The following is a 72,089-nucleotide window of genomic DNA, read 5'->3' on the forward strand; positions in this document are numbered from 1 at the left end:
AGAATAGATTAGCCTAACCTTTATTTGAATGTAGAAACTTTATATAGTGCCTTGAATTTCTCTATTCAAAAGGATTGTTATTTCTACTTATTAACCTTATTATTTGGATATGAATGTATCGAGTAGTGAAATCATCATTCAATTCTGACTCTACTACAAGACTACAATGCCCTATGCATTTTGTGTTAGAAACTTGGCCAGATTTGAGAAGTTGAGGAAATATACCCCATAACATCTGTTTTTGCAAAAAGAGATTTTTTTTTTGGGGGGGGGATACTATTACCTTCTGGGTCCAAAGGGAATGTGTGAAATCACACTGATCATCACCTTCTTTATTTTGTCAAATTTTTATCAAAATGTCATTGATCCTATTCTTTTTGTTCAGTTGTCATACAAGGTAACCTGGTAATACAAGGTAACCTGGTAATACAAGGTAACCTGGTAATACAAGGTAACCTGGTAATACAAGGTAACCTGGTAATACAAGGTAACCTGTTAATACAAGGTAACCTGTTAATACAAGGTAACCTGTTAATACAGGGTAACCTGTTAATACAAGGTAACCTGTTAATACAAGGTAACCTGTTAATACAAGGTAACCTGGTAATACAAGGTAACCTGTTAATACAAGGTTACCTGTTAATACAAGGTAACCTGTTAATACAAGGTAACCTGTTAATACAAGGTAACCTGTTAATACAAGGTAACCTGTTAATACAGGGTAACCTGTTAATACAAGGTAACCTGTTAATACAAGGTAACCTGTTAATACAAGGTAACCTGTTAGTACAAGGTAACCTGTTAATACAAGGTAACCTGTTAATACAAGGTAACCTGTTAATACAAGGTAACCTGTTAATACAAGGTAACCTGTTAATACAAGGTAACCTGTTAATACAAGGTAACCTGTTAATACAAGGTAACCTGTTAATACAAGGTAACCTGTTAATACAAGGTAACCTGTTAATACAAGGTAACCTGTTAATACAAGGTAACCTGTTAATACAAGGTAACCTGTTAATACAAGGTAACCTGTTAATACAAGGTAACCTGTTAATACAAGGTAACCTGTTAATACAAGGTAACCTGTTAATACAAGGTAACCTGTTAATACAAGGTAACCTGTTAATACAAGGTAACCTGTTAATACAAGGTAACCTATTAATACAAGGTAACCTGTTAATACAAGGTAACCTGTTAATACAAGGTAACCTGTTAATACAAGGTAACCTGTTAATACAAGGTAACCTGTTAATACAAGGTAACCTGTTAATACAAGGTAACCTGTTAATACAAGGTAACCTGTTAATACAAGGTAACCTGTTAATACAAGGTAACCTGTTAATACAAGGTAACCTGTTAATACAAGGTAACCTGTTAATACAAGGTAACCTGTTAATACAAGGTAACCTGTTAATACAAGGTAACCTGTTAATACAAGGTTATCTGTTAATACAAGGTAACCTGTTAATACAAGGTAACCTGTTAATACAAGGTAACCTGTTAATACAAGGTAACCTATTAATACAAGGTAACCTGTTAATACAAGGTAACCTATTAATACAAGGTAACCTGTTAATACAAGGTAACCTGTTAATACAAGGTAACCTGTTAATACAAGGTAACCTGTTAATACAAGGTAACCTGTTAATACAAGGTAACCTGTTAATACAAGGTAACCTGTTAATACAAGGTAACCTGTTAATACAAGGTAACCTATTAATACAAGGTAACCTGTTAATACAAGTTAACCTGTTAATACAAGGTAACCTGTTAATACAAGGTAACCTGTTAATACAAGGTAACCTGTTAATACAAGGTAACCTGTTAATACAAGGTAACCTATTAATACAAGGTAACCTGTTAATACATGTACAAGGTAACCTGTTAATACAAGGTAACCTGTTAATACAAGGTAACCTGTTAATACAAGGTAACCTGTTAATACAAGGTAACCTATTAATACAAGGTGACCTGTTAATACAAGTTAACCTGTTAATACAAGGTAACCTGTTAATACAAGGTAACCTGTTAATACAAGGGATTAATTCTCGTTTATAAACTACTAAAAGATTGAAAATGAAAGGAAGGATCTCCAAATAATAAATCTGGGGAATTCAATGATCAAATTTAATAAGTATAGAATCAATACAAGCATGACAGGAATGGACGTCCACTTCATCGTCCGATTATTGTTAAGTTTTCCGGCTACGGACCGAGGTCACAGGTATATTCGGCAAGATCTAAACTCAAGTCAACTGGTATTTACATTCATGAAAACCTGACAAGCAACAGACAACGGCTTCTGAAGCAAGTGAAGATGTCATATCGTCAACCTCATCACAAGGTCTGGACACGGGATGGAAAAGTAAAAATCAAGACTCCTGATAAATTGTATACCATAGCAACAGATGCTGAATGGAGCGAACATCTACGTCGTACCTCCAATCTGTGAGTAAACATTATCACTCAGCTGACTGTTGTTACGGACGCTTTAGGTGATTAGCATATACCGGTTTTTCTTTTGTTACACTATGCTAATGATGTAAACTAACTCTTTCACCCAGAAAGATTATGAACGCTTTAGATGACACCAGTCTTTCATCTTGTAATTATATATCACATGTGTTGCTTTGGTTGACAATGCAAACAGAACCCCAAAGTTCTTTTCAGACTATGGTCGCATAGTCATGTATGTGGTTACCCACTTTTGTCAAAATTTCTTTGTCATCACACGTGTTTTTCCCCTTTCTTTTCAAAATGTATCGAAATCCGTTCTTTTTTACAATGTAAACAAAGATTAAGGATCTTGTTGTGCCTTGACCATTTTGTTTAAATGACCGGTCATGCCGGTACCTGTCACATAACGTGGCTATTATTGTTTATTTAGTACTATTGAACTCTTCTGACCCTATTTTTTTCCTCAACGAATTACCTGCATTTATTTTTAACCCTACTTAGTTACCGTAGTTGCAACTGCAGGTGCAACTTTTCTTGTTTTTATGTTATGTAACTTCTGTTTGTAAACAATGAAATGTACTTTCTGTTCCAAGATCATTCGATGGAATCAGCGTAGATTGATATGCTTGTGTGGAAGGTTATGTCATGATATATGTTCAGATGTTATCTTAGATTCGTCTTTTAAATCATGGACTTGTAATTTTTGCATTCTTAATGAGCTGCCATTTAATAATGTAACCGATGACCAGGAGTTTCTCAGAAATTTATATTCCTTCTTTCATCATGACAGAAAATATGATTGTTCAGATTTAGACTCGTATGTTTTTGATGCATTTTCTTTGAATGAAGAAGAGGACTGTTCAGTTCAAATTGATCACCCATGTAATTATTATTTCAGTGACACTTTTAATAACAAGTTTTCTAAAGACAAATATGAAAACACGTTTTCAATTTTCCATTTAAATTCTCAGAGCCTTGTTGCAAAATTTTCAAATATATGTCATCTTATTTCAAGTCTAAATCACAAATTTACAATATATGCATTCACCGAAACATGGTTTAATTCGACAAACGTGTCGTCATTTTATAATATGCCAGGTTACTCTCTTATTCATAAATCATGTGATAATAGAAGAGGAGGAGGTGTATGTATTTACATTGATTCAACGATTGCTTTCCAAAAAAGAACGGATTTGTCTTTTTCTAATGAATATATTGACACATTGTTTATTGAAGTGTGTAGGAAGAATGAGAAGAATATTGTTATAGGTGTCGTCTATAAAGCCCCTAACTCAGATGGATCAGTTTCCAATACCCTGCTAGAAAATTGCGTTACTTCAATATCGAAAGAAAACAAACTTTGTTATTTTCTTGGTGACTTTAATTTTGACATACTGAAATATTCATCTCATTCTTCAACCGGTGATTTTTTAAGTATTATGTATGCACAAGGTTTTAGACCTTTAATAACTAAACCTACACGCTTAGCACATTGTTCTTTTACTTGTATTGATAACATATTCACAAATGTATTAGATAAAGATATAGTGCCTGGTATACTTTTTTCTGATGTTTCAGATCATCTACCTATTTTTCATTTCACTAAAGCATTTGATCTTATTAATACTACAAAAAATAGAGATCACTATGCGTCTACAGAAGTTAATTATTCAGATCTTTTATATGACCTGTATAAAGTGGATTGGTCAAGGGTTGAAAAGGCGATTGACCCTAATATTGCATATTCAAATTTTATCGAAACTTTTACACTCTTGTACAAAAAACATTCCAAAAAATCAAAATTATCTGCAAGACAAAATAAATATATCCCAAAGAAACCTTGGATCACAAAAGGTATTTTGAAATGCATTGCAAAAAAACAAAAACTTTTTAGTAATTTCTTACGCAGATCTTCTGTATATAATGAAGCGAGGTACAAGAAATATAGAAATATACTGAACAACATCATACGTTCTAGCAAAAAAGAATTTTACTCACGAATACTGACAAACAATGTAAAGAATATAACCAAGACTTGGGAAATTATTAAAGAAATTATGGGAAGTAAAACTACTTCGAAACTACCCCAATATCTTGATAGTCATAACAGACGTATTGATGATGAAGGTGAAATGGCTAACATGTTTAATTCTTATTTTTCAAGTATCGGACCAACTATTTCAAAAAAGATAAACAAATCAAGTAAAAGTTTTCATGAATACCTTAATAATAAGTCTTTCAATTCACTTTTTCTACTTCCTACAAGTGAATCTGAAATTATAAATATCGTTCATGATATGAAGAATACAGTGTCATGTGGTCATGATGATATAAATGCTAAACTTACAAAGAAAATAATTCATGGTATAGCTCATCCTTTAACTGTCATTTTCAATCTTTCAATTTCAACAGGTACTGTACCCGATGATTTTAAAACAGCAAAAATTATCCCTGTATATAAAAAAGACAATAAGCACCTCGTCGATAATTACCGCCCAATATCCCTATTGCCTACATTCTCAAAGATCCTTGAGCGCGTCGTTTATAAAAGACTTTACAACCACTTAATGCACAATAACATTCTAATACATGAACAATTTGGTTTCCGCCAGTCCTACTCTACAGAAAAGGCATTAGTGTATACTATACAACATATAATACATTCTCTCGACACAAAAGAAATTCCCATGGCTATCTTTGTTGACCTCAGCAAAGCCTTTGACTCACTCGACCACAATATAGGGTCATTCTCAGAAAAATGCTACAATTGATGGGGTGGAAAATCGTAAAAATAAAATCTACAAAATGGATTGAAAAATACAGATTGTGAAAGTACCATGTATGAGAAAGTGGCAACAGAAAAGGGGCATGTCGCTGTTGCGTCAATTTGAAGTACTGACCGGATTAACTCAAGCACTGTATATCAACGTTACGGAGGTTAATCGTTGGCATTGTTCACTTATGTTACTCAATTAAATCACCTTTGAAATGATTGAAATAGAAATGCACACCATTAAGTTTCAGTGTGGTATCAACAATTTTATTTACTGAAGCAAAAATGTTTGCAAGATAGAAAAAATATTCAATATTCTTTTTCAGAAGCAGGATTTTACCAAATAACATTTAACAAAAAGAACCATAAAAATCATTGCACATCTTTCGTTCAGTTTAATGTTCATAATTTGAATGAGGCAACCTTAAAATAACTTTCATTCATAACCTGAGATCCTAAGCAATGCATGACCAATGCTGATGGGAATCAAAAGATACTTTACCATCAAATCCTCGAGTGGCATTTACCCTTGTCAATCTTCGTTACGGAAGTTAAATGAAGTTACAAATTGCAGTATTTATTTGTTAGCTTAGGAAAATCCATATTTAGGTATTCGTATAACCTTTTATTAATAAATAAAGATAAATGTGGAACGCATAGCTTAATTTGCCAACCCCGCCCCCTAAAAAAATGTAAAAAACATAAACAGGAAACGGAAACTGTAATTTTATTGTCGTTCTTGTTCAAAGTTGGAATGATAAAACCGAATAACCGGGCAACAGAATTACAGTTCATCTTTAAAGTTTCTGGCAATAAACAAAATATAACAATCGCAGTCCCGTTACCAGGATGAGTTCTCTGGGTTACGAGGAATCCCGCCGCCTGCCAATAGCCAAAAAAGATAGAAAAAGAGGGAAAAACATTTTAAAAAGGACATGGGGAAATGAATAATATAAAAGTAAGGTGAATGAAACAAGAGGCAAAAAATTCACAAATACATAAATTATTAATGGAATCTATATGATCTAATCGCGATTTTTCTTTCATCAGTTTGTTTTATCGAGATACGCAATTACGCATTCTATTCGTGATTTAAAAAAATGATGAATAGCCAAAATTTTTGATTATCGAAATACGTATTTCATTTATAAATTCCAACAAACCGTGAGAGTTTGAAATACCCCTTTCCATGTTTTCATGTAAGTAGGCCTATATCGATTATTCAAGCGCTTTTCATGCACGTTAAAGGGGTCATCCAGGCTGAAAAATATGATCTGAACAGATAATAAGCAGACAAACAAAATACTGCAAATATGATCAAAATTGAACAAGGAATAGCGAAGTTATGCCATTTTAAAGATTTGCATTATTTTAGTGAAACAATATAATCTATGCATATCTTCATGAATATTAAAAGAGTTGATTGATGGTGTACATACATGTAATCCCCACTTTTTTTTTTTTTTGTATTCTATTGCATGAAATTATTTTTTATTCAATTTATATCCTCTTTATTTGAAAGCGTGCTTAAGATGTCTGGTTTTCATATTGGAATGACACATATTTTCAGCTCGCGCTTCGCACTCACTGCGCATCATTTCCTTAGCAAGACACCCATCCTTTTTATGATTACAAAAAGTTAGTAGAATGTCCCGTTTTGGGGACTAAACCTAAAAAAGCGCGCGTTTTACCTTTGCAATAATTGTTTATTGGATATATATCTTGTTCTCAAATTACAACGTCCAAAAATTATTGTTTTCAGATCAACATATAACAAATTTACAGTCGCATCAATTAAGATACCCATCCTTGTAATTGGTACAAAGAGTGTTTAGAATGTCAAGCTTTCGGTCAGAATACGAAAAACAAATCAGCTAGCACTTTGTACTCGCATTAATAGTTTATTCAGATAACATCCTGATCATTTTACAAAAAAATGCTAAAATTTCAAGTTTTCAGGTTAGACTATTCACAAGTTTTAGCTCGCGCTTTGCGCTCACATTTTTGATCGGTGATACATTAACCCTCCTCATGAGTCATTGCAAACAGTTTTTCTGTCTCTTTCCTTGTCCATGAAAGCTTAATTGTTTCTCCTTCTTCCCTTTCTCTACACCATTTCTGCCGACTACAGCATTAGACAAAGCCATGTCACCTATTCTGGAACTAGAATCGTGCTATCAATCTTAGCAAAGTACAGCAAAGAAGTGTATTAACTTCCGTAACAGTAATTGTTACGGAAGTTAATGCACTTTATATAGCAAAGGAAATTAGAAATCTTAAGTTCTAAAGAAGATGCCAATATTCAAAATTTGTAGTATGTATTATTTAAAATTCTAAAAACATTAAATATCATATATAATTCTCGGGAAATTGTTTTCGCTGGCAATTTTCCCTCTTTTCAAAGTGATGTTAAAAATAAGGTGTGTAATAATAATTTGACAAGGATGAATAGCTATCATTTTTATGGGTAAGTAGGTGGACGGTACCTTATATGATTTATATCTGTATGATCCGGAGTGATTCAGTAAAGCACAAATTTGTAGCATATTCAAGAAAAAATGTTACGGAAGTTAATGCGTTACGGAAGTTAATGTCTTTATGCTTTATGGTCCAACGTGGTCCTTATTTAGCAGTCATACCTTTGAAAATTGTATTTATTATGAAAGGTGTCTCTTATCCTATAAGATACTGAATCCTTAACAGAACTGCCAAAGTGCATATTTTCTTAAGGTGCGTTACGGATGTTAAAGCTGTTTAGTCATACATTTTATTTTTTAAGAATAGTCCTTTATTTCCGTGTAATACAGGAAACACATATGATAATTCCCTATCAATTATTTATTAATGAATATCACTCTACTTGTAGACACATTATCATATAATATCATTCAGTTTGAATGGGAAAAAAAACTTGTGGCAGTATTCGTTACGGAGGTTAAAATGAATTTGGGACAAAGTTAAAAGTGAAATTAATCACAAAGGGATCATCAAATACTAGGATAAGCGCAGTATGTCGGACGTTTACACCAAGCTGCCCTCACCAGACATTAATGTAGGTAAGAAATACAGACTACTTAGGAAAGAGAATGATAGTAAAATCTAAAACTGACCCGAGACAGCGTCGATTCTAACAAAAAGCAAAAATAAAAGGCTTTTGTAATAAAATTAGAGCTTTATTAGTCACTGGTCGTATATGCTTTGTGGAGCTAGTCTCTTATTGTAATTTTCTTGATAATATTTTTGTAGAAAATGTTCAGGGTTGTGAAGCTAGCGGCCATAAGATAGTCGAGACACGTTTTTTGTGAATTGTAACATTTTTCTGAGAATGACCCTATACTACTCTATAAGCTTAGGCATTACGGCGTCAGAGGTGTAGCATATAACTGGTTTCAAAACTACCTTTCTGATCGCAAACAGTTTACTTTTTTTAATAATACTAAATCTAATATTTTGCCAATAACATGCGGTGTCCCACAAGGAAGTATACTAGGTCCTTTGTTGTTTTTAACTTATGTTAACGATATTATCTATTCCTCTAAAATATTAAAATTTGTACTGTGTGCAGATGATACTAATATCATATTGTCACATAAAAATGAATCAAAATTGATTGAATTAGCCAATAGTGAACTTCTGTCCGTTGCAAATTGGCTTAAAGCAAATAAATTGATGATTAATATAAATAAAACCAAGTACATAATATTCCGTTCATTCAAAAAACATTCTGCCCCTAATCTCACAGTTAAAATAGATAATACTGAAATAGAAAATGTTCACAGCATAAACTTTTTAGGTGTTACAATCGACGAAAGACTAAATTGGACAGAGCATGTTAATAATATTCATGGGAAAATAAGTATGTACATAGGTATTATGCGCAAAATTCGTCATTTCATACCTTTAAAAACCTTATTCATGTTATATTATGCCTTCATCTTGCCGTACTTAAATTACTGTGGAATAATTTGGTCAGGTACTACTTCAAAAAACATTAATCGGTTATTCGTTTTGCAAAAGAAAGCAATTCGGCTGTGCACAAACTCGCACTACCTTGCTCATACTACTTCTCTTTTCAAAAACTTAAATACATTAAAGCTCTCTGATTTGATTAACCTGAAATTGGCAATCTTTATGTTTTCTCATTTTAACGGCTCACTACCTCCTATTTTAGATGATTTATTTTCTAACAGTAAATTTAAGCACTCATTTAATACACGTAATAAGAATAACGCTATCTTGCCACATTGTCGTATATATCTCACTCAGCGTAACTCCATCATCTTTAAATGTACTAAATTATGGAATGCTCTTACATCTGAAATAAAAAATATACATTCACAATATGCTTTTAAATCTAAATATAGAAAAATTATTTTATCTGCATATTGATTCTACAAAACCTACACAAAACATTTTTCTGTTTTTTTTTTTTTTTTTTTTTTTTTTTTTTTTTTTTTGTCTGTTGTTTGTAGTCTGGTTGTAATTGACCTATTGTAGATTTGATTGTTCTTTTATGTTCTTGATTTACCATGTCATAATGTATATTTTGTATGTAAGGGGATCACTGTTTAGCAAGCCATAGGCTTTTGTTGTGATACCCATACACATTTTATTGTATATATCTGCTTTGCATTTTATGAATTATTAATAAATTGAAATTGAATTGAATACATGGATTAAAAAGTTGAAATTTGCATTGTTAAACAATGATTTTGTTGCCAATTTAGTGTGATTTTTCTCTCATCTAGTTCTGAGGGTGAGAATCAAGTCTATGCAACTTGATAACTCTCCTTTTGACAGTCTGGCGGAACATAATTTCACCGAATACGAGCACTATCAAGGACGTGTCAAACGGGTATTAAAGGACGAGTCTTCATTCGCCAATGTCGGTGATCTTATATCCTTCTACTCTCCGGTCTCGGCTTGTGTGTTTCCACCACTTGAACTAGATAGGCCTTACGCAATAGGAGGTAAGTTAAGTTGAATCAATTTTTATCTTTCTAACTGTAAATCAATCTCATTGGGTGCATCGTGGTCTATTGGTTCTGACTATTGCCTTTCAAACAGAGGGTCACAGGTTCGAATCCTAGCCCTGGCATGTTTTCCTTCAGCAAGAAAATTATGTACATGTACACTATGCTGCACTTGACCCATTTGAGGTAAATAGGTACCTAGCAGGATTAATTCCTGAGCGCCGTTGAAAAGTGGTAGCTGGAGCTGATATTTGGGTAATAATGGCAACGTTTTTTTTTTCAGGGAAAAAGCACAAAATATATTCTGCTATTATTATTATTCATGACATCATGAATAAGCATAGAAATACATGAGTACTACAGGTGACTTCAAACCTTATGAGAGACAAAACCACCTGTAAGATCCCCTAAATTGTATGCAATGGGGCAAGCATCTTTTCTCTTGTCACCCTTAGATCTGCTATGTACAAAAAAAGCTTAGAAATCTAATCTACTACACACAGCAGAATAATGAGTAAAGCTTTTGCATTAAAGTTACTTGTTGAACAAAAAAGTAGCGCTTGAAATGAAAGAAATAGCTCTAAAAATTCAGCAATTCACCCCAATGCAGGTAAAAAATAGCCCCTAAAAATAATTATGAGACAAGATCTTTTCTCACAATGACATTTGAATGTTCTTTTTGGAAAATTTCAGCAATTGCTTACCATTTTCAGTTTTAAAGTATGATAAAAACCTTCATTCACACCATGAATTAGTTCTTTGGGGTAAAAAAAATATCTAATTAAGCCCAATGAAATGAGATTAAGTCTGCTGGTCTATAAATATTGGGAATCAGGAAAATAAATCTACAGTGATTTCATGAATTGATAAAAATAAATTGAATCACAATATTTCTTCTTTGTGTCCAATATGTAAAAGAACAAATAAATGTCAGATATTTAGCCAGAACTCAACATATGGGCAATTCAATAAAATATGTATGTCCGACCTCCTTTATGTGGGACCTTCATGAAATTTTCTGTCTCTGATTTCTTGTTCTTTTGACAGCCTGTAATGTTCTCAAACGACCATGACTTGGTCAGTTTATGAAATGAAGGAAGACTTGAGAAAAATGGGGGTCAGACGTACAAAAAGGTTGATAATTTTATGTAATCGCCTATATTACAAAGCCGTCTTATTTGCAGCCATCATGCCTTTATGGTTTATGAAATGCTAAAATTACTATAATTGATACTATCAGGTTTCACAAGCCTAAAACATTTCCTACAGACTCGTGTGTCAAAGTGGCACTTTAAATGTATACACAAAAATAAGGATAGAATTCGAGGGTTGAATGTTTACTACCAGTGGATAGCATATATATATCTGACATTCCATATCTGACCAGAAAGGGTACCTCGACCGGCTCATTTTAAAAATAAATCGGCATTCATGAAGACTACTCCTAACAGGATCAAATTCACCACTTGAGACAATAAAATGGCCCTAATTCTTCCACCCGACAAAATAGTCCAAAGTTGGTGATATTTCTTCCGAATTGGGAAAACGAAGTTCAATTGTTACCGTCCGTAAGATGGCCAATCACAATAATTCACTTTTTGTCAATCAGCTATATCAAATTAAAAAATTGAGAATGGGTTGGCTCGAATGAATATCATTTGCCTGCCAGTTGTAAATAGGCCATGTGACCATTATCATCCATGTATCCCTACTTTTTCGTGTTGCATCTGCCCATTTCTGTGAGAAGTTGATTGAGGAATTTCCATGTTATCCTATCTAGATTGCATCCTGAGAGTAGCTATTCTTTAGTTGGGAGAGACAGCTTTGATGTATAGTTTCAAATGCAATGCTACTAGGCTTTGTCAGGAAACATGGACGGCGCATGTGCCTGTCATAGCGTTTTACCTAGCTCCAAAAGAATGGGAACCGCTGCATTGCTCTTGGTCAATGCAACCAGCCAATTAAATACCGCCACTGGCGTAAAGTCAGGCAACAAACCTACTCTGCTGGGGGGGGGGGGGGGGATAAAGTATTGTCTGATCCCCCTCGCATAGCATAACATCATGTATATATGAAAAACATTCAGGCTCATCCAAAATAAATTAATTACTATACATATGCTGAAATAAGTGATTTTGAGGGACGGTTTGAAGAGTTCAATGCTGTCAATTTCACAAAGCAAAGAAGGGAGGGAGTTCCAAAGGTGTGGAGTAATATATGCCCTTGGATACTGTCTGATGATACTTATACTTTCATTCTTGTGTTTGCTTTGTAGGAAAGCTGATAGATGGACGGCTAATAGTTGGATCATGTGACGGGATAGCCATAAGGTTTGATGAGCTAACACTTGATCAAAAGAAAGGATTCAAGAGACGATACAAGAAACAGTGTGACTCCTGTCCAGTAAGAACAACTTTCATTCTTTATAATTATATACATGTATCCTATAAGACTTACTACACCTAAACCAGCAAAGCTATAAGTATAACAAATTTGCACAAATTTCCAGTAAAGCCCCTATTCCACAGGGGGAGACCTTTGAAGGACCTTTGAAAGACCAAAAATGGGCAAGGTATTACAGCAGTCTCCTAGATCAATAGAAAGACCTTGTTTGTTTGTTTACAAAGAAAGAAATCCTTTACAGTATGTTTTCTAACTACCATGGTGACTATTTTATAAAGCTGTGTTACAAACATGCGATTGGCGATCCTTTATTGACAGCTAAATCAACACCATCAAAATTTGAGGTCTATATCATTTACCACAAGAAAAGATTACCAGTCATGAATAATGTATAAAGAGCTTTATCAAACTCCCTGATTTCTTTGGAATTTTTTTCAGATTGAGGGCGCCAGTGAGCAAGAAGAAGGATGTATTTATAATCCCGAGGCTTCCCAGAGATTCGGTGGTCAGGACTGTGAATATCTGTATTCCTTCTGTAAGCTCAGGAAACGCACTGGTGACTGTCGTTGGAAGCGTACTGCCCATTATGATACTTGCTTTGCTGAAAGAGAAGCCCTACAGAATGATAGCCAGCCTTAAAGTGATCATTGGTGACCCAAACCCCAACCCCCCCCCAAAAAAAAATATATCTACAATTACTCACTGAAAAATAGATAATGATTTTTCATTGGGTTTGAAAAGGCAGATCCAAATTAGCTTTTAAATAATAATAATAATAATGTGACTTATAAAGCACCAAATCCACTCTGTAGAGTGCTCAAGGTGCATAAAGAAAAGAGTTAAATAAAAAAGTTTTTAGAAGATTTTTGAAAGTTTTGACAGAGGTACATGATAATTACATACATGTAACTTGTATGACTTAATTGATAATGAATCCCAACCCATACTTGATCAAGAAATGAAAAAAATTCACTGACAGCTTCAAAGAATAAGAAAATGTTTGAAGTTCAGGGTTTACTCAAGCATGAGATGGGCACACTGTGCTATCTTAGTGACACTTCAAAGAAGTCCAGAAAACACTGTGTCAAAGAATTTCTTGTTTTTATTTGAAGATAGTATAAAGAAGGAATACTCATTCTGATAAGCTAAATTTTCTAAATTCTATGTTTTGGAAACCACATTACTACTTTGGCTATTTTTTTTTTAGAGAACCTTCCTTCATGATTAATGGTTGGTTTTGGGGTTGAAGGTCACATTACAATGAATCCAAATAACCAAAAGACCATTTCATTTCTTGACAGAAAATCATTAAAAATCAGCAGCAGGTAATAAATGGTATCTATCAGCTTTTTCTCATTCTATACCTCTCTACAAAACTAAAAATTATTTAAACTTCAAGTTAATATGTTGTGATATAATTCTTCTGTGTCCCGCATTGTGTAAATTCTAAAAATTCCAGATTTAAAGGGGAACTGTCATCCAAAGAAGTCAGCGGGTTCCTACACTATGTGATCATGTCCACAAAAAAATTCAGTTTCAGGGGGGCTACAACCCACAACATACAGCCTAAATATCAAACCTTGGATAAGTTTTAATATTGCAGTGAATGGGAGTTTTCAAGAGCTCATTTTCGATTTTCAAGGTTTTTCTCAGAATTCGGGGGCAGTAGCCCAGCACTTTCCCCCCATGTATGTGCTATATTGTTCATTTTGATACAGACACCTTCTAAGAAACACACACAGTGCATTATGGTTATAAATAATATGGCCATTGGACCTTTATTGAAAGAGGAAAATGTTTGAAAGCCTTCATGGTCACTTTGATTTTCAAAGAAATTATAATAGCATTTGATATGAACATTCCAACCTATAAAATCTCAACAATCAAATCTCGGAATAACAGTATAAATACTGAAATGGACATTCCGGTGTGGCACAAGCGTCCCTATAGGAATGTTAGGAAATTCATCGGCTGCAACTATTCCGACCACAAGGTTTGTGGCAAAGCAGAATTCTAAGTTTAGTATTCTTCGCTTTATTTTAAATATATTCAAATAAAATAATTGTACCTCTTACAACCCTAACATTTAATGCAAAATGAGATTTGTTCATGGAGTATGCACCAGGCATTAACATACCTGAGGCTATAGTGTGGTTGTAATCCTCAAACTCTTAATAAAATCATTGAACTTTTCCTTCAGATATTTGTTGTTGATGGTTTGTTGCAGTGGAATGTTGTGTTTAATTAAGAGCTTTTTTAAAAATAAGTGAACATATAACTCTACTGGACAGAAAACCAGTGTTAACAGTATTCACAGTGTGTCCAACGGTAAAGTGTCCAATTCATCCAATCATCACTTTGGCTAATCACCAGTTTGTCTATGGCCATTTCATCTCATAACCAGTTGGTCTAATATCTATTTACTTTTCATTTATTTTGCCCAATTAACACTTAGTTCAATAAGACCAAATGGTATCATGGACTAAAAGCTATTGAAACCAACTGGTTATCAGACAAAATGGTGAGTGGACGAAATGGCAATTAGATGACGTACGTGATTTGTGGACGAACTGATGGTAGACCAAATGATAGTAGACGAGTTGGTGATTGGACGAAGTTAAATTCAGAACACAGCACGTTAGAAACGCCTGTATTAAGCGCCCTATAAATGTTTTGTATTATTATTATCATTATTAGACCAATTGAAAATAACCTGTCCAACAGTTTGAAAAATCTCCTACACACTTTTTATTTGAGCATTTTAACAGTGTGAATTATATCTTCACAGGGTCCACTATGTGAATACAATGTGAATACATACACTGTGGAGGTTTCTACAGTGTATAATTACATATATAACCATGTATATATTAGAGATTATATGACACCTAGATAGATCCTTGTGATTTGATTGCTTGTTTGATATCGTTCATTCAGCCCATTTTGCAATGACGTCATCAACCGTGCAATTTTGGATCCATTCATCGTGCAATTTTGGATCCATACGATTTTGTCCATTGCACTCGCGCACACAGACTGCAGCTCATGCACATGTGGTAATGACGTAACAATCCTGCAACAGACCGAACTCGCACTGCATGAGCATGTTTTGCATCGAAAATTCATGTATTTCATATGGGAAAAAAATCATTTTCTAGGTGTCATATAAACCAAATAATGAATGGATCATTTCATCTTTCACCTCATGAAGTATTTTGTCCATTGCACTCATAAACATTCATTATTTGTATACTAATAACACACTGTGAACACACTGTGTGACATTGTTTTCTTTCTATAATGATCCACTGTGTGTGTGTGACTATATGGATGTACTATGCTGTGTAACAATTAATTTGCACACAAGAAAAGAAAAATGTTTGTAAAAAGAATGCTGCTATATAAAAGTAATGAGAAACATTGTAAGAAGTTTATCTTGTATTCATGCAAGTTGAACCCTTGAATGCATCTAATATTTGTAGAACAGTCAAAGGACTAATATAACATCCATATTATACAAACCATTGATTACACACAATGTACCTTTAATATAGAACAGTTCTCACACTTAAAGGGGCCGTTTCATATAGTTGTTCTTAAGTTAAGAGCGACTTTACTAACGACTGGTGAACCCTTTTTATGCGCTAAACCATCGCCAATGAATATACCATTTACCACAAGAAAGGGTCACCAGTCATTCTTAAAGTCGCTCTTAACTTACAAACAGTTTTATGAAACACCCACGCAGGACATAGCCAAGGATATTTGGACTGTTTCCAAGGTTACAAGTCTGGGTGATTATTCTATAACCCAAGCAATCTAATGCCAAAAATATTGATGAAATGATCCACTGGTCACAAGATTTCATTCTCATTTTCACTTTTTTGGCAATCAAAACAATCAAGATTAACATCACACACTGCAAGGCTTTTGAACTCACCCATTTTGACTAAGATCTAGATGTAACAATAGAGGGAGCCAGACTGATGTAAAATCCCCCAGTGATGAAAGACTATTCCCTGCTAGTGACAAGGAGCGTAATAGGACGTTGTTGGATAGGTTAGGAATCTAAAATGGAAATCAAAGAGATAAAGAGAAATGCAGTCAAACATATGGAAATACAGTCAAATTAAACCCAAATAGAGTTCAATTCAATATTATCAGTATAGTAGTTGGGTGCTAAAAGCTTTAAGGCTAAGAAAAAGCTGTATTTTAGAAATACATGTAAGGCAATGGTGGCAAACTTATTAATAAACAGTCTCCTAATTCCTAGAGAGAACACTTCCTAGGCAAAAGAAGGTGGCCACTTATGTCATAACCAAAGCCAAGCAATTGATGAGCTGTCCTAAAATTTTTCGAATTTGGAGGAAAGGAAGTTTTTAACAGCCCAGAGACGACATGATATGCAGCTACATGATTTTTAAAAACAACACATGCCATGCAATAACATGCATTTAGAAGGAGAAGTCAGCTTCCACAGAAGTTGTAAATAACCAAAACAAAAAATCAAAATGATTCATCATTTCATTACCCACCTGTGAAAGGGAATTAGAGCTGAGGTCCAGCCTCTGTAAGAGCGGACATTGGTCAAGCCCTCGGACACTGCTGAGATGGTTAGAGGTCAAGTTAAGGTCTTGGAGATGGACTAAAGAGGTCAAACCAGAGACATTGACCAGTTGATTGTGACTCAGATCAAGATGGGTCAAAGAAAGAAGTGTTTCAACACCACCTGAAAAAAAAATTGACAAATTTAATAATAAAACAATAAATTAATCAATTAAACAAATCAGAAAATAAATCAATGACATACATAAATAATCAATTAATTAATTAATCAATCATGTGAGCATGATTTTCTATAATAATTGTAGCACTAATAGCCTTTACATATCAAATCCAATTCCAGCAACGGAACGGTAGTATGATTCATAGAAAAGTGAAATTGAAATTAGTCGTCCCTACAATTTGAAAGAGATTTTTCATACCAATTAATGTCTGATGTTACATCAAGATTACCTCAACAATTATTATGCACTCATTCTATGAATGATTTGATATGAATTTGGGGAGAGTTGCCGTGTTTATTTGGAGCGCCTTAAACAATGCATACATGTAAAAGCTGCAAAGTGACTACCCGGTATATGTTGCCATATTGATTCTTTGTAAACATAAAACTAATGTCAAGTATGTGATAAATAACCTCCTCCAAAATGCAGATTTCAACATTAATTTATACTGGCCAACAAAGGCTTGCAGTTCGCAGCCAAAACGCTGAAACTGTTGTTTGCCAACTTTGTGTGAAAGGAGACTACGTTTTCTTCATTTTCAAGTACTTACTTATTCTAGTAATCTTATTATGACTAAGATTGAGTTTTCTAAGCTGGCTACATCCTTCTATTCCTTGTAATGAGGCTAGAATATTCCATGATACATCTAAACCACAAAGAAATCTCCTGTCTCTACATAACATACTCTCTATCTTGTTATACTGAAAAAAGAAATGGGAAATATGTTAACATTATTAGATGACAAAGTGAATCAAATGATTAGTTGTGAGTTGCATCGAGCACATGTGACCTGGGCTGCGTAACACAAAGGCTTGCAATGAATTGCAAATATGAAAGAACCACACTGATTGGTTCCCGGTCAGTATTCTAAACAGATTGCGCATGCAACAATGATCTTGATTGGTCATTGGTGTTTAGCTATTGATTGCCAACCTTTGTGTATGGAGTATTGGTAGGAGTTTCATAAAAGCTGGTTGTAAATTATTTAAAAAAAAAATGATGTGTGACTGGTGACACTTTCTTGGGATCTATATCAACACCAATGATGATTTCAGTATACTGTAAACGCTGCTATTTTCGCGGGATTAATCTTTCATGCTTGGCGGCTTCAAAACATATTTGCAGATTCTTGAATTCGCACTGCACACTCTATAATCACAAAGTCACTTCCTTCTTCCCCATCTGTGAATGGTTTTAGTTAACATTTCAGCAAGGAAATTGTATTTTCTGATCATAATTCTAGCTCTAAAGCAGCGTGATTCAGCATTGTTTTGATCCAATCATGAGCTTTTGTGACATTTAGCACAACTTTTCTCTGCGGGATGGACATCAGGGAAGGCAAAACGGAGGCGCTGCTGGCATGGTATGGACGGCCGAGCACCGGGTAAGGACCGGGGGGATTACGGCTATTCAAAGTGCATTGGATCAATCAACAAACCTGGGCGATCGACAAGATGTCTTCTTAAAAACTAAACAGATCTCAACACTCACCAATCAAACAGCAAAAGCAACTTATATTTCAAGCAAAATGATAATTTAAATACCGATCTGCAACTGTTAGGAAAAATTATCACATTGGAACAGATTCTTGCGATGCATATGATTTTGGAGCTCAAGCTTGCTTGCTTAAATGTCGCCCTCTATAGGTCAATTATGCAGTCTCTTTGCCAAAACGATACATGCAATTGAACCGCAGTTCAAAACTTGCATTAACATAGATGGTCCACTTTTACAGTATACCATTTACCAAAACAAAGGATCGTAAAGTCGTTTGTACGTTATGAACAGCTTTATGAAACATCCACTACACATTTCATTTGCTCAATATGTAAATTTACTTGACCAATTCTGAACTGATAAATGGTCATGAGGATATGGTTTATCAAATAATAAGGATCCACATCACTTTTCTATAAAACAAATAATGCACATCATTTTTCTTGGCTGTTAATACAATAGGACACTCTTTGTTCTAAAGGTACCTTGTGTAAATAACTTTGACAAATGCCCTCAAATATTTATTTTCATTTTAACATGCACAAGATACAAGAAACAAGATATTTGTTTGGGACAACGTTTTGTTTGCAATTTTGCACAAAATGATTTGTAATATAAATGACGTCAATAAATATTTCTTGATATGAGCAAGTTTATAATCAATATCTGAAAATAGTACAAAAACTAAAACCATTGCTATACATATATAAAATTTTCTTAAATATAACACCAAAATCACAATAGCCATCATTCAACTCTCTTTATAGCGACAGCGATTTTCCGTTTCTAAAAATTGCCTTTTCCGTTTCAGAAAATCTCAAATTCCGTTTCAGCATGTCTGAAAACGGAAATTCCGTTTCCCCATAGACTTTGTGTACATGAAAAAGTGACAATTCCGTTTACATAGAAAACCAATACGCAATGAGTAGCGATGTCAAAATGCTAGCGCTGGTCAAAACTTGCATCTACCAATGTACTAACATCGCTTTAAAATCCATTTTAATCGAAGAGATTCGAGCTCAAAAACTATATATAGAAACATAATCAACATGAATACATCCTCACCTTTCATATTATTAGCATTATTTTATGGTTAAATGGGATTTTATCGCTGATTTGGGGACTTTTCGGACATCGTTTTGAACCGTCGACGACTTCCGCCCATCGGCCATTTTGGATTTGTCGAATCACCGTGATCATTATATTATGACCGAACGCAGAGGGCAGCAACACACGGCTGTATTCTGCCTTATATGCGGACGTGAGTGTAAACTAATTTAGATACGATCGAGTGATGGAGGGGCTCAAGTGTAGTTACAATGTGTTGATTGTTGTAGCAAAGACAAAGTGAGATCGTGTTTTTTTCAGTTGATATTCGTATTTTGTTGAGGATTTGGGATTAATTTCTGTTGCTATTTTGTGCATTTTGAGAAAAAACATGTTTTCCGTGATTTTCCGTTTGAAAGGCCACTTTCCGTTTCAAAAGGCCGATTCCGTGAATTCCGTCCGTTTTCCGCGATCGCGGAAAATCACTGTGCCTATCTTTATTTGAACAGCTAATGAACTGAAAAACTCCTGCCATTTGCAATAATATTTTCTTGCTAGTATATATTCCAAATATCTTTATTATTTGTATCAGAAAGTTATTAAAAAATAGTGAAACAGTTTTTGTTCTTACTGATACATCAATCCATAAGATATCAGGGCTCTCATCAAGGCTTTCCAGGGCTGGGACTCCGCAGTTGTTCAGGTTCAAAGTTTTTAACCTTTGACATTTTGTGAGAGAGGTCAGCGAGCTGCCTGGAAGGTCTTTCAACTTGACAGTAGTCACCTGAGATTGCAGGGAAAATGATAGGAAAAAAACATGATAAAATTTGTAATAAGTTTATCTATATAACATTATGTAATATAATACAACATGGGCCCCATCTTACAAAGAGTTGGGATTGATCCAATCAATCGCAACTATGGAAAGCCAGCAAAGTCAACATGTAAGATGCATGTTTGTTTTTAAAAAATTTCTAGATATGAATGTATATCCATAAATTCATTGATTTCTTTGACAATTTGGTGTGTTCTCCTTCATTTACAAAGGACATTTTGCAAATTTCCTGTAGAAAAAATTATGACACTAATGTCATAGATTTCCATAGAGTTACGATTGATTGGATCAATCGTAACTCTTTGTAAGACGGGGCCCTGAACATAACATTAATAGCACTGTTTCAGCACAATGAATTACTTTTTGAAAATCTTCCTTTTTGATCACACTTTGTAAATAAAAAAAATATTTCAAAATTCCCTTATATTTTATAATTTAAACTTACAAAAAAAATTCAAATAACTAATCAATACTTAGAACGCAATATCAATAGCAGTGATTCAGCACATTAATTCACTTTTTGAAAATAGGTTTTTATTTACATCATGTATGATCTTGTAATTAACAAAATATTTATAAAAAAACTTCCCTTACATCAAGCTGTAATTTGAACCTGCAGAAAAAAAACATTTAGTAAACTCATCACTACTTTGTAGTGCTTGTTGAATGTGAGGTAGGAAATTGATTCTTTCCATACATGGTGAACAAAAGAGAGCACAGTGGTAATTTACTGAACTATCAAAAAACATACAATCACCTGTGTTTGCAACAAGAATAAAATCATGTAATAGCGTGCAACAACTTAACAAAAATTCAACAAGTTTGGAAGCCCACGGAGACGTTTAATAGATGTAACATGATATGCCCTTTACAAGACTGGAATGCTATTATTATCAAAATGATTACTATTAGATAGAGCCCTATCAACAATCTTTACCTGGTCTAAGGGAACATGTGATGGTGACACAGCTTTGATCTGGTCTTCTGACAGGGCCTGGATCTTCTTGGCTGAAGCTGGTCTACGGAGCTGTCTCCTAGGTTTTGTGGATGTACTAGCAAGTTTAGCTCTACTGGCAAGTTTCCTGTATGATGAAAATTATTAGAATAGCTTTATTGGCCTGAATACACAAGTGGTTTTGAATCCTTGGTTTTAAACCATGGTTTATGCAGATTTCTTGCATTGTTAACACTTAATCTGGCATGTACATTGAGAAATAATAAATCCATGCTTTTACCATAGGTCGCTAAGTATATACCTGTCCCTAAGGTTACTGTATAATAAGCCAACTGTCTATGTAAATTAATAAACATAAACAATGTGTTCATAAATACTGCAACTTTTGTCAAAAATACAAATTTAGTGCGATGTGATAACAGTGTGGATTCAGACACCTTACAATAGAGTATAAAATACACATAGTGAAGCATTCTTACGTCAAGGATATGCAGTCTTGGATCCACTGTAGACGACGTTGTTCAAGATCTCCCACAAGAGGGCGATGCTCCATCATGTTGGACATTTCTCCTGAACAATCTCCTTGTGAGGTGCCTTCTGAACTTCTTCCTTCCTTCTGCTGTTCTATCAAAGAGCAGTCCATCTGCTTTTCAGTCTTTATTTGCTCTGCCACATTAACATTTCTGGATTTTAAACTATCACTAGTATCTCCTTGACTTTGCAATGGTAATTTATCAGTATCTGAATTTAGGGGCACATCTGTCTGCTGGCATGTAGCAGTCTCAGCTAGGCTCGCAGAAGTGATATCCTCAGTGGCCTTTGGCTTCCTTGAAGCTGCATTGCTCAGGTCTTCCTTTTCTTTAACCGTATTTTGCATTACTTTCCCAGACACACTCAACTCCACAGTGTCAGTAGAATAATGACTCACAATTGATTTATTTTCCGCTTTTGATTTTTCACCTCCAGAACTTTCTTCAGCCATTGATCTTTGCTGTTCTGATAACTGGTGCATCCCTACCTCAACCTTCTTATCATCTAAGCTTTTCTGAGATGTTTTCATGTGACGATGAGACATCTTCCCCAATCCTCCATCATGCACAGAACTATCAAGAACTTCACATGTCCTTTCCTGACCTTTGACCTCATCAATCACCAAATCTTGAATGTCTTCAGAAGATGGCTCTCCAACAAAACTGGTACTTTTTTCAGTGATAAACACAGACTCTCTAAGACTAACAGTCTGTTCTTCATTTGTACGGGTCTCATTATTAGTACTATCATTGGTAATATCAGTCGAAGAGCTTCCTTGCTGCCTAGCAGACGCATTGGAAGTTCCTTCTTTATCCTGCAGATTGGGATCACCTGCATCAGGTCTTCCTTCGATTGCCTTTGGCTGATGATCAGGCAAGATTCGCTTCAAGATCTCTTCACTTTGTTTCTTTAGCTCCTCCTGTTTCTTTGCCTCTTCTTCCTCTCTCTTCTGCCGTTCTTTCTCCAACCTCTCCTTCTCTCTCTTCTCCTTCTTCAGCTTTATCCTCTCCAGTCGTTCTATCTCTAGCCTCTCCTCTTCTTTCCTTTTTTCCTCTTCCTCATGTCTTTTCCTGTGGACAGTATCAAGTGAGGAAACAAACATATTCCAAAATAATTTTTGGGAACATTGCTTAATCGCCAACCAAATCAAGATTTTCATGGTAGTTACAACAAATTATTTTTTTTTTGCAACAGAGCCAAAGTTATCACAACAGACCGATGTACTTATCTTTCATAAAAGAGAGTATACAATGTTTAGATACATGATAATGCATTCATACAATAATCCACCATTTCCTTTACTTACCTACTACATTATGGGCCTATAGGAAAGTAAGATACAATCAATCGCACAATTAAGCATAACCATAACTATCAAAATCAATGGCAATCATGTACAAAAAGTTATAATTAATTATAAATATCAATTGTAATTTATGTGACTGGGCCATTATCCAGAATGCTTTATAAAGACTAAAGAAAACTGACCTTTCTTCCTCTTCTTTTTTCATCTTTTCAAGTTTCTCTTTCCGTTTCTGCTCTTCTTTTCTTTTCCTGCTGAGAACAATCTCCATCTGCCGTTCATTCTCTCGTTTCTCCTTCAGTCCTTCTTGAATCAATCTCATCTTCTTTTTGTATGGCTTCCTCACCCTAAATGAAAAATTGGTTATAATAGAAATAATGCATTTCATAGAGGTATTGTCGCTTACTCGATAAGTGTCCAGATTTTTGATAAGGTCCCGGTGGGTGTTTCATAAAGCTGTTGGTAAAGTTACGCACAACTTTACGCACGACTGAAACATGTTCTTAGGTCATAAATCAATTATAATTTATATAGGGATATCACATAGCACAAGAAAGGATCACCAGTCGTGCGTAAAGTCATTCGTATCTTACGAACAGCTTTATGAAACACCCACCAGGGCATTAATCTACACTGTACATCAGCCACTCTCTACCTATGTTCTGAAGGAAATATTTCATTTTTTTCATTTTATTTATTGATTTATTTAAGTCCATTAAAATACATTTGACAAATAAAAAAGATAACAAATACACAAAATGTAAAGAAAAAAAAAGGAACAAAGATACATAGTAAGATAAAATAAAAAGGGCTAAGATTGTACAAGGCTTTTTACAGTACATGCATAAAAATGAACATGAAATGGGAAGCTGCAAAAGAACAAAGCAAAGGTTCTGTCGAGGCAGTCCCTTTACAGTGCGTATAAAAAAAAACGGGACAGATTTGAAGTCTATAAAATTTTTGTTTCAAATTATGATGTCTATATTTTGGTGTTAATAGGTGCTCTGAAGTCTTATCTTTCAAATGCCATTTAAAAATTTTAGTTTCGTTCATGCTTGAGCGAACACGGAATGTTTTTGTATGGGATTAAAAAGGAGGCTTGCGCCAGAATGGCATAAAATGATAAATATGATGATCGGACTTTTTGCTAATCAGCAGACTTCCTCTTAACCTTTTCATTATCTTTGCCACAATTTTCAAATTATGCGGTCAAAATTCATTTTCAAATCTATTTGTTTGCTTGAATTGTTCTGTCGTTGTTTCTTTTTAATATGTTCTCTTTTAGCTTTGAATATTCCTTCTTCAAGCAAAAACATTTTTTTTTTAACCGAAGTATGGGAGAGCTTGTATTTTTTTTCAAATCCTTTCATTGTGTGCTACAAAGGTTATGGTGCCTTTTGAACAGTGTCATACAGATGGGCGGGGGTTTGGGATGCCCCCCCCCCCCCCTCAATTAAAAAAAAAAATCATGACCAAGAAAAAAAAGTGGAAAGGAAGTAAAAGGAAAGATAAAGGATTTGAATAATTAAAAGTTTTCCCAATTAATAATGCAAATCTTCTTGCTTGGGTTGACAAAAAGTCTTCTTTTCTTCCTTATGAGGGAAAATTCAAAGGTAAAAGAGATTTAATTGAAAAAAGAACAAAATAATTCAAGTAAATAAATAAATAAATTTGTAAATAAAATTTGACAGCATAATTCGAAAATTATGGCACAGATAATGAAAAGGTTGAGAGGAAGTCTGCTGATTAGCAAGAAGTCTGATCATCTATTACTCATATTCTGCCATTCTGGCGCAATACTATTTTTGAACCTCCCACAAAAAAAACGTACGTGTTCGCTCAAGCATGAACAAAATTTATTTTTTTAAATTGCATTTCAAAGATAAGATTTTAGTGCATCTTTTAACGTCAAAATATAGATATTATAATTTGAAACAAATTTTGTATAGACTTTTCAAAACTGTCCCGTTTATTTTTATACCCACTGTATACAGTAAAATATAAAATTCAAGACTTGTACTGATAGAATAAACATACAATAAGTTAATATGATGGGAATAAGTTAATAAGATGTTGACTGATTGAAAAGAAAGTTTTTAAGCTTAGATTTAAATGAATTTCAATTTGAAATCTATTTGATGTTGCAAGGAAGAGAATTTCAATAAGTTTTTAATCGATCACATCTTCTTCTCAGATGGATTCCTCACCTTACAGAAAAAAACAAGGGAATGTATCAGAAGTAAAGCATTCCTGGGCATCATTTCATGGAGGTATTGTCGCTCAGGGATTATAAACTGTAGAAAGAGATATTCTACTGAGAGCATATCTTACCTGTATGATCTAAAAGCTGCCTGTATAGTTGTAGCAGCCGTATGTTTCTTGGTGTGTTGTCTCTGTATCTCTTGATGTTGTTCCTGCTCAAACACCGCCCTCTCTTGAGCAGTCTGTCTGGATAACTCATCAATCTGACGCTGTGGGGACAGAAAGAAGGTATATGAATACATAACAGCAGGAAAGCTATATATTTCATGTCATCGGTTTATTCAAAATAACAACTGTTGTATTCAATTAAATTGTATTGATCCCAATATAGCAATACCCATGGGCCCAGTGTCACAAAGAGTTGTAATCAATCAATATTATGTCTTTCATAGATAGGAATTAAAGATCAATCTCTACTTGAATTGGATTTGGTTCAATGAAATCTGTTGGTTCGATGAGGAATTATTCAATTATTAATTCGAATTTTATGAATATTAATATTAAAATTCTCCTTATTTCATTTATAATTATAATTCCTATTTTCTTTCAAGCCATTATGCTTATGACCATCCCCTTCCATGCAATGACTGTTAATATTTTACCATGAAATAGTCTTATTAATTTTATTTTATATTGTACATTTAATAAGTGCATGGAAATGAAATAATCAATCAATAAATCAATTTATAATGAGAGGAAGGAAGATTACCTGATATTGCTGTAACTCTTCTTGTGTTTGTCTTGTTTCATTAGCAATCTCTTCTTCCATTCTTGCCTGTATGACCTATAAATAACAAAAATAAAAACAAGACAAAATTAAACAAAACAAAAAAATAAATAATACTCTTACTGCCCATGGTGTCCCTGTTCTCAATACACTTAGAAATATCACAAATTAAATCAATTACACAAAATGACCTCATTTTCAACAATAATGATAGAAATAACCATTTAACTTTCATTGGCCGTTTGACACTGTAACTAGTCCACATAGCAAAAAGAATACACCACAACATTTCATGACATTTTTTCTTTTCAAATCTTGTGCAACTTGTGAGAAAAAATGACTCAAAAACATGAATTTGCGAAGAATATCAATATTACATTTTGTTGCTATGTCAAGAAACCTCAGACAAGTTTATGTATGTAATTTTAAGATAAATATAAGGCAGAATTACGAATTCTTAATTGAAAACAATAAAGAAAACAACCATGCCTGCTACGACTAAAATGTCATATCACATAAACTAAGTCTCTAATACAGGCCATATTATCAAGGCATTGCATCGGCAACAGCCATCCTCACAGGGGATATTCATGATTTGTTATGTCCAGGGGGGGAAATATGTCCAATCAATTACACATTTCTATTGCAATTTTACAATTGATAGATCAATTTTAGCTGTAGCAAATCAGTTTACATCCCTTTTGTTGTAATGAGCAGATCAGCATTTAATTGCATATTATTTGCTAGACATATGATTGATTTTATATCACAAATAGTTTTGCAATTGATTGCAAATGGCTTGCAATGCCCTATTAGTTACATTGTTATTCTACTCAAAGTAATCTACAGAATAGGAACATCTAGATTGTCCCAGCAATGCACTCAGACAAGATCCTATAATATTTATTTAAAAAAAAAGAAGTTTGCTACATGCCCTATGTGCTAGAGCTACACATCATGAATATGCATCATCTCATTTGCATATCTCATTATGTATGCACAAATTGAATTTTACATAATATTGACATTTTCAATGCATGAATATCAAGAAAACCAACCTCACTATCCTAGGAAATTATTCAAAATGCAAATGGAAAGAATTTTGGTGGTATTTCGACACATTTTGCAAAGTAATGAGCGATTTTCATATTGATCACTAACCATCACATGAAAAATGATGTTAAATTAAATATGAGTGGGACAACCATCTTATCTCTATGCCTTAAACTAATGAGTAAGGAAAATAACGAGCCTAGGTAGCCCTAGGTTCCACAGCTTATTAGTCTGTGAGGAATTTCTTTAAGGGGACAGGTTGCCCTTGGTGTGGCCTACCATACTTCGGTGGGATGCCCATGATTGGCGATCTTCCCTCGTCCCCAAAATTTAATCAAAAGACAAGAAACAAATACATCATGAAAGGTGATTGGAAGTATATGGAGAGCGACTGCATGCAGTCAAAATTCATGCCTTACCCATTTTCAGATTAGAAATATTTTACACTTCTATAATTTTCAAAATTATAGATTTGATCTTTGACCCTTTATCTTGTGACCCCTAAAACCTAATCAATTCACTGTCACTCCAATAAGCATATATATGAATCAATTTTGAAGTAAACCACATCCCCAAAAATGATAATTTACAGAAGTATTTTGTAATTTACGGAATTTTTTCTAACTTGTAGACATTTCAGACATTTCATGAGCTAAATTATGCTAATCTCTTGACTAATTTTTCATGGATAACGTACCCTTCTCTCTTGTGCTAGTTTTCTCTGTTCCTCGTCGTTTTCCTGTTGTTTCTTCTGACGAAGCTTTTCAGCGTTCTGGTCAAGGATCGCCATGGTCCGGCGCGCTTCCTCTCGTTCTCTGGTCTCAATCTCTTCTCGTTCTTGAAGGACACCCTCTAGAGCCTGGACTTTCTCCATCAAATCTTGCTCAAACTTGTTGACGTCCGTGTAGACCATTACAGCTCCACTCTCTATATATAACAAAGGCATAAATAAAAATCAATCAAAACTGGAATATACACTTTACAGTAACACTTTACAGTAAATTGCCACTTCATCTATAACCCACTTTGTCTAATTTTCATTCAGTCCCAACCCATATCGTCAAATCCAAGTTCAGCTATAATCAATTTGTCTAATTGAAATCTAGTCATTTTACCATTTTATAACTTTATTTAATTTCTAAATTGGTATCTTTTCATTAGAATTTGGCTGTTAAGATACACTTTTTTTTTTACTAATGTTACATGTTTATCCATTTGTATTTTTTCAACCAAAATGAAGATAAAAATTAGCGATTGTTGCCAATTTGCAGCAATAGTGGATTAATTTGACCTTAAAAAACTTGTAAATTGTTAGATATGAGATCAAGCATACCCTCATCAAGAACAGGAACAAGATCCAATCCATTGACCTGACCCTCTGACCTTTGACCTTCATAATCTTCCAAGTCCTTCCTGTCAGCCTCTTCAAGCTCATGGATGACCTATGGTGTAGTAAGCAAGACAAATATAAATGGAATCTTTACTGAATTACAAAGGTTTATAAACACACAAGCGGTGAAGGTAATAATCATGACAGATGAGAACTTGAGAGAGAGAGAGAGAGAAAAAGCAAATGAGGGAAAATAACAATAAATCAAATTCAATTCATAATAAAATCTGAGACACAAATGTAAATGACACTAGTTAGACATACAATAGAAAGCAATTCGTAAAAAAAAGATATATCCAAAATGGAATGTAAAAGAAGAATAAAGAATAAATGAAAGGTATAGCAAAGAAAATGATAATGTGACCAATCAATATTGGTCAATATTTTCTATATTATCATCATCTCATGCAGCCCTACATTATAGACAAATTCATATTCAACCACAAACTATCAAATGCATTCCCCAAATGAATCATTCTGACGCTGCACTAATTGGAAATCATCCAATCATAAATCCCATCTAGGCCCCGTCTTACAAAGTGTTGCAATTGATCCGATCAACAACTATGGAAGCCAGCAACGTTAACATCTTAAATGCATGTTTATTCAAATTATTTTCTATGTACATGTATGATGTATATTAATAGTACATTTACTGTTTTCTCAACAATTCTTCTCTTTGTTCACGAAGTACAGTGTGCAAATTTTCTGAAGTAAACAACGTTGATTGGATCAATCGTAACTCTTTGTAAGACAGGGCCCTGGACTCAGTGACACAAAGCTCATCAACTATCACAGAAGAACTTTTTATGATTAATTGCATTATTTACAATATACAATCAATCATGAAAACTAGGCTTACAGGACCCAATCTCACCCTATCTCTGAGCTCCTCAGGATCTTCACCTAACTGGAAAGCTAAATCATTCAACTCCTTAGACTTATAGGCAAAGTTCTCTACATCATCATCATCAGTCACTGAAATAGGAATGAGAGCAGACATGAAATTTGATTGATATCTTTGTTTAAAGGACAAGTCCACCCCAACAAAAAGTTGATTTGAATAAAAAGAGAAAAATCCAACAAGCATAACACTGAAAATTTCATCAAAATCGGATGTAAAATAAGAAAGTTATGACATTTTAAAGTTTCCCTTAATTTCACAGAACATTTATATTCACATCCTTGTCAGTATGCAAATGAGGAGACTAATGACATCACTCACTCACTATTTCTTTTGTTTATTATATGAAATATTCCAACGATTAATTTGTCCCTGAACATGTGCAATTAGCATTGTTTAATACTATATGGTTCAATCAAGTTGGTCCTTATTGGTCCTTAAAAATGAAATATTGTATAATTCAAAAAATAAAAAACAAAAGAAATAGTGAGTGAGGAACATCATCGACTGTCTCATTTGCATGTCACTGAGTTGTGCATATCACTGTTTTGTGAAAAAAAAGCAAAAATTTAAAATGTCATAACTTTCTTATTTTCAATCCGATTTTGATGAAATTTTCAGCATAATGCTTACTCCATTTTTCTCTATTTATTCAAATCAAAATTTTTCTGGGGTGAACTTGAGCTTTAAATATTGGCAGGCTTCAAGGCCACATTAATCTGGCTATGGCCGTGGCTTTCGTATGATGCTGAGCTTATTACATGCTTTCAGGGGTTTCTAAGTAATAATTATTATTCATCTATTATAGCTTTTTTCGCATATTCATTCACTATTATTTCTGTTGTTGTGTTTTAATTACTTTATACATTTTGACTGTATTTGCATCAATAAAAGACATAAAATATATAATTCCTGAAATATTTCCTGGAGTAGAATTAAGGTTTCGAAACACATTTCATTTGTATGTTATATTTATTTGAATACATGTATAAATAAATAGAAACAATAGATAAAGTGACTACTTTTATGACAGTATGCAAATACATGGCATTGTTTTAAATCATTACATCTAATATTACTTTTATTTCTATAACATACAGATCATAGAGATATGTCACAGCAATTGCAGCAACAAAGTGGGCAGAAACCTCACAAGAATATAGCCTAATTTTCATGATTGTTTTAAGAATCATTTCTTTTTTAGGCGTGTAAGATATTGTTTATTACTGCATTTTATCAAATTATTTTTTTCTTCTTTATTTTGGGTGAGAATTATTTCATATCGCTGCAAATGATTTTTTTATATATTGCTTTTCTCAATTCACATAAGGAATGCATAAAAAATATGTATTTTTGTTTTGTGTTTGTGCATGCTTATAATTACTGCAATTTGTTAATATTCTTTAATTCAGTTTGATTTTCCTTTTTAGTGTGTATTATTGTATATTGCTGTAACTTATCAATCTTTTTTTCATTCTATCTTCTTTTTTTTTCTTACTTATCGAGATTCACGCACAAGATCAAACATAATTTACCAACACTGTGGCCCTTATTCTGATGTCGGGATTAACTTAGACTCAGGGCTAAAATTAAAGGAAGCCACAAGTGTCAAAATTGTTATATCATTGTATGTTTACTGTGCTCTTTCCTAATTCTTTAATGGTGAAGACAATTATCTTCTTCATTCTTCCCAGACAGTTAAGAATGATTTAAAAGTCAAATGAGCTGATACAATGAACCTGTACTGTCAGGGATTTATGCCACCATTGTCTATCCATAGTTAAACCAAAACTTTAAACCTGACTTCAGAATGCAAGCCTGTCAATCAAAACTAACCTTTGTGTGATGATTCTAAGAGGTTGTTGCACTCTTCTATTGCTATCTGTGCATTTTGTGCTCTGCTTTTGACCCTTTGTAAGAACTGGGTCACTGACTCTGGGATAGTACCATTGGGAGGTGGTTCCTATGGAAACAAAAGTCACATGATTATATTTAAGACTGTGCCCTCATCAAAAGACAAATATGTTGTATAATCTATACCAGTAATTTAAAAACAAATATTGTTTTAAAGTGGTAATTTTCCTCATACTTTTTGGAAATACTATAATATAGTTGTGGAGTGGGAGGGATATTTCAGAGATTTTTTTTTTAAAGAATAAGCGTTAACCACTTAGCCACACCCAAGTCTGTTCTGTGACATATTCATATAGTTGCACTTATTTATTTTGAAGTAATTCAAGAATTTATGTAATTCAAGAATTGAAGTAATTCAAGAATTTATGTCAGTACTTGGCAATTCTGTTTAAAAGAAACTCCTCCAAGTGAAAGGTAATATCATTTGCCTTATTTACTAATACAATTTGATGTAAGCTTTTATCCATTCCTTTAGTCACCTTCAGATTAAAATGATTTATTTACAAGAAGAAACATGAGAAAACAAAATATTTTGTGAAAGTTTGAATAAAATCAGGCAACTAAGAATAAGAAGACATGACTATGGCTGTTTAAAAAGAAATCAATAATGTCTTTTAAAGAATCAATTTCAAATAGAAAATGTGTTCCTCACACTATCATCATTACCTCTCCATCTTCTACCAAATTGACGATGTCATCTTCATCCTGTGTTCCACTAGAAAGGGCGCTATCATCCAAGGGTGAAAGGGCATCTAACTCTCTTTGGATCTCAGCCTCTATCCAATCATCTTCCTCCGTTGCACCATCCATGTTTAAGCCACGCCCATCTCTCATAGTTGACATAGTTACTGTTGTAACAGCTCAGGTTAATGTTTCCAAATCAATGAATCTAGTATAACAAAGAAACAATTCATTTATTCAAAATCTATGGTGTTCAACACAAAATACTAAATTACATGTATGTCAATCTGTAAGGACTAAGAATGGAATAAAAACTAAGTAGGGTACACTTTCCCACTTTGATTAGCATCACTTGGGCTGGCAAGGTGATCAGTGAAAAGCAAATGTCATTTGGTCAATAAGGTGATCATTTCGCAGGAAAATAAAAACCATTGCCTCTGTGTGCTTGGATTCAATTGTCTGGCTGACGATCAGCCAAACGACTGAACAAGATGCCAGTGCACATCAGCAAATTTTCTCTCAGTTCCTAAAAAGCTTTTGGTCTAGATTTAATGAAGAAAACTGAGATTTCAACAATCATGAAAATCATTTTGTTAAAACCTGGGGAATGCAGGATTATTAACAGTATATTATATTATACATGTACATTGTAGATTTCTATCAAATACTTTTTATCTGCCAGGAGGCCACGAGACAAGGAAATAAATTTCCAGGCCTAGTTTAGACTTTTCATGTAGTTAAGTGACAGTCATCTAATCAGGCATCAGTGAGTAACCTCGTATTAGAATGATTTTATCTCCACCTTCAACTTCCAGGTCCAAAAAAAAAGTCCAGTTCAGCTCAGTTAAACGCAAGTCTCCATCCCTTTCCATCATATTGTGTCAATCAATGGCCTGTTGCAGCCATTCATAGGCAACAATTGTACATTCACCCGTGGTAACACACAGTGTGGGACGATCCCCACGACAAGGCTTGTTGCGGGTGAGCTATCTAGTCAGTAGAGGCGCTGGTAAGAAAATTGGGATCATCCCAGTTTTCAGGGACTGTCTCAGTTTTTGAAGATTTCTCCACACAAGAAATCTAGGAAAGTTCATTCACCCGTCAAGTGCCGACATCAATCAAGTGCAATACCGGTAGTCAATGGAAACATATCAGGCTTCCTAACATGATTATTGGAAGACGGCAAGTCGTGAAAAATAAGATGGTGAATTGAGGTCACTGAATCTATTTACAGCACTCTCAAATGGCTGAATTGACCCCCTAAACAAGTAAATCAATAATCTCAAATTGTTATATCATGACACGTGATCACGGACGTCGGCTTTAATAGCCTTAAGTTTAGATACTTTACTTTACTTTACAGTACCAACCCCACACAGCTCGCTCAAATCGGACTCTAATCCTAAACATGTAGTGTTGAGGCAAAAACTGAAAAGGTACATTCAGTATATATTGATATTATTTTATAAAGTATTTTACTTTTAGGCACTCCCACTAGTACGACTACGAAGTTAGTATATATATACTAACCTCGTACACCGTACCGCGTTTGACCCTGGATTTCTAAGTAGTCGGCAAACATCGCCTCATTGCAGAAATAATATTTGCCGAAACTCCTTCTCGCTACTCATCGGGGCTCTTTCCGGTAAGTGATTTAGCATGTCTCTTCTACGGAACTACAAGGAAGCCCGTTGGTGGTGCTAATGAATTTCACAACCTTGATTCAGCTCCTCGGTAATTTTATAACTGTGTCTAAATTCTTTGAATGCGCAATTCTTATGATTACTTGACTAATTATGGGCACCAATAAATGGAATACCTTCATAAACATAATTCAAGATTATTATTGCCAATGATAACACTTTTTTGCAAATAATTTAAAATGACTAATAAAAAAAAATAGAAAAAATCTACGTACCTGGAACGAAACCAGCAGTACAAGCTTTAACGAACGTCAATAATGCGGTCTACCGAAGTCTATACGATGAAAAGATTGGACACTTCACGGACTTTGCGTAATGCTTTGCGTCGATTTGCGTGTAAAATAGTTTAGGTGCCTAGTCTTTCCCTAAAAATACTTGCATTAGCCAATAAATACTTATTAGCTAATGCAAGTATTTTACAATTCACGATATTCATCAGCCGATTGATTTTTTTTTTTTAAATTGGCACTGCTCATGATATCGTCGCCCGATCTTATACGCGTCTTGTAACTAGGCTACGAACAAAGAAGGAAAATGGCGACAAGATCATCGGTGAGTATCTGCTCATCTTCTTACATAATCTTTCATAATATTTCTAATATTTATCGTTTTTAAGTATAAAGAAATGTACGTAATGGGGGGATTTGAACTTGTTGTCCATGTACATATAAGTGTGTGGCTAGCAAGTTAAACAAATCAAGTATTTTGGAGCAACATTGTTTTTTCTAAAAACTCTCCTTCGTGTGGCCCAATGCCTCCCGTGCCAGGCGTCATTGGGAGTAAGCCTACGTAGTAAATAATTTTTACTCCCAAGACGCCTCTAGGCTACCCTAGCCCACCCACGGCTACATCTCAGCCGCCGACTACAGAATAATTGAAGGCACGGCGCATTCAACAAATAACGTTAATTTACGAAAAATTAATACGAGGACTTTAATACAGAATGAAGTCCTCCTACGAAACTTACGAAACGATGTGAAGTCAATTCCTCATAATTTGATGAATATCCCTCAAAATGCGTAATTTAAGCGTTGATTTTTCTTCTCGTTGACAAAATACAAGAGCTACCTTTCTAGCTCTCAAATTTTTTGTCTCATGAGCGAAAGAGGGCGCGCGATTTATCTTCATATCAAAGACACTACAATTGAAAGACTAGACACAGAAATTATCTTACACGTAAATCGATGCAAAGCGTTACGCAAAGTCGGCAAAGTGTTCAATCTTTTTACTGTAAAGACTTTGGTGGAACGTTAATTGACAAACGAACGATAGCACTTGCGGGGCTTTGTTCAAGGTACATAGAATTTTCTATATTTTTTGTTTAATTTGTCATCGTTTTGAATATTTTCCAAAAAGTATTATCGTCAGCAAAAATAATAAAAAAGTACGTTTTTTAAGTTATTGCATTTATTGGGGTCTCTATTTTATCAAACAATTATTGGAATTGCGCATACAATGAATCATGAATCTAGTTTGAAAAATACCACCAAGCTGAATTAAGGTTGCGAACTGTATTAGCGCCACCAACGACCTTCCTTTTATTTCTGTGGAAGAGACGTGCGAAGCCACTTTCCAGGCGGAGGTAAGCGATTTTGCTCTTTTTTGTGTCCTTTTTAAATTTAAAAAATATGTTAAAAATTGATAATGGAACGCTTTCTACCAGAAAAAGCCCTGGTGAGTAGCGGAATGGGTTTCGGCTAACACCATTCAAGTTATGAAGCGATGTTAACGACAACTCTAAAATCCACTACAAAAACACGTTGGTTGTGCGAGGTTCGTATAGCATATACTAACCTCGCAATAGTGTGAGTGACCCTAGCCCTAGCCCACCCATGGGTACATTACCGCCGCCGTCCACAGGATAACCACTTGCACGGCACTTGCAATGCCTTTCGGGCTATATCTTTTAAATTAGCAATATATATGGATTTAAGATCAGATAAGCTTTGGATATGAAACTTACAAAACGATATGAAGCCAATTTCAATTCCTCTCTGTCTTTCTGGGGCCCGTTTCTCAACACCGTCATAAGTCTAACTTCTTGACTAAATCTGAGATAGTGAGCTACTTGTCCACTAACCGTTTCACGAAGCCCTCTTTACCAAGATCGGGTACAACAACCTCACTAAATATTTATGACACCTCCGAACCTGTCATAACTTCTTTCTTAATGACGTAGTGGCATCACGTGGGTAGACTATGACATGCAAAAGGGCCTAGAAATTTTAAAATTATAATCTTACGTAATCAATCATGGAGGTTGAAATTACATCACAAAGCAAGTGCGATAATACATTCAATGATAATTGTAATACAAAGAAACTATAAAAACTGTTGGTAAAACGCCACAAAACCATTCGTTTTGAAAAAGTAAAATGATTTAATCGATAAAGATTCTACCACGTCAGGCCATCCATAACTGAACTCGTATTTGTTTTTTTCAGACCCCTATTAACAGTTGGATGAATTCTATCTCTAATTTATGCATATAATTTGTCCAATATCGTATCTTTAGGTATCAATGATTAAAAATGTTTCGTTAAACTATATTTTGATGACGTTTGGAATCGTAAAAGTCCGTATAATTATCATAATTTTACAAAGAAAACCGTTATGGTTTACTTTCGTAAACTATTAAAATTGGGTCTCCGGGGGTACCCATCTCAACGTCCACAAGTGATTTTTTAGTCATGAAATGAATTATTCATAATTTAATTTTCTCTCCAATTGAATGCTCCAGTATTCATGGTCTAAGTATGTATGATGCATAATTCACCTGTGCTATTATTTTGAAAAGATTTATTTCCCAATTCATCATAATATTTGCAATTTTGTCATAATTTTTCTTTTTGAAAATTATGCTTTTTTGTGACTAAGGCTACGTCTCGTCTGCTCTTTTTACCGATAGTATCGATATCAAGGGATTCTAGTTAGGAAGCCTTTCGAGAAACAGGTTTAGTAAGATTGGAACTAACTCCGTGGTTGATGGATAAAGATATGACTAACTTGTCCATGTGTTGAGAAACGGGCCCCTGGTACTTTTTATCAATGATTTTTTCTTCATGTCGAAGCAGGCATGGCGCCGATTCGCTGGTTCTCTCTATACGCACAGAGAGGGCGCGCGATATTATTTAATAAACTTGCTTGTTTACGTCGTTTACGTCAGATCAGCTGTACTGCTGGTTGCGTTCTAGGCGTTATTTTATGATGTAGCGCCATCAGCGATTATACGTGACATGCAACCTGTTGATTTTTGGTACAATTTCCTATTATGCGCCGGCGACTTGAATCTAGACTGTTCGATAGGAAAAATTCGCATTTCGATTGTTGTTTGCGTAATTTCCACCGCAGTATTAGGATCGGACGGAGTATCTTGGCTGAGATTTGGACTGGAGGTAAGCGTTTAAAATCCCTTTTTATAAATTACTTTTTAGCATATTTTTAAAATTGCATTCAATAATAAGATTAAGATGAATAAATTTAGTATATTTTTTGTGAGGATTTTGGCGTGTGTCATTCTCTCACATTCGTGTGATGAATGAAAACGTCAAAATTCATGGCGCTAATGCAGTTTCGCACCGGTCGAATACTAGTACTACCTCACCACGGGTAACTGTTCACAACTGTTCTAACTTATGTTAGCAAGTCTCTCAGTCACATTTTGAGGTCAAATTGTGCCCAGCATCGTATTTCACCGCTTTTTGAAAAATTTCAATTTTCGTTGGATTCTAAATTTGTTAAATCTAACGAATTTTGGATTGAAATCATTACCTGAATGTTCCCGTTCCACACACAAGATATACAGCGAAGAGTATCGTGAGCTGAAATTATCGAGCAAATTTCTCGCTATTTTGTATGGTAGCCGCGATGGAAACTTGGAAATTTTCCTTTTACTCTGCCTCGAATGAAAACGGTACTCGATACGCAAGAGGGTTAATCAAAAGAAGAAAACGAGAGAGAAGGGGGGGGGGGGTCGAGAAAAAACTTCAACTTGAACTTATCAGGTAGAGAGCTAGACCAAAAGCTTCGGTCTCTGTTATGTTGGTTGTTCAGCTGAACTCCGTTGGCTTCACTCACCAAATACAGAGACCGAAGTTCTAGCGCGATCTGTACAGGGGACTCAATGGCCATATGTTTATGTACTTAAGATCGGATAAAACGGGGAAGTGAATTTGCGCGACAGCCGAGGTAAGTCACTGTTTTTGTTCCTTTTAACTTGATTTTTCTCCGTTTTTTGGCAATTGATGCCAAGAGGGAATATCAATTTGCATTTTGGTAGCGTGAATTTTCAAAATTTTTACTCATTAAAGACAAAAATTGAAGAGCCCCGACGGGGGGATTTTGCATTGCAAGTCCCCTAATGGTGGCTGCACGCTAGCTAGCCGTCTGTGTATGAGGAGAAATTAAAAAAAAAATAAAATGTTAAAAAACTCCTCGAAACGGACGGCTGCCAGCTGTCTAGTAGAGAGCGAGAGACAAGAGGGGAATAGTGAAAAAGAAAGGGGGAGGTAATAAATTAACAGCGGGGACGCCAATATGAAGTTGACTGGGGGGGGGGGGGGGCAAATTGATCTTTCATTGGGGCCGGGGGGGGGGGTGCCAAATCTCTTGCAAATGGGGGGGGGGAACTCGTGTTTCAAAGGGGCAGAGTAAAAGGAAAATTTCCAAGTTTCCATCGCGGCTGCGAAACTGCATTAGCGCCAAATTCATTATGAAATGACATGCGTTGTGCGAGGTTAGTACAACTAACCTCGCAAGAGTCGCATGTTGTGTGAGTGGCCCTAGGGCTAGCCTAGCTGCTAGCCCTAGGCCTAGGCCTAGGCCTTATTTGTTATTTACTAATTTAGCTCTTTTAATTTCTGATGCCAGTGGCAGTGAGTGGCATTGCATAACATTAACAGAGATCGATTAAGCTTTCACTAATCCATTTATTCTAGTCTACAACTAATATTCAAACAGCAGTGAATGCACAAATGGCCTGCAAGTCTAAGACTATACTATAGCCTCTTTGACTTTGAGGCGATAGAATTTACAAGACGAGATTGTCCTACGCATTAACAGGTTCGTTGGGTACCGGCATCTTCAGCGGTACCATCTTCAGCTTGATCAGGGAAGAAGTCGGCTTTAAAAACCAGATACAAAAACTAGTAAAGGCTGAAGGTTCTTTCTTTCAGTACCAGTTACTAAGTTTGGTCCCACATACTGGTGTTGATGGTTGTGAATCTCTGAACTTTTGAATTGTAAAAGAAACCCTCTCAGGTAGAGACTCATTTCATGAATGCTCTAGAATAGAAGAGAAGTGTAAGAAAACTATGGCAAACACTGCTACTGCTGCCACTCCTCACATGAAGCTTAGACGATCTGGAACAAACCAACCCTTAGCAACTAGCGTGAAAACATGTAGATCAAGATGTGAGAAAGAACCCAAACATCAAACAAATCGTAAATCAGTTGGAAACCTTGCTCACACGCCAGGACAAACTACATGTAGCTCTCAATTATCGGGAAAGAAACCTACTCCAACTGGAAGTCAAGTTGCAAGGAGAGGAAGACCAAGTAAACCCAAGGCATCAATACTATCAAAAAGAGATGAGGATGACAATAAACAAACAAAGGAGACAGGTAAATCAGATAGGCTAAGAAAAGGCAGGGAGCAGGAAAACCATGGAGGATCTACTATACCTGACAATAATGATGAAAGAAATGATACAAGGAAAAAAATGGATGGAAATTCTACCCACTCTGGTGATGAGGAATTAAAACTTACTTGTAATGGGTGTAAAGACAGACAGGCTGATGTGCTTATTGAATGTGAGCTGTGTAACATGTGGCTTTGTCCGAGATGTGCATTCCTTGACTCAAAGGTAGTATCGGACATTGGGAAGTGGAGTACTATCCATTTTTTCTGTGCATCATGTAATATTGAAACCAAGCTTCAAGATACTCTAGAATGCCCAAATTGCTCCCACCCTCGAGGTGAAGCAAATTCATACATCTCTGATAAAACCATTAAAGGACTGACAGCACTAGTAGTAGATCTGGAGAAACAGATGAAAGAATTGAAGGCAGACACTGAAGACATCAAATGGAAACTTACAAATTCCATAACAAATAAATCATCTTCAGTATACACACCAATAAGGCCAAGTGAAAAAAGTGTGAGTTATAGTGAAATTGTGCAGAGGGGGATGGATAACGAAATCCCCTCTCAGTCCTCTGAGAGATCAAGAAGTCACAGACAAGATGACAGATACAACTCTACAGAAGTCACTATGGATAACAGTGCAATCCTGGAAGAGTACAGGGACAGAGAACGGAGAAAAAACAACATCATTGTACATAATGTCCCAGAAAGCTCAAGGGAAACCGGTGCACTCCGACAAAAAGAAGATGGAGAATTTGTTCAACGAGTGATCACTGAGGCACTCGGGATTGAAAATGTGAATGTTCAAAGAGCCATAAGACTTGGATATAAACAGCAGGACAAAACAAAACCTCGAGTGCTGCTTGTGGAATTAGATGTTCAAAGGTCAGTAATACTATCTAAGACAAGGAAACTTAGAAGACATGCAGACTATATGACAGTATATGTTGACCCAGACCGTACCCCTGCAGAGAGAGAGGCTTATCAAAATTTGCGTAAGGAGTTGAAACACAGAAAGGATATGGGGGAAGACTGTGTTATCAGAAAAGGGAAAATAACCAAACGTTCCTATGCATATGGTAAGAAAGACAGGTCACAGCAACAACAAATTATACCCCCTTTGCCTGCTAGAGATTCAAACAGAGAGGAAGAGAAACCAAGTCTCCCAAGAGAGTCTGATAGTTCAATGATGTCAACTGAAAATGTAGAAATTACAGGAAAGATAAACCAGTTTGACAAACTTCAAGATCTCAATCTGAGTCAAAACATTGAACATTTGCAGAAGGCAGAAGTACAGCAAACTGCAGAAAAGAATGACAAAGTCCATGTACATATATCCAGTGCAGGAAAGACTCAAGGTGATGGAATTACAAATCATGATGATGGAACAAATCAAAGCGGAAAATTTCATGTTCATGTAGACCATGAAAACACACAAGGTTTTCAAACTGTTGAATTACCCATGAATGCTGAAAGGATTAAGGAGTTCGAGGAAACTGATACCTTAAATACTATAGGGAATACTGTAGGAAGGAGTGTAGATGAGGCGGAATCAGATCGTGATGGTGTCCAAAGAATGCAAAGACGAGAAGAGGAAGGAAAAGATGTAGACAAAAGTAAACAGGTGTACGATAAAAGGATGACTGAAGATGAGAAGATTAAAAGTACTATTGAAATCATCAGGTCCAATAAGATGCATACAAACTGCCCAGAAAAGATTCAAGTGAACACCCATCCTGAAATGGGAACAAATGATGCAGACAAAGAAAAGAAACCAGCCCAGTTTTGACTAGAACAAAGAATGGAAAATATGGAAAGAGTGCAGCTCAATCAAGACACAGTTACAGATGATAATGTTATGGAAGAAAGTTTGTCAGTGGATAAAGATCTTGATGCCTCTGACAATGAAAAACACAAACAATCAGACCCAGAAGAGAGCAATAAGACTAGTGAAGGTTTATGTGTTGTAGACATCAGGAATGAAGGCCATAATAAAAGAGGACATACATGTACCTTTACTAGCAAGCCAACTTGTACTAAAATGGACCCAAGTACAAGAAGCAAGACAGAATGGAGAACGGATACTAAGCAAGAGATCAACTCTGCAATAAATGGTGAGAGTAATGAGAGAGGAAGCCCCATAGGAAATTCTGTTCATCTAAGTCAAACGGCAGAAACAGATGACTCCTTCTTTGAAAGTGATTTTGAAAGTGACTCAAACAGCAATGTCTCTGAGAGTAATGCTGGTGACACCAGTAATAGTGGAGAGGATGATGATGTTCAACAACCTGATGAAGATGCTTGGAGGAATCACACTCTAAAGCCTGCAAGGAAAGACAAATATAGAAAGTTGAAAGCATTCTACACAAACTGTGACTCACTTGTGAACAAACGTAATGAACTGCTTCTCTTCCTCCAATCACACAACATTGATATTGTCCTTCTAACAGAGGTCTTCCCAAAGAACTATCAAAACCCCCTTACACCTGGAGACCTAATGCTACAGGGTTATGATATGCATTGTAATCTGGACAATGGACACAGAGGAGTAGCAATCTATGTTGCAAGTGATCTTTATAACCTTGTCAGTGAATGTGATCTACAGTTCAACAAATTTCATGAATCTGTGTGGATCTGGATAAGTCTCAGAGGCTCGGAGAAATTACTAATTGGATGTGTATACAGAAGTCCATCACTAGACAACCACTTGGAACTGAAAAATGCATTCACCCAAGTTTCCTTAGCCAACTCATCACATGTCCTTATAGCTGGTGATTTTAACTACCCAAATGTAGATTGGGAGCTCGGAAGGGCAAGGTCACATACTGAACAGGACTTTGTGGAAACAGTTGCTGATTGCTTTTTATACCAACATGTCAATGAATACACAAGATACAGAGAAGGTCAGCGTCCCAGTACACTGGATCTGGTCTTCACAAATGAGGAAGGCATGATCAACCATATAGACTATATGCCTGGCCTAGGAAGAAGTGACCACATTGGTATCCTCTTTGATCTGACAGTATATACACCTGACCGCTACTACCCAACTCCACATTTCCAATTTCACAAAGCTCGATATGATGAAATGTGTGATGAGCTTGATCAAATTGAGTGGGAATCAAAGCTGAAGGATAAAGGTGTAGAGGATGCCTGGAAGTTTTTTGTAGACACCTTGACTGAAAAAATTGAGAAATTCATACCCATGTCAAAACCAAAGCACTGCAGGAAAAAACAGAGATGGATGACAAGAGAGGCCCTTAGGAAGCAGAGCCAAAAGCACCGGGCATGGAAGGAAGCACGGAGAACAAATCATCCGGTAGACATCATGAGAGCAAAAAGATTGGCTAAAGAACTGCGAACTGTCACCAAACAGTTATGTAGAAATTATGAGAAGGAGTTGGCTCAAAATGTGAAGTCCAATCCAAAGGCTTTCTGGCGGTATGCTCATAGCAAACTGAAAACGTCCTGTAGATTAGGAGAAATTCGAGAACCGGAAGGAGACCCAATATCTTCAGACAAGGGAAAAGCAAATGCATTAAATGCATTCTTTGCCACTACATTCACTGATGAGGATATGAATTGGATTCCAAGACTCAAACCAAAGTACACAGGAGAATCATTGACATCCATATCCATTTCTGAAGATGATGTTTATAAGAAGCTTGTCAGCTTGTCAAAGTTTAAAAGTGCAGGTCCTGATGGCATCCACCCATGTGTTCTGAAGTCAACAGCTGCATCTGTCTCTGAGCCCCTTGCCCTGATCTACAATGCATCACTGAAGGAAGGCAAACTACCAGGTGCCTGGAAGGTCAGTCACATTGTGCCGGTCCACAAAAAAGGTAGTAAGGTGGATATAAGGAATTACAGACCAATCAGCCTGACTTCTGTTCCATGCAAAATATTGGAATCACTCATTCGAGATGAGATAGTTGTTCATCTACTAAAAAATGACCTTCTATGTGATGAACAGCATGGATTCGTTCCTGGCCGCTCATGTGTGACACAGCTCCTAACAGTAATGGAGGAATGGACTAAAATGTTAGATGTAGGAGCTCCTATTGATGTGATCTATTTGGATTTTAAGAAAGCCTTTGACAGTGTTCCTCACCTTCGCCTACTCTCCAAACTTGATGCTTACGGTATAGGTGGTGAACTTAAGTCTTGGATAAAAGACTTTCTACAAGGAAGACACCAGAGAGTAAAAGTCAATGAGGAGTTATCTGACTGGACTAGGGTTAGAAGCGGCGTGCCCCAAGGTAGTGTTCTCGGCCCGACAATGTTTGTTATCTCCATAAATGATCTGCCAGAATGCCTTCAAGGGAAAGTCAGGATGTATGCTGATGACACTAAGCTCTATGGTAAAGCCTCTACCAACGATGATCTCTGTGTAATACAGAATGACCTCGATACCCTAACAGAATGGAGTAATACTTGGCAGTTGCACTTCAACACAGAAAAGTGCAAAGTATTACATATCGGCCCAGGAAATGCTAAGCACACATATTTTCTTGGATCCGATTTACTTGAGCACACTTCAGAAGAAAGAGATCTTGGCATACTGATTGACGATGAACTTAAATTTCATAACCATGTTGCAAGTACTGTGAAAAAGGCCAACGGCGTACTCTCATGTATACGACGTAGTTTTGAATGCAGAGATAAATTTACAATCCCAAGACTCTACAAAGGACTTGTCAGACCGATCTTGGATTATGGCAACTCTATATGGTACCCCAGATTCTAGACCAAAAGCTTCGGTCTCTGTTATGTTGGTTGTTCAGCTGAACTCCGTTGGCTTCACTCACCAAATACAGAGACCGAAGTTCTAGCGCGATCTGTACAGGGGACTCAATGGCCATATGTTTATGTACTTAAGATCGGATAAAACGGGGAAGTGAATTTGCGCGACAGCCGAGGTAAGTCACTGTTTTTGTTCCTTTTAACTTGATTTTTCTCCATTTTTGGGCAATTAATGCCAAGAGGGAATATTAATTTGCATTTTGGTCGCGTTAATTTTCAAAATTTTTATTCATTAAAGACAAAAATTGAAGAGCCCCGACGGGGGGATTTTGCATTGCAAGTCCCCTAACGGTGGGTGCACGCTAGCGAGCCGTCTGTGTACGAGGAGAAATTTAAAAAAAAAAAAGTTAAAAAACTCCTCGAAACAGACGGCTGCCAGCTGTCTACCCAGATTCAAGGGTGATGCTAAAGCCATAGAGAAAGTTCAAAAGAGAGCAACCAAAATGATCTATGCTATTAGGAATCACTCATACACAGAGAGACTGAAGGCACTCAACCTCCCATCCCTTCAGTACCGCAGACGTCGTGGAGACATGATCCAAGTGTACAAAATTGTTCATGGATTTGAACGCATCCCAAGTGATGCCTTCTTTGAACTTTCAGCAGGCAATACAAGAGGTCACAGTCTGAAGCTTTCTAAACCCAGATGCTTGACCAAACTGAGGCAAGATTCATTCAGCCAGCGGGTTATAAATGACTGGAACTCACTCCCTGAAGAAGTAGTTACAGCTCACGGTTTCACGGTTGGTATGTTGAAAAGCTCCAGCTGGAACATCACTCAACTTGGAGGAAATAGAGGTCGGCTAGAGAAGACCATCCTAGTCAAGCTGGAGACTTATCAATTTGTTATTAAATATTTGTGAGTTGGTTATAGAAATTAAGTCATATGGGAGGGTATTCCAGTCCCTTGCCGTATTAGGGAAGAAGGATTTCTTGTAGTAATTTGTTCTTGAGAATGGTATTTCGAGGGTCAGGGAGTTGAATTTCCTTGTACATGCTGCGTTCGGATCCCTTCTGTTGAAGCTCAGGTGCTCTTGAAGCGGTAGGCTGACATTATTATGGATTATCTTATGCATCATGGTCAGTCTGCTCACCTGCCTTCTATGTTGAAGGGTGGGTAATTCCATAGCTTTGAGCATGGCCGTAACAGAACTCTCCTGGCTGTAGTTGTTGGTGACAAACCGCGCAGCACGTCTCTGGACTGCCTCCACCTTAAGGATGTTACTTTTAGTGTGGGGATCCCACACCGAGCTGCAGTACTCAACATGTGGGCGAACGAGGCTTTTGTATGCTTGTAGCTTTACTTTCTGGGAAGCGTTTCCAAGATTACGACGGAGGAAGCCTATCATGCTATTAGCTTTGGAAACTGCTTTATCAACCTGTGTGTTCCATTTCATATCCGATGATAGAGTTACTCCAAGGTATCTGTGCTGGTTGGCAGTCTGCAGCGTCTGGCCAGCTAGTTTATATGAAGATTCTATTTGCTTCTTACAACGGGAAAATCTGAGAACACTACATTTTTCTGGTTTAAAGGACATTAACCATGTATGAGCCCATTTCTCAAGTAGTTTTAAGTCCTTCTGCAGAATCTTACAGTCGACGGAGGACGCAATGGGACGGTGTATAATGCAGTCGTCAGCAAAAAGACGCACTTTAGACTGCAGGCCCACCGGTAAGTCGTTGATGTATAGCAGGAAGAAGAGTGGACCGAGGACCGTGCCCTGGGGCACGCCTGACCGCACTCTGACTGGCTTGGAGCTTATCCCTTGGAGAACCACTGACTGTTGTCTGCAAGTAAGGAATGATGTTATCCAGTTATATAGAGAGCCAGTTATGCCGTAATGTTGGAGTTTGAGTAGAAGACGCTTGTGAGGAACAGTATCGAATGCTTTGGCAAAATCGAGTATCACTGCATCTACTTGCTTGTTGTGTTCATTCGCCTCCCAGATATGATGAACTGTAGTGAGGAGTTGTGTTTCACAGGATCTCTTGGCTCGGAATCCATGTTGCGAGTCGTCTAGGGCATTGAACTTCTCTAAGTGATTGATAATATGACTGTAAATAACATGTTCAACTATTTTGCAGCAAACTGAGGTCAGCGATACCGGCCTGTAGTTGGCTGGATCAGTCCGGCTACCTTTTTTGTAGATTGCGGTAACGTTGGCTCGGGTCCAGGCTACCGGCAATCTGCCAGACTGTATGCTCAGGTTACATATCTTGGTTAGGATAGGTGCAATTTCATCAGCACAGTTACGTAGGATAAAAGGGTGTATGCCATCGGGGCCAGGTGCCTTGGATGGTGAGAGCTTGTGGAGAAGCTTCAGAACTCCAGCCTCATCCACAACCAGCGGAGCGATGTCCGGGAGCTTGTCGACTTTAGGGATTGGTATGTTTGATGAAGGATGAGCATTTTCGTCTGTGAAGACGGACTTGTATTGGTTACTGAGCGCTTCTGCCTTGTCAGCCGCTGAACTAACCAGATGGTTCCCATTCCAAAGGGATGAGATACCCGATGTATCTCGACGTCTGTTCTTGATGAATGACCAGAACCGTTTAGGGTTAGAATGAAGAGCTTCGAATATAGAAGTAGACAAATATTCCTGCTCGGCCTTTCTGTTTTGTTTTTGAAATTCTTTCCTAAGTGATCGATAGCGGGTCCAAGATTTGTGTTGATTAGTAGACTTGGCTGTATAGAAAGCTCGCTGTTTCCTTCTGGACAGCTTCTTCAGCGGTCTCGACATCCATGGCAAATTGAACCTTGAACTCTTATGTGCGGAAGGTATGAAATCATCCATTGCTTTGATCGTTGCTGATTGGAAGATTTGCCAGTTACTTTCGAGAGAGTTGTTATCAGCTTCTGCCAAAAAAGTGGTTGCAAAGTTCTGTAATCTGGTCTTTAGACCGTCAATGTCAGCTTTATGAAATTTATACACCTTACGGCGTATTGACTTTTGAAAGATGGGTTTGAGGCTGGCAATTGATGTTAATATGAAGTGGTCCGAGATGCCTGGGTGTGTCTTGACTTCACTGAAGACATGTGGATTAGAGACCAACAAAAGTTGGAGTATGTTCGTAACGCAATGCACTTTGGTTTGGTGAGCATGGTTAACTTCATTAGCCAGTTGGGTAAGGGAGAAATCACCTATGAGGTTTAATAGTGTTGATGTAACATCTTCATTATAGTTACATTCCGATGAGTGCTTGCGGGTTGGTACTGACCAATCAACGTCGGGGACGTTAAAGTCTCCTCCTAGCCAAATGGAGGGGCTATTCACTGCATTGATTTTACTTAAAGATTCATGGAGCTTCTTTAGGGGTTCAGCTCCCATCTTCGGTTGCCTGTAAAAGACCCCTACATATACAGGTTTGGTATTAACAAAATGTATTTTTACCCATAACAATTCAGTATCAGTGTCCAGTTCCGGAACGAGAGATGCTACAATGTCATTCCGAACAGCGATAAGGACACCTCCTCCCCTTGAACCACGATCTTTCCGATAGACTGTGTAGTTACATGAAGGAGGGAGAACTTCACTGTCGCCGATATCTGGCGAAAGCCAGGTCTCCGTAGCTAAGACTATATGAGGTTTGTGTTCATTCAGTTTAAAAGCAAAGCTCTGTTTTTTATTCATGAGCCCTTGTAGATTCAAGATCATTACTTTTAAGCCAGAGATACTGGAGTCCGCAAGATGAAAGTCAAGACTTTTCCTACATTTTGACTTTCCAGAGGTCCTATCAGTAGATTTAGGTTTAACGTTATGTGGGTTCGGGGAAGTGTTCCTTGTATAAGGTAACTTTACTGAGGACCTTGGAGTTGATGCTCGTGGGGGACTAGCTAAGGTTGATACACTTAAACCCACTTCATCACACGAATCGGTAAGGATTTCAAAAGAGTTTGAAGTGGGTAAAGAAGATTCAAAGAGCGATGAGCTAAATTGCGGCATGCCACAGTTATTACATATCCACGTGCAAGAAGAATTTGCAAGAGCGTCAAATATAGCAGTGCTCATACAGATACAATTTTTATGAAGCCAGGTTTCACAGTTATCACAAACTATGCAGTCCTGATTCCACTTACACGCCTTAGAACATATACCACAGGGATATTTGGTCTTGGGACCTGGATTAGGAAGTATATCACCTGCCAGTTCCATAAGAGTAGTTAAAGTCTGGGTCAAAATCATTAACTTTGTAACATTGTAAACAGTACCACTACCAGGAGAAGATAAATATCTATTAAGAGCATGGAACTGTGTAACTGTCGAAATCTTGGAGGAAGAACAATGTTTAATATTCTTGTTCTTAAGTCTATAGAGGCGATTGATGCTAGGCTGGGTTTCAAAAGAAAGGTAAGAAACTGGATAGATCTCACCTGAGTTTCTTGATAAAGGGCGAGTGGAGCTTGGAGTTGGAGAGCACAAATAAACCAAAGCAGAAACAAACAACCATGTCCATATGAAATGGTAACCAGGCTTGATGATGGCGTTCGAATGTACTACCGAGGCGGCCATCTTGGTTTTGAATGAGTTACTAATGTCTTATGTTAAAATGCGGCTATATGTATAAAAAACGGCGATAAAACTACCAAACGCGAAATAAATTATGGTTAAAAAGGTTCAAAAAGCTGATATAAACAGCAAAGAGATGAAAGAAGCTAGGCCTGTAGTAAACTATGCTTCTACGTATTGAAGAGAAGAAACTGTCATGGCGCTTGGTGTGTCACAAACGGCGCGAAAACACGGGCGTTGGCCGGGGCCACAAACAGTCTTCAGTGTAGATAGCAATCCATGTATTGTCAAGGTGACGAATCCATTAAAATCCACAAAAATACAAATCATCGAAAGTCCAAGTTAATTGCACAACCACAAAGAGTTATCTAAAAACCACGATGCAATATGATTCCTTGAAAAAAGGCACTTTATTAGGTTAAAAACAACTAAAGAATAAGTTAAAAGAGCGGAGCTCGGCTAGGACACTGTGAATAGCTTTAAGATCAGACTGGACAAAGTGTGGGCAGACCAGCGGTTCTGCTCACCATATGAGTAGCAAACATCTTATAGAAGGTAGAGATCTGAGCCAAAACGACACTGAGCAGACACCACACCAATCATTGAGACGGATGAAAATGGCACAGAACTGGAAGCCTGACTGCTGGGATCCACAGCACTCTTCCAGAATCTCGGGTAAAGGTAAAGATTAAAGAGCAAACATTTAAATAAGGATATGGGACTACACCGTCACTTGTCCCTGAATTTTTGACGAAGACGAAGTGAATGCGACAATCGTAACATTGAGGGATATGTACAGCCAAATATCTGCACATTTAGAGCAGAAAATTTTATATGCATGGTAAATATATTAAACTTCATTTTTTAAATCAAATATCCATTACCTATAAACGCCGCATGATGATGATAACCCGAAAATTAAGACTGTTTCCAATGTAAACAATTTGTCGTTATAACAATTTTCTGGAACGCATAATCAGAAGTTAGCCGATAAGTTTTAAATGCTTCAGTATACCGTATCCTCAAAGAAAAGGGGAAACGGGCTGTGCAATTCTCAAATTATTGAACCTTAAATCTACAAACTTTAAGCTTTAAAGTTTAAGGTTTATTAATTTTTCCATTGATGTGAAACCTATTTAGAAATTGCAGTTATAGCAACCAGGGGCCTGTTAACGATTAAAGTGCACCCCAGAACTGTTGATTTAAATCAATAGAGGTAAATCAAACATTAAGCACATAACGCTGAAAATTTCATCGAAATCGCCAATGTAAAATAATAAATTTATGACATCTTAAAGTTTCGCTTCATTCGCAAAACAATTATGCAAAACTCAATACTTTGTAATATGCATGAGAGAGTAGATTAGGCTCCTCACTCACTATATCTCTTGTTTTTTATTGTTTAAATTTAACTCGATTTATACAGATAGGTTTGACAAGAATGACCGATTTGACCGAATCACAAAATGTAGAAACACTTGCAATTCCACATGTTCTGGGAGGAATGAAACTTTGTTTCACAGGACAATGAGGAGAAAATTAGAATATTTCATATTTCATATAATGAAAAAAGAACAGAAATAGTGAGTTGATGATGTCATCACTCGCCTCATTTGCATACCGATTGTACGATATCTGTTTTGTGAAATTAAGCGAAACTTCCAAATATCATAACTTTCTTATTTAATTACATCCGATTTTTATCAAGTTTTCAGTGTTATCCTTGTTGGATTTCATAGGCGGATCCAGAGGGGGGGGGGGCTCGAGGGGCCCGCCCCCCCCCCCCCCCTATTGGCGGAGCAAAAAAAAAAAAAAAAAGCAGGGAAAAAAAGCAGGGAAAAAAAGAGGAGAAAAAAGAAGAGGAGGAAGACGAGCGAATAAAATAAGATGAGGGGAAGACTTGGAAAATAAAAAGAATCTTTCATATGTCACTATATAAAATTTTCGCTCGCGCTCGCATTGCCTGTTAGGTGATTTATAATTTTCTTGTTCTATACATGGAGCTTAAATATCAAGTTTGGAAGTCAATATACAAAACATACTATACCGCGGAAATCGAAATGTCATTATTTTGTTTGATTTACAAATTGATTTTTTAAAAGTGATTTGTAAAAATGTCAGTTTTACGGTCTGAATATTAATATTTTTTTGCTCGTGCTGCGCGCTTGCAAATTTTAATTTATCAGGTACTTATATTATTCCATAAAGTTTTCGAAATATCCCTTTTCACTCAGGTCTGATTGTCAAAACGTATCAGCTATATACAGTGCGTATCAAAAAAAGTTTACACTTTGAAAAAGCCCTGGGAATTCAAAAATATACAACATGTGGGTAATTTTTTCATATATAATCTTGGGGTTGGGTCTCATCTATCCAATGAAAGTAAAAGTTTTGACAGAATGTTACACCTGAGTGAGCACTGTCCATTTTTGTAAAGCTCGCAGAAATCTGTTTGCGCAGAAATGCTCGTTTTCACGCTGTGTCAAGGGGAAAGGGCTAAATCAAACTTACCCTGCGAAACATTTCTCATACATTTCCCTTGCACTTTTAGTCAATTGAAATGAAACGGATACATTCAAGCATTTTGTAACAATTTGGCCACCCAAATTGAAATTTCAACATTTAGTAAGCACAACCTTTACCCTTTTTGTGCCAGCTGGATCTGAGGACATAACTGAACCTGAACAAAAGTTTATATCAGACATCTCCAGCATTTTTCCACGGAGTTTTTATCATTTAAGGTGGGTTTACATTTCATTTTTCATTTAATACTTGTTTCTCCACACTTTTCCCAAGCTTGACACTGTTTAACAAAATTAAAATCAAGCCTAAGCCATTTCATGTAAATCACAGCTCAGTGTAAAACAAATATCGTCTCGATGGCCTCGGTGTGTGGGGAATGGGGTGGGGCACAATGCACTATTCGAAGTGTGTTGGGCAATGAAACAAGTTTAAAAAGGTAAAAGATATCTTGAAATCAATTTTACTAGCTAAATTCCACGTTTTCTTCATGATTAAGGTCTACTTTTATTTGCATAACTATTTCAAAGTTCTGCGCAAATCATTTTTCACTAAATTTTCAAAAGTAAGTGGTGCTCACTCAAGCGGAAATATTTTTTGACAGTTATATCGTCATTTGCTTAAATGGACCTGTACCATGTTAAAATGTGGAAAAATCTTCAGGATATTACAAATGTATAAAACAAAGAAATTACAGAAAAATGTAGACGCCTTAAATGACTGGTATAACCGAAACCGATTACGCATTAATACAAGCAAAACCAAAACAATACTAATTAAATTAAGATCATCTGATACATTGAATATATTCATTAATAATGATCTGATTGAACAGGTAAAGTCTATAAGATATTTAGGCATTGTGATAGATGAAAACCTGAAATGGAATGTATATTTAAGAGAATTATGTAAATCGATTGCCTATAAGATCTACTCTTTAGGCAAGTTGAGTAAATTCCTGAGTTCACATGTACTAAATATCATGTATAAATGCATAATTCAGCCCTGTATAGACTATGCAATCTCTGTTTGGGGCAACTGTCCAGCAGCCTACAAACTGCCCCTAAACAGATTGCAAAAAAGAGCTGCCAGATATGTATCTGGAATTTCTGACTATCAAATTGCGAGCGGGAATGCATTGATAAATCAACTCTCCTGGCAAACTATTGACCAACGTCGAGAATATTTTCTGGCAATTCTCATGTACAAGTGTATAAGGGGCGTTGCCCCTCCCCGCTTATCAAATGAAATTGAAATGTACTTCGATCGCCATGGCATGAACACTAGGAATGCAAATTCACTAAATGTAGTATTACCCAAACCTAACATATCCTTATTTAAACAATCCTTCAAATATGCCGGAGCAGTAACTTGGAACAAACTCCCGGAAGACATCCAGAATGCCATTTCTGTTGAAAGTTTCAAACATCATTACAAGAAACTTCGCTCAAATATATAAGAATTATTCAACTGTTCTACATTGGTCCATATATATCTGTAGTATTGATACTATTAGCATGATTGCCAAATAATACACATCTACTTATTATCGATTATTATGATTTCCTATGAGTATTAATATTGTTACGATTCTTTAAATTGAGACCCATTCCTGTCACTGTCGATATATAAAATGTACCTCTTTCCTTTTTCTTCACTTCTTTATCTTACTATGAGATAAATCTTGCTAATTGTTTTTTTTTCTGATGTTTCATTTTTAGCATTATTTGTATTTTAATCTTTGCTGTTTATAATTACATGTATTCCTAATTATTTGTAATCTTTCCTTTTAATATGTGTATATTTTCTTTATGCAGGACCATTATGTGAAACAGCCTGCGAGCTGATTAATGTTTAATCCTGTTGAAAGATGTTTTAATAAATAAAATAAATAAATAAATAAATAAAATGTATAATTTTACAGGATTTTTTCAAAGTGTAAACTTTTTTTTTATACGCACTGTATAGCGTTGCACGCTCGCATTTTGATTGGCGAGTAATGTATGTAATGTATGATTTGGATAAATAGAGAAAAATCAAACAAACATAACACTGAAAATTTCATCAAAATCGGATGTAAAATAAGAAAGTTATGAAATTTTTAAGTTTTGCTTAATTTCACAAAATAGTTATATGTATATCCCGGTCGGTATATGCAAATGAGGGAACTGATGACATCACTTACTCACTAATTCCTTTGTATTTTATTATATGAAATATGAAATATTCTAATTTTCTCCCCAATGTCCTGTGAAACATGAGTATTTCTCCCTGAACATGTGGAATTAACATTGTCTAACATTTTATAGATTAGTCAAGTTGGTCCTTATTGTCAAATCTGTAAAAATTGAAATATTGTATAATTCAAACAATAAAAAACAAAAGAAATAGTGAGTGAGGGACATCATCGATGCATGTGACTAAATTGTGCATAATTTGTATTACTGTTTTTTGAAAAATAAGCGAAAATTTAAAATGTCATAACTTTCTTATTTTACATCCGATTTTGATGAAATTTTCAGCATTGTGCTTGCCTGATTTTTCTCTATTGATTCAAACCAACATTTTTCTGAGGTGGACTTGACCTTTAAAATCCACATTTCATGACAGTCTATCAAAAGTTTCGGCTCGCGATTTGCGCTTGCATTAATTGTTAAAAATATATTAACGCATGCATCTTATTCATAATTACCAAAGTTCTTGAAATGTCCAGTTTTCCTTTCATAATGTTATTAGATTTCATGCCCTTATAAGGCATATTAGTTTAATAAATAAGATAATAATTTAATAATTAAATTGTCCCTTTTGTGTCATCTCGCGCTTAGCAAGAGTAATAGGAAGATCATCATTTTCATATGCTGACATGTCCTAAGGATGTCTCGGTCCTTTGTCAAAACTTAAAGTAATAATAATGAAAAATATCAGCTGTTTATCATATCCACCTCACAATTTTCCTACAAATTGCTTGAAATATAGAGCTGAAATAGACCCCTTTTTTATTGATTTTCATGATAAAAGATATATTTAGAAAGCCTATTTTCTAGGTCTAAATCTGAAACACACGCGAGCATGTTTAATCAGATACACAACTTATTCTCTATTTAAATCATTATCCAGTTTCAGATCAATATATCAAAACATTTCTTCTCATGCTTTGTGCTCGCATTATTAATATAGCAAGATCTCTGCATCATTTTCATGATTTACAAAACATGAATAGAGTGTCCCGTTTTTAGGACTAAATTTTGATATTTTTATCGCTCGCGCTGGCATCAATTGTTTAGTTATATAGCTATCCTGTTCACGATCAAAAAAATTGATTAAAATTTTCCATTCTTTATGTAGAAAGGTCAACATTTTTCAGCTCGCGCTTCGCGCTTGCATTATTTGATTGTTAAAAATATGTAAAGTCTTCATGGCTAAGACTAAGTGCAAGCAGTCCTTAACAGGTCCCTTTTCGATCAGTTCAAAACGTATATAAAAATTTTCTGCTTGCGCTTTGCGCTCGCATTATTAATGAAAGGAAGATCCCCAATTACTCATCCTTTACATCAGCGCTTCTCAACCTTTTTTTACTCGAGGACCACTTTGACTCTCAGATTTTTTTCGAGGCCCACCTACCAAAATTTTAAGAAAGCGATATGACTACTTGTCTCGACTCAAAGATAGACAATGATTATAATGAGCATATCAGTTCGTATGAATTTCAGTAGCCCGGCCTTTGAGCCCCTCCTCTAAACATATACAGTGCGTCCCAGAAAAAACGAAACCGAGATTTAGCGATAATTTATCATAACTTAATCAAAAATACAATAGACAAATGACCTACCATTGTAAAGCTTAGAATCTCCACTTTCATCTGAAATTACTTAGATTATTTCTCATTCACGCATGAGTGAGCAAAAACAATTTGAAGAGGGGATACCAAAAAGTCATTTGGCGGGCTGTATCTGGGTTTCAAAATGAAAATCACATTTCTAAAAAGTTTTTTTCTGGGACGCACTGTACAATCATTACAACATAACAACTTAATAACAAGAATGCTGAATACCTTCAACACTCGACACATATTGCTTTAATATGGCTTTGCATCACTGTCAGGCATGATGAATCCAAATTTAATGTATTCAGGGTCATATTTTCTGACAGTTACATTCAGAGACTTTTCTATTTGTTTCCTCCCTCGCCATTTTTAAATCGTTTTAAAAGGTCAATTTTGATGAAAATATGTTTTCGTGAATTTTGAACACAAAGCCCTGAAGCACGTTTGAAACGAACAGTTCAAGAACTAACTGCATTCACAAAGGTCCGGTAAATGGGCGACAATTAACTAAATTCTACACAATATGCATACATGATGAGGTTCACATCAAAGTTAGATCGAAACCATCATAATGTGTATGCATATTGCAACATGCATAAGGCATACTTTAGCTTTGTTTCACCCACGTAGACCGATCAAACAACATATTCGGGCTGTCGGACAGGTCCAGGTCTGTGAAACATACTACAGTCCCCCCCCCCCCCCCTCCATTTTTTTCTTCCTCTGGAGCTTCTCGCGGCCCACCGTTTGAGAAGCGCTATTTGCAAAACATGAATAGAGTATCTCGTTTTTAGGTCTTACCTCGAAATTTTCCGCTCGCGGCTTCACGCTCACATCAATTGTTTAGTTATATACCTATCCTGCTTAAGTTACTAAAAGTGCTAAGAATTTCCATTCTTTAGGTAGAAATGTCAAAAATTTTCTGCTCGCGCTTCGCGCTCGCATTATTTGATTGTTAAAATATGTAACTTCCTCATGACTAACCATGCTAACTGCAAGCAGTCCTTAACAGGTACCTTTTCGATCAGTTCAAAACGTGTATAAAAAATTTCTGATCGCGCTTCGCGTTCGTAGTAATTATTTAGTTGCATACACTTTTTTTCATGATAACATTGTCCAGAAAGTTCAAATTTTAGGACAAAACACATAAAATTACCCAAAAAATTGCTACCGCTTCGCGCTCGCATTATTCAAATAAGGATTATGATATCATATATTTATGTTGATTTATAAGAATAAAGATAAGAAGTGACTATTAGGACTACCCCCCTTCAAAAAAAAAAAATCATCTTCGAGCGGCCGATCGAGGAAAATACGGTTGAAAAAAAGTTCCGCCCCCCCCCCCTATTGGCGAAGGCTGGATCCGCCCCTGGATTTTTCTCTTTTTATTTTCAAGTCAACTTTTTGTTACGGTGAACTTGTCCTTTGATAAAAACATTGATAATAGAAAAAAAAAAGATCGACACTTCCGAATGAAGGTGGTTTTGTTGAAGACGAATATAATACGTCCCCCCCCCCAAAAAAAAAAAGTTTATGCATCTCGCCTGTATAAACGAAGCCTAAAAAATAAATGATATACATTATAACACACATACCAACCAGGGGTGTGTTTACTTCAGTCCAAGAGCCCTAATAGCAACGATAGGAATCTCAACAAGACTACACTATAAGAAACGATATTAATGAATTATGAAAATTTCTCGACTTAGTGGTCTAGTAAAAGGACAGCAAAATATATGAGCTAGAGATAACGTCATTTCCTTTCCTCAATTGGAATGATAGTACGGAAGACACGCCCAGGACTGGCTGACCCAGATCACTTTACTCTTCTTTGCAGCCTCATATCATCCATCATTCAGATCTCAAATTTGCTTTATTTCATTTTCCGACAGAACAAAATAAGATGGTCGTATATAATTACAATGAAATAAAACTTGTACAAACAACATTGTTGGGGAAGGTATACAATCAGGCGCGGTTCGAGACCATAAGTTTTTTTTTTTTTTGGGGGGGGCGGGGGCTTCAATTTGGGGGCTTGAGATACTTTCGACGTTGGTTTATTCTAATACAATGAAAATGGACTACTGTGGGTAGCCTTATACTGACCAAGCACAAGCAGCTACTCCTCCTCGTATATATCATGCGAAATAGCGTAGCGACCGAGTGAAAAAAAAAATCACATTTTGAAATGCTTGAGAATTTTTCATATATAACATGCTTCGGGGCCTGATGGGTGTAGATGAGGGCATTGAGGGGGTAGGACTTAATATCAGGAAATGGGTTTGTGTTGTTACTCTCGCCATGTTGTTTAATCTCAAAATTCAGAGACTTTGAACGTAATACATGTAGAATTAACATGGCGAGAGATGGGGTTTTATTGCCAATGACACCCCTTAAAAATTACGAGGGAATGTGTTGACCAGGGAGAAAACGTTTAAAGTGAAACCTTGCATGTGGAGCACTTTATGAACTTTATGTTTGAAAAACATCTGTAAGCGCTATAAAACCATCAAACTGACATAAAATATACATTAAAGACATAAAGTAGTAAATTTTTTGGTGTGCTTCACGTGCAAAATTCTGAATTTTGTGCGCAGAGCGCGCCGAAAATTTGGGGGATTGTCTTTACCACCTCTCGCCATCCAAAACATGGAGAGACATTCCTAACTCTAAATTATATGTTTTATCAGTTTAGCCTCAATCAGCGAGTATATATAGCGAAAGAGCCATCCCTCCCCCCCCCAAAAAAAAAAAATATATATATATATACATGACATAATGTAACCTAAAGAATGAGAAAAATTCGAGCGCTTTTGACAAAACTCGGATAATGTTTAGAATTAAATCTTCAATTTTATGGCATTAGTATTGTTATATTAATGGTGGATAAAGTATATAGGAAGACAGTCTACTATGCAGGAGATCATAGACTTCTTATACTCGCACTTCAAGAAAGCATTCTTCATTTAGATGCTATTTTGCGAGGGAGCGTATAGCGACCGAGCGAGAAAATTTTCGAATTTGAGTAGTAAAAACTTTTATTTTAGAGCACCTGACAACATGAATGGAATACTGCATATAGGACCTACATATATATCTATTTTTTTTCTTTGTGGTCGAAAATTTGTGGGGGGGGGGGGGCTTGAGCGATTTTTTTCTTTTGAGGGGGGGGGGCTTCAGTCCCCAACCCCCCCCCCTAAACCGCGCCTAGATACTATGTATGATATTTTTCATAAGTAAAACAAATTATTATATAAAAGCAAATTATCATTCACATTGTAAATATCTGAGAAGATCTCAAGAGAAGTTCAACCTGACAAAAAGTTTATTGTGAAAAATAGCAGAATAATAATGATAATAGATATTAGTAAAAGTTTAAACAATTGAAATTAATGCATTTTACATAAAAAAAATTAATTGTAAAATGCAGAAAATATTTTTAAAATTAATTGTAAAATGCAGAAAATATTTTTTTTTTAACTTTGGTTAAGGTTTTAGGAACAAAAGTTATTTTTGTTTTAGTAATGACTGTGACACCATTTCCATGATGTATCTTGACTTTAAAAATTCAATTAAATATCATTTCCTACAAAAAATGAAAATGGGCTTTTGTTGTACCTTCAGTATATCAAAAAAAATGTGTTCATATCCGCTCAGCCTGAAAGAAGAAACTTTTTTTAGTCTTGTATAGTGAGTCTTGTATAGTGAGCAATTAAACGATTGAAATTCATGCATTTTATATTAACATTAAACTACTTTATATTTAATAATTTGGGGAAATTTTTTTACAACAAACTTTTCGTCAGGTCGAACTCCCCTTCTAAAGAATTACGGTAACGCTTAATTTTCTATCTTATCTTCATTCCCACGTTATACACCCAGTACGTAGTATTCAATAAGTATATCTGATTGACCTCCTCTCACTTAATACGACCCAATAAAACATCAACTTAAAATGAGAATGAAATAATAGGGAATGAATAAATCATAAAAACCGAAGAAAATAATATCACAGGCTTAAATTGACTATTAAACGGAACAAGTGTCTTGCAGACCTCATGAACAGGATATAAATTTTATTCAGAATTTCAGATCTTTAATATCCTTTTGAAATCATTTGTCAAATCTCCTCCTAAACTTTTCTTTCTATAGTTATTTTTTTCCTTTTCATTCTCGATTTTTTTTCTCTATAAATTTAATCCTTTTTTCATCTTCCTAGAACTTCTTTTTCTCATCTTTCTCCTTTTCTCTCCGTTTGCCTGGATCTGCCTATATGTCATTTTCAAAAATAATAATCAAATTGATGACCCCCGGTTATATACCTGAAATGGGACCTCGTTTTCGACCTTTTTTTAAGCCTTTGTTTGAGAGGCAATGAAGAAAGTGCCCAAACCCGGGTACCCAATTTTCAAAGTGATCTTTTTTCCGAAATATATCTAAATGTCTAGCTTCAATTTTTTTTTTCAATTTAATGTGACACTGTTTTATATTACATATTACTGTATCATTACTATTTTAGTCTAGAAATGTTTACATATGATCCAACCAGAAGCCTTGATTCATGAACGATCATATATAAGTACCCAAATCTATGAATCTAGATGATTTTCAGAACTCAAATAAAAAGATAATTGCCCCCTTTCACTTTCCTTGATTCCATACCTAGCTGCAATATTAACATCAAGTTTGATTCTTACAAGATACCATCAGATACTGCTAAACGCATGCCGCCCAGTTCAATTTGCTCATTTCTTTTTACTGCGGTCCTTTTCCGTAGACCTCTGCCAAAGCAGTGAAGTATGTGATTGATTAATTTGTAAAATCTCTGTCAATCCTTGTAATCCATGTAAATTCATTATGAAATATCGGAATTTTCAAATCATTATACATCAGCGATGATCATGTATTCGTAATTAGATTTAACTGGCATGATATGATGAGAAAATTGCAGATTGAATAGACGATCTTAGGCCCTAGGGTCGGTAAAATTATGTGCTTGCGCTGTTTGGTTTACATTTTTTTTTTACAATTTAGAATTTACGGGGATGGGTGTCGACCAATTTTCCTTACACTTCGTCCATTCCCCCCCTTAATTCCAACGAATTCAGAATTCTTCCTTGAACACAGTTGCTAAATTGGACCCTATTTTTTGTAATTTTTCACCCTGACGTGCCCGTGTGCGCCTGCTGAGGCCTGAGCTGTGACTGTGTACAAAGTGAATGGGAGTGCAGTGCAGTGTGGAAAGATAGCACGGCGCGGCGCCTCGCAGTCGCACGGGGTAAAGAAATTAATCAAAGATGCTCGGTGTATACTATAATTACTATTAAATAGTACCCACCGGGGGGGGGGGGGGGCAGTCAAATGTATTGCTGTACACACTTGTGACCAAAAAAATACATGTTTAAAGGGGTGTTTTTTCAGTTATGGACATGGGCTGCGTGTTCACTCGTAAGAAGGGTATCAAAACAAAATGAAAAACACAGATTTTCAATAAAAGGGGTAGGCCCTAGGCCTAGATCTAGTTTTGAAAGACTGGTCAATCAATGCCAATGGTCTATTGCAGGGTCAAAAGTATTTTGGGTATGTTTTTTTCCAAAGTTTTTCACTATCCTAACGTGTTCAGGGTAAATTACGTCTAAGTAAAGCCTTAAACTCAAAGGGTAAGTTTTTTTACCCAAGCTTTTCCCCTGGGGTCATATTCTGGCGACAACTTGTTTAGGGGCCAAAATGTGTAAATGAAGCCCGCAAAAAACTTTTTTAGGGGGTTATTTTGCACACAGAGATAAACTCGTTTAGGGGGTGTTCGGAAATAATTTGGCCATGCGTGTGTATAGCAATGCCAATACATTTGACTGGGAGTACCCATTCCTTTCTTGCAATACAACCTAAACTATCTGATATTTGATAGACCTGTATCAGTATTTGTAAATATTTATTTGAGGAATCCACACTGGACAAGCCCTGCTTTTTAGTGGATCCCTTCATTTCCTCAACATTTATTTAAAATAGTAAAGATGAATAAAAGAAGCTAATATGCAAAATGCTTTATCATGAATAGTCTAGGCCTACATACATATCATGATTATCTAGTTCATCGGAAATATCATTATTGATATGATTATCATATTGTTTAGTGTCTAGATCTATTGTAAATATTTATTTATCTTTGTCATATTGTCATACTATATATACTTGTATATTCATTTACATCTTTGTAATGATTTATTTTACTGTTAAATTGACTCGAGTTGAAATGGAAATAAACCAAATTAAACTGAACAGTACTAGACCCCTAAAGTGTTTTTTTTATATTATTTTTCCAACGATAGTCCACTTTTTGCATACATTCATTCAGGGTACAATAAGCATAAGGCCCATTTTCATGTCCATAATTTTGAGGCAAGGTTTCTATTCAATGTATCTGCAATTTTCTTTTTATCTTGGTAAATAAAAATTATAATTCTTACTTTTTCTCTCTTCATCTTCCCTTTTCTTGTGTCCTTATTTTCCTTTTTTTCTCCTTTCTCTTTCTGGATTTATTTCTTTCTCTCTCACCCTTCCCCTTTTTCTCTCCTTCCAGGATGTTGATGCCCAAGACGAGCCGTGTTGCCATCTACGAGAACCTCTTCAAAGAGGGTGTGGTCGTAGCTAAGAAAGACTTCTACGCCCCCAAACATCATGAGCTTGAGAACGTCCCAAACCTTCATGTCATCAAGGCTTGTCAGGTAACAGATGCCTTCAAAAAACTTTCTTGAGAAAACAAATTATTTGAAATAAAGTTCTTTAACATCTTGGAAAGGATTTTGAATATTTTTACTGGAAACAAAATGTCCAGGGAATCTTGTTATGACAAAATTATCCATCAGTTATGTAAAATACCATTTGAATGTTGCATGGAATGAACTCACATAATGCATTTAAATGGTTTCCTCTCTTTGTGTTAATGGTGCTGTAGCTACCTCTAGTTAGTTTATTGTATGAAAGAGGAGATGACAAAAGTGACTAGAGGCTCCTACAATATTCAAATGTAGCTTTCTTAGTGTGGGTACAGGCTTTTAACCCTTGTAACCCTTAACAAATAATACTGGATGCTAAAGTGCTACAGCTACATGTACCGGTATGATATCTCTCTATATATCATTTCAGTCTCTGAAATCCCGTGGGTACGTCAAGGAGCAGTTTGCCTGGCGTCACTACTACTGGTACCTGACCAACGAAGGCATCCAATACCTCAGGGACTACCTCCATCTCCCACCAGAGATTGTCCCAGCTACCCTGAAACGTCAGCCCCGTACTGAGACCGCCAGACCCAAGCCTAGGGCCATGGAGGGACGTCCTGAGAGGGGTGGACCCCCATCAGATGGGCAGAGGCAGGAGTACAGACGTGGACCAGGTATGGCAGTTTAGATTTTTGCTGGTTTCTAACATTGTAGTAATAAATCACATGGGCCCAGTTACACAAAGGTTAGCGATTAGATATGAAAGCAATTCTGATTGGTTCCTAGTCAAACTACTGAGCAAAAGGCGCATTCAAGGATGGTCTTGATAGGCCATATTATTTTAATTTTTAATGTGTTTTATTGACTCAACATAATAAAAAATAAAATTATCAATGTTTTTGACAATAATAACAAAAATAAAAAACATGACATTACCGTAATGCATACAGAAAAGCAGCTTATATCCATGTAAAGATATACGAATACATATTACAACCTAAATATGATGACAGTAATCTTGAGGCCATATTATTTAGCGATCAATCACTAACCTTTGTTAGTTTTGAATTAATGAGTCCGCTCTTCAAACAGTTGACTCATGAATTAAAAAAACGTATCTAACCATGGTAACGGGCGTCAATTTGGCGCACTGACAAAAGCGTGCATCAGCATTGGAATTTTTTATACACGCGCCCGATATGCGCTAATTTAAGCGTAATTTACACAGGAAATCTGCATAGACCATGGATTCAACCGTGGGTTTTCAAAACCACCTTTGTGAATTCAGGCCATATTGTTTTTAATGGATGGAGGGGGTCCACGGTAAATTCACTACCTGGGAATAATTTCCTGTTATCGCATTGCAATTTGCTCCACTTCACAAAATTTCTTTTTAGAGAATTTTTTTTACATAGGACTGTACAGAACATATTTGAAAACTTTGCTTTTACAGCCAGAAATGCTAATCAAATTACGGAAGTAAAATTATTCCCTGTTTACACTTGTTATGGTGGAGAGTAGTAACCAATCATTATTCCTAGATCAATGCATACTGTTTGTGTATATCTCATTGGATACTGATGAGACTGCATGAAGATTATTTGCTGATCCTGAATTATGAAAAGAACTGGCAATGTCTTTTTGGTCACCATATGACAGATATGTTGTACATTTGCATAATTTTTTGTTATGTCTAAAATCTCATTAACTTGGTGCAAAATGTTTCTGAGATTTGTTTCGCTATTGTACTATCATACCTCCAAGCCTTTCCAAGTCAGTCTGTCATGGATACTCGTGTGTAAAACTAGACAAATTTTGTAGTCTTTAATTCATGCACAACAGTGGTGCATAACATTTAAGTGTCAATGAATTTCACAAGAGGTAATACTTTTATTTTTTTTGTAGGAGGACCAGACAAGAAGGGTGATGCTGGCGCCGGAGCCACCCAAGACTTCCAATTCGTAAGTTATCTTCTCCTTTTCCCTTCTTCAAACGGCTCAAAGTCATATCAATCTTTCATTTTCTCCCTCAATTGTAGTCAATTCTGTCAGCAGTAAGAGTAAGACTTTTATCGTAATGATTAAATCAGTAGAATCTGGGAAAGTAAAATCTCTTGGACCACAGAATCTGTTTGACTTTCGTGGGGTTCAAATAAGATGTTAAAGCATATTTTCCATATTCTGGAGAGCGTTTCATGAAAGGACTTGTCAGACATTTTATCCGACAAATCCCATTTTATCTGACAGTTGCCATAGTAGCAGTGCTTCTTAGCCAATCAACATCAAGGAAAGTTGTCAGATCTGACAACATGTCGGACAAAAATGTTGATGAAACACTCCCCTGGTCTGAAAAAAAAGCTTCACTTTAATAAGTGACTTTTTTCTTATGGAAGGTCAACTTATGCAGACTCTACTGTAGCCGGTTCTTTTATATTTCAGCTGAAACTCTTATAATAATCACCATAAATGGAAAAAAGGAACATTGTCAGATTATATATTTGCTTGTAAGACATAGCGTAGGTTAAGTTCAAAGCATATAAGTGTATATTATACCCGAGTTATAACAAAATCTTAAATTTCCTTTTTCCTCTATTTCTCCCCTTCCCCAATTCATATCCCTCTCCCGCCTCTTTCTTTACCCCTCTCCTACCCCATGCCTAATCCTGTCACACTTCTTGCTCCTCCCCCATTACATATCCTGTCTCTCCCCCCTCTATCATTTCCTCCCCACCCCACCCCTCTATGTTTTTTTTTTGTTCCATCCTACAGAAAGGAGGCTTTGGACGAGGGAGGTCACAGCAGCCACAGTAAGCTAGCTGCAGCAGGATAGATGATCATTGTTCAATAAAGTGATATGTAAATTAATGTGACCACAACAAGCCCTTGCTGCATCCGATTTGTAATTTGTCTCAGTTGTGTACTGTGAATCCTGGTAAAGTTACACCAACAGAACTGACTCCCAACTGACTGATGGTATGCCATTCAAAATAACGTAAAAGATTTTAAGCAGTTTGGAGTCGGTTATGTTGGTGTGACTCAGAGTGACTGTAGCATAAACATGTTGAACTACACACTATACCCCTTCCACAGTGGTCTCCCATGTGACTCAATGGTGATCTTTCAGCTTTCACAGAGGCAAAATAGCTCAGCGTGACTTTTCAAAATTTGTTAGTCTTGCAATAAAAGTAGCCTCCAAAAGTATATGCAAATTAACAATGTTTATGTCCATCAGATCATCACTCGGTTGAAACGTCCATGAAAGTTTGATATCCAGAAATTTGAGAAAATTAATTGTTCCTGCTGCCTTTAACATCAATTTAGTCACGTGTGGTGCCAGAAATACAAGTAGGTATCAAAGAAAGCTTAGTTCTCTTGATATTCTGGTGAATGAATATTTTGATATTCTGTATACTTTACAAACTAGATAAAATGACTAGTATTCAGCCGGGTGCAACTTTTACGTCTATACGTCTAATCATATTTTAAATATATTCCAGTCGGAAATGACTCCTCTTGTCAAATATGACAGAAATAACATTTGCAACCAGTTGACCCTTTTCATCTAGAAATTTGTACTTCCAGAAACGGAAGTACACATGTATATCTGAAAATTGTAATTCAAAAGAAATTAGATTTTTGTCCAGAAAAGCATGCTACTTTGATGCAATATTGCCAATTTCATAATGCTCAATAGAGACTTTGGAAACTTTCGCCTCTCAACTTATTTTGATTTATCTTAAATCGCTTTCTTGATTCCCTATTCCAAATCAATTTGCCTTGATGCTCCAAGCGAGTGAATTTTAAAGAGTGGAAGTTCATGCTGAGGTGTTGATTCTGAAAAAAATATTTGTAACGATGAAAGCAAGAGAGACTACCTAAGCTTGCGATGGAATTCGAAAGGAGAAAATGGTATTTTTATCAAAGAGATATGTTACATAAATATATGGTGAAAAGTTTAAGATGGAAATGATAATGAGATATGGTGAATGAGCTGATGGTAACATTCAACAGAGGAAAGTGTGTTTTTCATTTCTACCAGAGTTGTATTCTGAATGAGGTTGATCATTTCCCTAGTGGAAAGTGTAATCAAAAGATTAAAGATAGGAATGAGATGGGTGAATGAGTTTATTAGTGATGAGCAGGTTCATGTTATATGTTGTAGTGCAAAGACATGATTGTGATTAAAGGGGAATCCAACCCAAATAAAAAAGTTGGTTTTAGAGGGCAAAGGAAAATCAGACAGGATGATGTGTGAAAGTTTGAACAATATCAGATAAACAATAATTTTTTTTAATAGTAAAAATCGATAATCATATTCATGGAAACTTTAAATTGGCCACATTTGTGGTGTCGTAGTGATGTAAGGCAAGGACTACTCTTCCACTTTAATGTATAAAATGTCATGTTTTAAAAAGTTTTACTTCAAATCATTTTTTTCTTTCATAAGGACATGAAACAATGTGCTACCTGGGTTATATTTTGATTACTGCCCCGGGGGGCTAGGTACGTAGGAGAAAACCACAAAATCCTGATAATTAAATACATGGCTTATGGGAAAGTTGTCCTTGCCCCTTGTCATAATTTACTTACCCAGTTGCCAATTTGAAGTAAACAGTCAAAGAGTATGTTCAATGTCGATCGTCAAATTTAAACAGCAACATGAATCATGATTGAGAACTCAATTACAAATCACCGAACACAAACATGATCGGCGGTGCACTGTTCATTGTCGAAAATATAAAGCCGTTTATATGTTGATTGTCTTTAAATTTCTTGCTTTCGTTAACGCAGCTTTAGTGTGCAGTTTGACCCATCACAAGAAAGGTCAGTTCTGGCAACTGTAACTTGTGTAGGCTTCCACTGCGAGAGCAAATTTAAAGACGTTTCAAAACTCGTGTTTAATTTTGCATTCGTGATGCTTGTAAAATTTGAGCTGATTGCGTTTACAAACGCATCTTTTTCGACGTTTAAATTTTCCTCCCAATCATGATTTGAAAGACGTTTACTTTTACGACCGTGAATGGGGACATTGAATCTTTGTTTCTCACTATATCACATGTTGCTGTTTGAATTTGTAAACCGACATAGAACACACCTTTAGTGATCTCAATTTTAAAGCAGCCATAACTTTCTTATTGCTTGTCCGATTTCTTTCAAATTTCACCCTTTTGTTTTTCTAATTTTTCTCTTTTATGACCAAGGTTGGATTCCCCATTAACTAATAGAGCTTGTGTGTGGTGGCCGAGAGAAGAAATCTAGGAAAGTTCCCTCTGCAATTGATTGCTTTGAATAAAATAAGACAAATGAGAGAGCCTGAGGGAAGTAAGGAGAAAATCTATCAAAGAAAAAAAAAATCCTGTTTTAATTGTCACACTCAAACAGCTCCATATTCATGTAATATGAATTTCATGAGATTTTGTTTTCTTTGATAGTGTTATAGTGGTACTGACATTTTGTTGGGTCCTATTTTAAGTTACTTGCAAAAGAACAGAGCGTAGAAATTTCTTTATTTCATTCAATTTCTATATTAGCAATACAATGATTTATCAACAAAATGTGTTTAATAAATGGGGGTATAAGCTCCCCCCCCCCCCGTTCACTCTTCAGAGGGAGTTAAAAATTATTGATGTATTCTCATTGGACACATCTCATACACTCCTATTGAAAATAATCCTAACATTACCAATTATTACAAGTGACAATTCATTATACATGGCACATAGGAGGCGCTGGTCCCCTATGATATTATCAAGACAGGATTCCGATTTCTCTCATTTTCTGCTTGAACAGAAAGGTTGGTTGCATAAAAAACATGATAACGAAAGTTTGCAAATAGCTTGTCGACCAAATGTATTTTATTGAGATGAAGAAATATGATACAGCCACGGGGGCCCCCAGGATATATTAATAAGGGGGGGGGGGAGCAAGACACCACAATGTCGACACCATTTCCCCCTTGAAGTTCAGCATGAAGGTGATAACAGAGTTCCATACACAGACCTCTCCTTTTTTACTCTTCTTTCCCTCTCCTTTTTTACTCTTCTTTACCTCTCCTATTCTGCCTCTTTTTTTGTCAGTTCTCTTTTCTTCTTTTGGGCGGTAACTACTTGCAAAATAATAGGGATGGTCCTGCCCCCCCCCCTCCGGCGCCATTCCCAGATAGGACAACGGGTTTTATTCTCATAATTACATGGGTTAAGATTTAGATTTAATATGGAATAATTTTTAGTCCTCATCTCTATGGAATGCCAAGTTTCATCTTCCTTATTCACAAGATATTTTACCAAAATATTTTCCTATTCATTTCATAGCAGAAATATTTCTGACAACTTTTCACTGCAGGATTAAACCTCATGTGTTGAGGGTGTTTAAAAAGAGATTATAGACTTAAGGTACATCATTCCGTTTCTGAAACTACCCAATTATAGGAAAAGTGTATAGGAAATTCATATGTATTCTATACATGTGTTTGTTTTGTGTCATTTTCTTCGTTTCAAACGGATGTTTTGTTATAATTATTATTTTTTCTTTCTTTCAAATCGGCCCTAGCTCTCCCTCTACCTTTCTTTTTGTGCACCAACCCTCTCTCTCTCTTTCTGACTGTCTCTTGATCTCTCATCGACTCATCCTACTATCCTCTTCCATTTCTGGTCTCCGTCTTACAAAGAGTTACGATTGATCCAATCAATCGTAACTCTCTGGAAATCCAGCAGTGTCATAATTTTTTTCTACAGGAAATTTGCACAATGTCTTTTGTAAACAAAGAGAAGCACAGCGAATTTTCAAGAAACATTGAATGCATGAATATACATCATAGTTAGAAAATATTTGGAACAAACATGCGTAATAGATGTTAACGTTGCGGCCGTCCATAGTTGCGATTGATCGGATCAATCATAACTCTTTGTAAGACGGGGCCCAGCTCTGTTCCAAACCACGATGTCAGTTTCTGAATCTGATCATTTTGCGTTTCCTGCGCTTCTTCCTAATACAAAATCTGCAATCCTGAATATAAAATTATTTCAACTCATAAAGAGGAACAAAACACTGAAATCTCATCAAAATCGGACAAGAAACATTAGCACTATTTTGGTGAAACAGCATGTCTTCATGAATATGCAACGATCTAGCTGATGATGTCATTATTCTTTTCCATTTTTATCTAAATATTTTCCTCCAAGAAGACTGATTTGTTACAAGATAATCATGGCTGCAACTTAGTTTTTACAAGGGCACACATGCAAAAAAGTATGAAATAATTATTATTTCAAGCATGCTGTAACATATCAAGAAAAGGGGAAGCCCGGTGGAAAGTGGGGACACGAGACCATCAGCGCATTTATTGCATATTTATTAGAGTGTGTGCATATACCGTAACTATTTTCACAAAATATGGCTACAGTTTTGATGAATTTGACTCTAAAATTGAGTTTAGACCGGAAGTTTAGATACCATTATTTTGGTTACACTTCGTAATTCCGAAGCTTCGTAATTCCGAAGATTCTTTATTCCAAAGGTTCGTAATTCCGAAACACGTAAATTGCCTATACCTCGATGTTCGTTAAATTCGAAAACGAAAAAGGGTTCGTTAATACGAACATTTGTGGCGTTATTCCGACGGTTCGTTATTCCGAAGGTTCGATAATCCGAAAACGAAATAAGGTTCGTTGTTCCGAAGGTTCGATAATCCGAAAACGAAATAAGGTTCGTTGTTCCGAAGGTTCGTTAATCCGAAAACGAAATAAGGTTCGTTGTTCCGAAGGTTCGTTAATCCGAAAACGAAATAAGGTTCGTTAATCCGAAAAATGAAAACCGGGAAAGCAGAGGCAAGGGAGGGGGGGCGGGAGACACTGTTGCCGTTCAATTGTTATGAGGATGGGAAGGCAAGGGCGACCGAACGAATTTTCGTTCGGGGGGGGGGGGGTAAAGCCAAAAAATGAAACTCATACGTCAAAATGGGCACTTTGGTGATATTTTCATCTTGAGATTATCATCTGCTTGAAGTCATTGTGTGTTTGATAGTGATTAAGTAGAGAAAAACTTTTTTTGAAGTGACTTCTTATTATGGCAAAATGTATATTTAGGCTTTATTTTTCGGGAGAGAGTATAATGAGCGAGCGGCTTGGTAACAAAAAAATTAAAGGTGAAGTTGTAAAACTCGTTTGGGGGGTCAATTATTCTTAAAATTGCATTATTGCGAGGTGTTGCGAGCGTGAATCACAAGCTAAAACTTAAGGGTATTTCAATAAAAAATGAAAATAAGTTTTTTTAAATCCGAGCAGATTTCTGCTGTCATTAAAAAGATGTGCATCTAACTAAAGAATTAACACGAGCGCAAAACGCGAGCTTAAACATACTGACCAGAAAAGGAACCTGTTCAAGAAAGCTTGCATTTAGTGACCTCTTTAGGATACATATTTCTCCAATCGAATAATTGAGAGTGCGAAGCGCAAGCTGAAAATTTGCAATATTCCAGCCTGAAAACTTAACTTGTATACTTTAAAAAGAGTATTATATTTCGAAAAACATGAAAAACAGCATATTCATTTTTGAAAAAGGAACTTTCTCATTTTTGAAAAATACGCATTTCCCTGTTTTTTATTTCATTTTTGGGGTGCAAGTGCCCCCTGCCTCCCTCCCAGCGGATCCAACTTTTGTCAAATAGGGGGGGGGGGGCAAATTTTTTTTCAGCCATATTTTCCTCGATCGGCAGCTTAAAGTTGATTGTTTGTTTCTTTGAAAGGGTAGTCCTAACAGTCAATAATTAGCTTTATACTTATAAAATAAAATAAATATGTAATAACATGATAAACCCTTTTTAAATAATGCGAGCGCGAGCTATATTTTTTTTTAAATGATGGGCAATAGGTTTGTGATCTTCAAAACGAGATGCCTATGTAACTATATAATAACTGCTAGCAAGAAGCGCGAACACTAAATTTTAAATATAAGCTTTGACCTGATCTAAAGGGGACATTTTAAGAACTTTTTGCAGTTAGCCATGAAGACGATGCGTGTTTCAACCAGTGGCGGCGGAACGAATCTTCCTCTTTTTTTGGGGGGGGGGGGCGGGGGGCAAAGCCAAAAAAGGGGCCAATAGGGGCATATTGGTGCAAACGGATATTTTCGCCATAAGATTATCATCTGTGTAAAGAGGTTGTGTGTTTTGTAGTAATTAAGTTGAGCAAAATTTTTAAAGTGATCTCTGATTGATAAGTTATATATTTACGTTTCATTTCTGCGAGCGTAGCGAGCAAGCCGTTTGGGCAAAAAATCAAATCTAAAGATGTAAAATTCACCTTTTTGGTCAATTACTGTTAAAAGGGCATCCTTGTGAGATGTTGCGAGCTCAAACTTTGGGAAATTTCATGTAGGCCTAAAATGATAATAATGATATGGATATTATTTACCCAGGGAAGCCACTTCAGTTCTGAAAACTGTTCTCCCAGCTATTATCATTATCCCGGCTTTAGCTGGGTTGCCTATAGGCGCCCAAAGGAAGGCATTAACGAATTTCTACCTGGTACCCATTCACCTCACCTGGGTTGAGTGCAGCACAGTGTGAATAAATTTCTTGCTGAAGGAAATAATGCCATGACTTGGATTCGAACCTACGACCCTCTGCCTTAAAGTCAGAAGACTTATCCACTGGGCCAAAACGCCCCACATAAAAAGTAAACGTTCCGATTTTATTTCGTATGAAAAAAGGATGTGAATTTAACTAAAGAATCAAACGCGAGCGCGAAGCGTGAGCTGAAATTTTTCATATACTGACCAGGAGAGGAACCTTTTGCATTTGGTGACTCATGAATGGGATATGTGCTAGGCCTACATATCTCACCAATCGATTAATGCAAGCGCGAAGCTCGAGCTGA

General features: G+C 35.9%; 3 protein-coding genes and 1 non-coding gene across 4 annotated transcripts; 3 read left to right on the forward strand and 1 right to left on the reverse strand.

Annotated features, from left to right (window-relative positions):
* The first annotated feature begins 9,978 nt into the window (after positions 1 to 9,978).
* LOC129268507 (metalloproteinase inhibitor 1-like) lies at positions 9,979 to 14,810 on the forward strand. Its single transcript, XM_054906056.2, has 3 exons — positions 9,979 to 10,203; positions 12,482 to 12,609; positions 13,048 to 14,810. The coding sequence occupies exons 1-3, from the start codon at positions 10,005 to 10,007 to the stop codon at positions 13,246 to 13,248; spliced, it is 528 nt and encodes a 175-aa protein (XP_054762031.2). The 5' UTR covers positions 9,979 to 10,004; the 3' UTR covers positions 13,249 to 14,810.
* A 1,699-nt stretch (positions 14,811 to 16,509) lies between these two features.
* On the reverse strand, positions 16,510 to 32,706 carry LOC129268071 (leucine-rich repeat and IQ domain-containing protein 1-like). The gene is made up of 14 exons (XM_054905649.2): positions 32,481 to 32,706; positions 31,737 to 31,863; positions 29,874 to 29,974; positions 28,940 to 29,048; positions 28,304 to 28,533; positions 26,536 to 26,610; positions 25,896 to 26,035; positions 23,750 to 23,911; positions 22,210 to 23,331; positions 21,713 to 21,857; positions 20,572 to 20,724; positions 17,947 to 18,097; positions 17,145 to 17,338; positions 16,510 to 16,677 (listed from the first exon to the last, which is right to left on the reverse strand). Exons 1-14 carry the CDS (start codon positions 32,655 to 32,657, stop codon positions 16,546 to 16,548), a joined length of 3,018 nt encoding a protein of 1,005 aa, XP_054761624.2. The 5' UTR covers positions 32,658 to 32,706; the 3' UTR covers positions 16,510 to 16,545.
* LOC129268922 (U12 minor spliceosomal RNA) lies at positions 27,771 to 27,924 on the forward strand. Its single transcript, XR_008585350.2, has one exon. It is a non-coding gene; the product is annotated as a U12 minor spliceosomal RNA (small nuclear RNA).
* Positions 32,707 to 60,216: 27,510 nt separating the features above from the next.
* LOC129268072 (small ribosomal subunit protein eS10-like) lies at positions 60,217 to 65,093 on the forward strand. Its single transcript, XM_054905650.2, has 5 exons — positions 60,217 to 60,293; positions 62,077 to 62,221; positions 62,643 to 62,889; positions 64,121 to 64,176; positions 64,984 to 65,093. Exons 2-5 carry the CDS (start codon positions 62,078 to 62,080, stop codon positions 65,023 to 65,025), a joined length of 489 nt encoding a protein of 162 aa, XP_054761625.1. The 5' UTR covers positions 60,217 to 60,293; position 62,077; the 3' UTR covers positions 65,026 to 65,093.
* Positions 65,094 to 72,089: the final 6,996 nt, after the last annotated feature.

Source organism: Lytechinus pictus, chromosome 9, assembly GCF_037042905.1.
Source record: "Lytechinus pictus isolate F3 Inbred chromosome 9, Lp3.0, whole genome shotgun sequence".
Classification (NCBI taxonomy): Eukaryota; Metazoa; Echinodermata; class Echinoidea; order Temnopleuroida; family Toxopneustidae; genus Lytechinus; species Lytechinus pictus.

Coding starts and splice junctions, on each gene's coding strand:
- LOC129268071 (XM_054905649.2), bottom strand. CDS start 32,657: ATGTCAACTATGAGAGATGGGCGTGGCTTAAACATGGATGGTGCAACG. Junction 18,098..20,571: donor TCTTATGGATTGATGTATCA/GTAAGAACAAAA, acceptor TTCTTTTTTCAG/TATAACAAGATAGAGAGTAT. Junction 16,678..17,144: donor GCTCTAATTCCCTTTCACAG/GTGGGTAATGAA, acceptor TTTCCATTTTAG/ATTCCTAACCTATCCAACAA.
- LOC129268507 (XM_054906056.2), top strand. CDS start 10,005: ATGCAACTTGATAACTCTCCTTTTGACAGTCTGGCGGAACATAATTTC. Junction 10,204..12,481: donor TAGGCCTTACGCAATAGGAG/GTAAGTTAAGTT, acceptor TTTGCTTTGTAG/GAAAGCTGATAGATGGACGG. Junction 12,610..13,047: donor AACAGTGTGACTCCTGTCCA/GTAAGAACAACT, acceptor AATTTTTTTCAG/ATTGAGGGCGCCAGTGAGCA.
- LOC129268072 (XM_054905650.2), top strand. CDS start 62,078: ATGTTGATGCCCAAGACGAGCCGTGTTGCCATCTACGAGAACCTCTTC. Junction 62,222..62,642: donor ATGTCATCAAGGCTTGTCAG/GTAACAGATGCC, acceptor ATATCATTTCAG/TCTCTGAAATCCCGTGGGTA. Junction 62,890..64,120: donor GGAGTACAGACGTGGACCAG/GTATGGCAGTTT, acceptor TTTTTTTTGTAG/GAGGACCAGACAAGAAGGGT.